Below are 72,089 nucleotides of genomic sequence, written 5' to 3'. Positions count from 1 at the left end.
CAGGAGTGTAGGCCCTTCAGGGACTCTGAAATTGTTTTAGATTGACAGCTTTTGTGCTTCCTTAACACGATGCATGTGATTGTCAGCACTGGCCACATCCACCAAATTAAAAAATCAATTAACTCCCGGGTTCTAGACTAGTTATCCCAGGGACACTTACTTCCCCAGAACCCAGTACTTTGTCTTCCCACCATTTCCTAAGTGGAAAGTAGAAAGAAAAAGCCTTCTTCATTTTAACTTCCCTAAGACATCAGAAGTTTGATCCTTAGCTTCCAGAATCCTCTTACAAGACATACTGTGAGCCAAGGATGAGTAGGGAGAAATCTTCCAGAAAAATTATTGTGACTTTGCATATCTACCGTATCTTAGAGGAATAGTCAACTATACATACATTCTCCTCTTTTACAGAGTAGCATTCAAAATATCACTGTCTTCTTAAAAAGTTTAGACATTTGCATTCGGGGTTGTTCAAATCTCTTGGACTTATTAGAAGCCCTTTTTTTTTCTCATCTGGTATATTTAAAACCTCCTACATTCCATTTCCCCATTGTGTTTTGGCATCCTAGTGTTAATATTTGTGTGGGCTCTATCTTGCTTTCATGCAGAGATTCTGCCGTATGGAAAAGCATTCTTAGTCCTCTGCCAAGTGGCTGATTCCACTCCCTCTAACTATGAGGTTGTGGGGAGTCAAAGAAAACTGTCTCCCAGGGAAGGTTTCTTCCTTGTATGAAATTACCCAAATGGGGTGCCACTGAATGGGGGATGATTCTTGAGTCCATGTGTGAGGCTCCTTAACTCCCAGTTAGACCTTGCTGCAGATCTCCTCTTGGGAATGTAGAATGGATGTTGGGACAACCAATCTATAGCACTGCTTGTATAGTCCAGACAGTAATAAAATAAAGCTGGAACCTCCCTAGGGCTCTGTAGTGCATGTGGATTTACTGTTCTTTCAGTTTAAAAGAAGCAAACACTGTTCTAGCACTAAAGTCTAGAAGGCCTATGGGAAGAAAGACTTGCAGTTCCCATAACTGAACCCTTGCCTCAGATGCTCCTGCTGTCTCAGGCCTCCCAGTGTATCCCAAGGTATCTGCAGAGGCTCCTGCTGGCCGCACAAATGTGTTATGTGTATTTGAAGGTTGAACAGTGTTAGCCAACACCCTGAGGCAGTTTTCACCTACTAACAGCCTAGAACTTTGCAGAGGAGAGAGTCAGAGTTTGTTTGCCCGGCCCCTGTGTGAACTGCCTCTAACTGAAGTCCTCTTACCGCACGAAACATCCTGCCCAGGGCTTTTGCTGAGACCTGGGCACTCTAGTGTCTTTGTTGAGGCCCAAGTGGCCTCCAGTTGCCATTTTTCTGACACCACCCATGGGTCAAGTTCTGCCTGTGGAATTAGCCTTCTTAACCTATAATCACCCACAGAAGTCAAAACATGATGTAGCCTAGACTTAAAAGCCTCTGCCTACAGGGTGCAGCACTTCAAAGCCAATTCCCCAGCTGTAAAACCTCCATGCAGGCAGCTAGCTCCCAAAAGAAGACAAAAAGAAACAGACTGGGCTATGTGTGCCCAGCTTCTCCCTCCAAATTCATCACTTAGTGAGAAAGTGGACAGGTCACAAGTGTTAAACTGATTAGAGCTCCTGCTCATAGAAGGAAATATCAGGGGTGGTGAAGAAATTACCTCCTTACAGATGCTGCTGCTACCAGAGGAGTAGTTTAAAATACTCTAGAATCTCCTGAGGTGTGTTTGAGAAATACAGACACCTAGGCCTGATGGTGGAGAAGGGAAATCCTAAATACTACTGCAGCTTGTATTAGTTTCCAGTGGCTGCTGTAACAAATTATCACAAACTTTGTTGATTAAAACAATGGAAATTTATTCTCTGAAAGTTCAGGAGCTCAGAAGTCTGAAATCAGTTTCACTGGACTGAAATCAAGGTGTTAGCAGGGTTGTGGTTCCGCTTCAGGCCCTAAGGAAAAATCTGTTCCTTATCTCTTCCAGTTTCTAGTGTCTGCTGACATTTCCTGGCTTGTGGCTGCATCGTTCCAATCTGCCTCCATGGTCACATTGACTTTTCCTCTTGTCTGTTTCAAACGTTTCTCTGCTTCTCTCTCATAAGGACAATTGTGATTGAATTTAGCATTCACACTAATAATCCAGGGTAATGTCCTCATCTCAAAATCCTTAACTTAATTGCATCTACAAAGTCTCTTTGTCTGAGTAAGGTAACATTTATAGGCTCCAGGAATTAAGATGTGGACATATCTTTGGGGAGCCATTCTTCAGGCTACTGCAAGCTTCATGGTCATTTGCAGAAATAAGAATGGTAGGATGTATCAATATTTTCTTTATGTATCCCAGACAATTGAACTAATTGTCTTCTTTTTTTTCCTTTCTTCACCATCTTCCACTGCTTTATATCTGTTTGTTATAATTGTCTTTACAAATTAATCTGTAGATTACAGGATATTGAATGGGAGATGGAATCATGACATGACCAGAGGAGAATGGACATCACTCAGGGATCCTGGCCTTGGAATGGAAGCAACAAATGATAATGAGACTTTGGGTTGACTGTTTTTTAAATATTAGGACAAAGGATGAGCTTGTTTTCAGTTGGACAAGGGATGGTTGGCTACATTATGTTATGTAGGAACACTTGTTTTGGAAATGTAAATATAGAAGAAGGGTGGATATTGGTGTAGGACACATAAAGGGGTGGACTTCATTGGACACTTTCACCCTTTGCAATTGCCCAGTATCTGAACACTTATCTTATGTTTAGAAGATCCCTTACTTATAAAACAGAATCAGCCTCTAATACTGAAACTGAAAATGCCAAGCATTTGCTTACAACTAAGGCTTCCACATGCTTTGAATTAGCATCTAGTGACAGGAAGACTCGGGTGCCTTACAGATCCATTCTGGTGAGTCTGGCAATTGTAGTTGCAGCTAATTCCAGCTTCCAGAGGTAGAGTGAAAGAGATTCTAGTGACAGCAGCCAGCATCCAGTGTTGGTGGAATTGGCAGTGCAAGCTGTGGTGACTGTGCCCAGTGGTGATGAAGTAGCATATTGATAGAACAAGTTCTGTAACGTATTTGGGTATTTGAGTTTCTTGGCTGTTGTAGCCTCCAAGTCTGTTCTCTAGTCTCACAAATACTCTGTAAGCTGCCCCAAATGTTTTATGGACATTCTTTTATTGTTTGATTAGCTGGAGTTTGCGTCTCATGCTTGCAACTAAGTACCCTGACTGGTACAAACAAATTGGTTAATTTTATGAAAAATACAAGTATTAGATAAAATCAGGGATATTGTCTCAAAAATAGAATAAAAATATGAAGTGGTAAAAAATTGGAGAAAAAAGATAAGAAAATTGGAGGTCAAACAAGGAAAACTAATATATCCAACGAAGAAGAGTTCCAGAAAGAGAGAACTGAGAAAACAGAAAGAAAGAAATAATACAGGAAAGTTTCCCTCTGAAGGCCGAGCATTTCTAGACTGAAAGAGTCCACCAATTACACAGACTGACGGATGTAAAAAGGCCTACATCAAAGCATATTATCTTGAAATTTGGAAAAACAGAAAGAGAGAAAAACAGGCCACAATCAAAAGATAGTAATTCAAATGGCCAGACTACAAGACTCTAGAAGACAGTGGAGAAATGTCATCAAAATTCTAAGGGAAAATGACTTTAATTTAGGTTGTTATACCCAACTAACCTATCAATCAAGATACAAATCAAGAAGTCAAAAAACTATTTTCCCATGTATCCTGTCTCAGGAAGTTACTGGAGAATATTGTTCAGTTAATTGATAGGATAGAAAGAGAAAGACATGGTATCCAGGGACCCGGGGAGCCAATAAAGAAGAGAAATGAAGGAAAGCTTCAGGACAAACAGCTGAGAGTCAAGGTTAGCGACTTACTAGGTCAGGATGAACAGCTCTATCCTCAGGGAGGAAAAATATAACTAAATTAAATGGTTGGAGAGTATGTGAGTTGGATAATTGTTGATAAGCGCATATCAAATCAGCTGGGGCATTTGAAAAAACTTGGAATGCCCACACAGAAAACTAAGCAATGAAAAACAAATCAATAACTAACTTTCAGGAAAAAAATCTTCTTAGGAAGAAAAGAAAGTTGTATGTAAATGGAAATTTAGTCATAGTAAACTCTTTTGGCTTAGAAATAAATATTTACATAATCAAAAATGTAAACACTGTTGATTTAGTAAAAATATTGTGATATGAATAAAGAAGGAGTGTAGGGAGAAAAAAGGGTGAGGGGTTAGGAGTGCAATAGAGCTAAATCCTCTCTTAGCAGAAGTCAGTGGATAATGTATAAAATAGATAAATAAAGAAATAAAGGCATAAGCACATTATTTAGGGAAACGAAGTTGAATACCAGAAGACACTATTAAATATGTTGGAGTAGTTACCTCTGAGTTGTCAGACTGAGACGTAGCAGAAGACAGCTTTATTTTAAGTTTTTTACTACTATTTGATTTAGTTATTAAGGAAAATTATAAATGGATTTGTATCACACACCCCATTAACTTAAATGCAACCCAGCGTCAACTCTGCTCATCCTCTCTCCCTTTCCCACATCACATTTAAACAGGACCTCCCCTTCCTTAGGTAAAGGGAGCTCTCACCTGAAAGACAAAGAGGGATAAAAATCACTTATTCTTTGCCTTAGAGCTTGCCAATCTTCAGGTTTTGATGATTAAGGATTATTCAAAAGTAATTTTGATTTGGCTTGAGTTTTGCATTAATAATTAATTTTATAACCTAATCCCAAATCATATAAATTGTTGAAAGAAAAGATAGTATTCATCATCATAATAATATTTAAATATTATTGAAGGTTTGTCATGTGCCAGATCCGATTCTAGGCATTTTATGTATTTTATCTCATTTATTCCTCATGAAATTCCTAAAATTAGTAGCGTAATTACCCTCATGTTTAGTGGAAACTGATGTCTAATATCGTCCTTGGATTGTGTGTGGGAAGATTCCCTGCTCTTGTTTGCTGATACCCTAATCTGAAATGAGGCACTTGGATGTACTTGAAAAGGTTGGGATGTTGTGAGTTTCTCATCCGGCATGCACACCTTACAAGTCTGATGATTACGATTCCCGTTCTCTGTTTATGAAACCTTTTACTGAAACATGAAATGGAGCAGCCACAGATGCAGAGCCAGGTTGCAGGCAGGGTGTGTCTTTCTGTAAGTGTTCGAGGTGGGCATGAGGTCCAACAAACTTCTTTAGACTATCTGAGACTGTAATGCCAGGCGTGAATGCTGTAATTCTTTCCCCGTCTGTACTGATGGAAGACACAACTAATTTCTCACAAAACTCTTTCTCTCTGAGTCTGGGCACGGCTTCAGGATTCTTTTTCATGGTGCAGCACTCCACACAGCAGTTCCTCATCAAATGGAGCTGTGCCACCAGGTGAAATCTGTTTGCCTTGCTTAGTCAATGAGGCCCTTATTCAATGTAATCCTTAGTTCTAAACATTTGCATTCCAGTAAGGTCTGGCTTCCTCCCACTCTCAGATAACTATATAGACTGCAAAGCGCTTTCACATATACTGTTTTGTTTTATTAGCATAACACCCCTTTCAGCTCTCATGTATTAAGTATTTATTACCCAGCCAATCTATCAATCAAGATACAAATCAAGAAGCCAGGCAGTCTAAGATATACTAACTTTAATCCTTCCAGGTGGGTATTGTTATATCCATTTTATTAATGGGAAAATAGCCTCAGAGAAGTGGAATGGCTTGCAAGAACCCACCAGTCAGTAAGTATCAGAACCAGAAGTAGAACTCAGATCTCTTACAGGGCAAGTTCTCGGTTTCCTTCAAACACTGTAGCTACCTCTAGGTTTCCGAGCGTTGGAGTCAATTCCAGTTCTTTAGCCAGATGCCTGGCGGAATGCTGTTGTTCAGTGGGAGTTTTACCCCTCCACATACTTCCAGCCTCTCCTTCTCCTTGTGTGTGTGTATGTGCGTGCGTGCATGCTAATCCACTTCTGTTAAGCCCTTGAAATCTAACAAGGTTAGATTTGGCCAACCACAGAGTTTAATAGCCTTGCAAACAGAATTATCTTTCTTATGAGACCCAGTTCTGTACCTCTTAGAAAGACCTGTATATATAACTGAAAAATAAATACCCAACACTGCTCTTAATCTGTGCAAAGATTCTGCTGACAGAAGCCCAAGGAGTATAACTAAAGGGTATGTAGATGCCTAACCTCATATTAACAAAGAATCAAGGTGAATAAACGTGCAGACAGCCTTTCTTCCATTTTCTGGACTCTGTCTTTGCCATATTATATCTAAAGCATTTGGATCCTTACTGGAAAGGTATGTTTTAAAATGGAAACATGGTTATTATATCAAATTTTCTGTCTCTCTCACCTTTAGGTCTTTCAGTCAAAGTTAGATTTCCAGGCACTTTCTTCTACTGAAATTGTAATACTCAATTCTTTTCTTCTTTCTTTCTTACTTTTAATGCAAGTAGAAACTGTCACAATATGTTAAAGCTGTTGGGTTTTTTCTTAAAAAAATTTCTTTTTAAGACTTACACTTTATTAGAAGCAGCTATCTTGGGGCCAATGGGAGGTTATGCATGACTGTTGTCCTTTTTCTTTTGTGCTTTTATGTATTTTGTAATTAGGAAAAAAAGTTACATAGGAATGTATTTTATTTCAGACCATGCTTTTTAAAATGGTGAGGAATATCTCCTTAGAAATATACATGTGCCAGGTTGTACCTGAATCTGCAATTTTTTTATGTTAAGCAAACACAGATATAAATGAAATAGCAAAATTCAGATGAATTTTTGAGCAAAAACAGCTATATTCAGAGGTATTTGCTTTTGCAAATATGATTTGTACTATACTTGTAACTTCTTTGCCGGTAAAAATTATTTCCGTAGGGCACTTTGGAGGAAAAATCTGAGAAGCACTGAGTGTAAGAGAAGTACTCAAGAAGGTCTCATGGATTGTTCTGAAGAGGATTTCTATGCTGATAGGAGAAGGGTGATGACCTCTGAGATCCCTCTTAAGTCTGAGGTTTTCTAAATGCCTTTAACAAGGCAGGGGGAGCCTTAAAAAAAAAAGCAAGAAGGAACTTTAGATTTCTAGTCTTGAGGTGCTTCTATCTCAAGGAGGATCATTTGTGTTAACTACCATTTACTTATGCATCAATCTATACAAGATCAGGTCATAAACTAAATGATGCTTTTCAAGGGCCAAATACTCCTCCTCCAGTTGCTACAAGAAGTTCAGCATGTTTCCCCACATGTCCAAGACACACATCAACTCTTTAGTTGGTGTTTATGGAGTTCACACCTTATATTTAAGCTTCATAGTCTTAGCTCAAGTTTATTTGGTGTTCTGGCCATGACCCATCTTCTTATATCCCTGGAGCACGGAAAAACAAAAGTGGTTGCGTCGGTGGATTCCCCATGTCCACCACTAGGTCCCACAATTCACTAACAGAACTCACAGGACTCAGCATATAGTGCTACTCATGACTATGATCTATTACAGTGAAAGAATATGGAGAAAAATCAGCAAAGGGAAAAGGAGCATGGAGTCAAACCCAGGGGAAGCTAGGTGCAAGTTCCAAGGGTCCTTTCCCAGTGGATTCACACAGGACACATAGGTCTCCTAGCAACAAGTCGTGACAACATGTGTGAAGTGTGGCCAACCAGAGAAGCTCATTAGAGATTCATTACCCAGGGTTTTTTTTGGGTGCTGGTGACGTGCTCCCCCTTCCTGCCTCTGCCAGGCGTGCACCCAAAATCCAGACTCTCAGAAGGAAAGTAGGTGTTCAGCACAAATCATATTGTTTGCACAAACAGTGTAGGCATAGTGAGCCACTCCTATTTGCTAATGGTGGGAACCCTTCCAAGATCTAAGTTTCTAGAAGCCAGCCAAAGGCCAACCTTGCAAGCAGAGCTTTCTAAGAAAAGCAGTTCAGGCCTGCTACGTTAATTCTTTTCTGCACAGTAGTCCTTTCGACATTTTATGAAAAAGAGTTCTGGTCTTGTCAGCAAAGGAAGGACCTCTGGCCCTTCTTTTGTAGTTTTTGGAGTGAGTGTAACCAGTGTACAACTTCTCTTCCTTTCTAAACCAGAAAGAACAGGAAGAACTACAGTGGGAGAATCAGTAGGAGGATTTTTAAAAAAATCCTTCGAATGGAACCAAATAAGTAGAGGCTTGTTCACAGGAGCATCCCAGCTTGGCCCAGGTAAACAGCCATAAAAGAGATCCCTCACCACAACCCGCGTCTGCCCTAAGTATGTGTTGGAGCAGGAAAATATACACGTGCAAGAGCCACAGTAAGCACTTAAGAGGTATCGTGCTGGCTTCCTGACAGGGGCTAAATGCTGATTTCAGGTTTAATACACAGTCATCACATTAAACAATGTTTACTTGCCAGGATCCTATTGTGTCTGGCTGGTGCAGCTCCTTGATGTTCTTTCCCCTCCTCACCTGAATGCCCCATCTAGCCCATCAACTCTCGGCCCTTTTAATTGCCTTCTTGAATGCTCTGGGTCCCCTGTGTTGATCCCCTAAGGTACCATCACTCCAGTATCAAGAGAATTGCCACAGTTTCCTTCCTCTGTTACTTACTGGTATCTCTTGGGAAAACTTGGCTCTACCAGTTGTCCAGTAAGGGGATGGGGGTGGGAGAAAGAGAAGTAAGGGGACGGTGATGGGAGAAAGAGAAGCTGGTGGGGAATAACCTCTGAAAAGTGGAATGGGTTGGACTAGATAGAGAATGGCGAATAGGTGACCAGTCCCCTCACTCCAGCCTCCTGGGCTGTTGGCAGTCAGAGGGCATTATGACATTTTTTCTTGTTGTGTCTGATATAGCATTCCAGGCAGCCATAGCCAATTCCTCAAGACTGGCACACAAATCGAAGTCTGCTTGTGCCAGGAATAAGTGGCCTTTAAGGTCTTTTTTTAATTTATAATATAAATTAATTATTCTGTCTTTTTTTAACGAAATAAAATTTTAATGTGCTTGATTTTCACCTATGTTGACAGAAATTGTAAAACCAACAGTAGTATTTTAATTGTATTATGAACATCCCCAGGTTATGTTTGTTAAACAAAGTGAAAAGCAAAATGCAATAAAATAAATATGGTACCAGAAATGGTACCTTTTCTTTAGCAAAGGGACTCCATGGACATGAATAAATACTTGAATTTACGGGAACAATAACTCAGCTGCCGTACTGGATTGTTGTATTTGTGTGTAGAAGGTACATTGATCCTGTGTGAAATCCGGTGAATTTGTGTCTCAGAAGTGATGTTCTTTGTGCGAGACCAGGATGAGACTTGAGAACATGCTCAAAATTCTCAGCAAATGGGATTTCATAATATGTAAGTGGAGGCTGATATTCTCACTTTATTTACTCTGAACATAAGTAAGTTTTCAGTCTTTGGTTCCCAGAATAAAATTTTTCAGACTACATCTTCACTGTAATATATACCCATAATAAAAAGAAAACTCTGCCTCTCTGGAGAATGGCTCAGTCAAGAAAAATCCCATTTTTAGGAGGAAGCACGGTTTCCCTTGAGAGGGTTGATTGGGTTGGAATCTAATAATAGTTCCCATTGGAGTATTGATGAGAATTTATCTAATGGTCCTGTATTATTATGATTTGATTTTGATAGGACAAGTTATTATTAAACTGCTCAAGTAATAATTAAAATATTGATTTATAGAATACTTTAACATTTCTCACAATATTATCCCATCACTTACTAATTTTAATTCTCCCTATAGTACCAAGAAGAGGTGTAACATTAATTCTTCCTATAGTATAGGGAAGAGGTGTAGCATGTGGCACTATTCATATGTAACAGATAAAAGAAAGTAACTGTTGAGTGAATCACCGAATGTTCTGGAGCAGTGAAGCAGTAGACCGAAGTCCAGAACTGAGGTCCTATGAACTGAGTCCTGTTTTCTTCTAACCACACAGTTCTAGAGCTCTCTCTCTCTCTCTTAATCTCTCTCTCGTTCTTTTATTCTTTTGTAATTTCTTTTTGCTTTCTTACCCTCTCTTTTTTAATTGTGGTAAAAAAAAAAAAAACCACTCATAACAAGAAATCTACCTTCTAAACAAAATTCTAAGTGTACAGTACAGTGTTGTTAACTATGTGCTCATGGGTGTAGAGCACAACTACTTCATTCTTGTAAGGCTCATCTCGATGAAAACAAGCTAAGCAGCATGGCTCAGTGCCGTGTTTAACAAGGACTGCGGAATATTTGATACTTTTAGGTGAAAGATGGACAAACATTTAAAAATTATATATATATATTTTTTAATGTGAGTAGGATACTTGGTCAACACATCAATTTCATTTGTGAAAGTGAAATGAAGTTTACGTTTATACTATGTTGATTTAAAGGAAAAAGAGCCCAATGAAAGAATATTTAGTAAATAATAGTACATGTGGCAAAAATCATGTAAGTGGTATGCAGTTGATTGAAGTTTGGAAAGGGAGACAGCTTTGGGTTCAAATCCTTGCTCCAGCACTTCCTGACCATGTGAACATGGGAAGATGCTTCACCTCGGTGGGCCTCAGCTCTCTGACCAGTTGAAGGAAGAAAATACTACCTCCTTCCAGCTTTGCTACTACAAGGATTGGATGTAACGTATGTCAAGTTTCTAATATCACAGCTGACATATAGCAGACACTCAATAATAATTAGAATTAATTGAATGCTTACTATGTTTCAAGATTTTTCCACAACTTTACATATATTAACCTAATCATCCACAAAAAAGGAAAGAAACTTATGAGAAAGGTAATATTATTAGCACCTTTTTGCCCATGAGGAAACGGAGGCACAGAGACGTTAAGGTAATATTCTCCCAACCCACACAGCCAGTAAAGGGTAGAAGGGAGATTTGAACCCAGCCAGTCTGGTTCTAGAATCTTGTGTTAATTAATATTTTAACATTTTAAGTCCAATCTACCATCATGTACTAAAGTTTATCAGTTAGGGGTCTTTCTCCAGGGGCACTAGGGTAGTCTCTGACATGTGCTAACATGGACACCCGGAGTATTCAGCCTGGCTGGGAGAGCATGGGACATGTAGGGAAGTAATTAAGGGACATGCTGGTGAATTTGAATGATAGGGCAAGAGGCTTGGAATTTATTTGGTAGGTAATGGGGACCATTATGGGCATCAAAATGCTCCAGATCCATTTTTAGATACTGAGCATTAAAAAAAACCCCAAACAAATGAATGATATGTGATCCAGGCCTCAAAGACCTTCTTATTTAGTGAGAAGCAGTTGGCTAAAAATTCATTGCAAGAAAAAGGGATAGATGCTATCAGAGAAGTGTACATGGAACACAGTGCAGACACAAGGTGGAGAGGGTCACTTCTACTCAGAGAACTAGGAAGAGAGAAGACTTCATAAAGGAGATGGAATAAGCTGATTCTTAAATGGTCCATAGAAGGTTTTGAGCAGAAGGTCACAGTCAGAGCTGTGCATTTCATCAAATAGCCTGTTGCAACAGCCTAGGGAAATGAGGGCCTGACCTGGGGTGGTGGTCGTAAGAATGGAGAAGAGGAACGTAGAGGCATGCTTGAGGTAGGATTTTTAGAGGGTGATGATTATATATGGGGTCTAAGGAGAGCAAGCACCTGAAGTCCTGTGACTGGGGTGCTGTTATCAGGGACAGTTTATGGAAGAAGAGAATGAACTGATTTGAGTTTGAAGCACCGATAAGGCATAGAGGTGTAGATAAAAGACTACATACGTGAAGGAGATGTTGGCCTTTGGCAACAGTTTCTCTCCAGAATGACTATTAAAAGCCATGTTACTGATAAAGAAAGAAAGGGGTCATTCCTGATTTTTCTCCATTATCAAGGATTAATTAGTTAGCCTTGGAATTGTCATTGGAGGCTCAAGGAATGTAGGAGATAAGACGTGATTTCCAGAGGTGAGCAGTGAGGAACCATTGCAGCATCCCGCCTGGGCTGGGTACACATAGAGTCTCTCTCGCTCACTTGCATCTGGGTTTGCTTTCTGGAGGAAAAGAGAAAGGCTATCTTTTCAACTAGGAGATTAGTAACTTTTGAGAACTTGAGTATTCTTTTTTAACTTTCATTTGACAAATATTTATTGAGGAAATGTTTATTATTATGTAGTAGGCACAGTTCTTGTGGTTGGGGATGCTAGAGGCAACTAAACAGAGCCCCTGCTCTCCTGGGACTTATATTATGGAGGCAGGGCAGTAGGTAAATACTTAAAGGAGTGGGCTATACGAATGCCTGGGGGAAGAGGATCCAGGAAGACGAGACATCAAATGCAAAGGCCCTGTGGCAGAAGCAAACTCAGGTAAGCTGAGTTAGTGCCGTTGTGGAAAAAGTCATAAATTGCTCTGCTGGACCATCAGGCCCTCCCTCCTTGAATTTCAGGAAGGGGCCCTGAATTTCTTAGTTACTGAGTGAACAAATTCTGTTTGAGCGGCCACCCTGTGACTTGGTCTTGTTGTAGGCCTGATTTGTAAGGTGACAGCCTTGGAGAAGCCTTGGAGATTTTACTTCCTTCAGAGCTCAAATGCTCTGGGAAGCAATCGCCATCTAGTGGCAAAATGAGGAAACACATCTGGTAGATTGGAAGCTCAACTTTCCATCCTTGGCTATGAAATTACTCTGAAAATTTGCTGATTTCCCACTCTTACAAAATCCAAGCAGGTTGAACAATTAGCCCCAAATAACTTCTATTACAACTGCTTTCTGACAGAAGGCATCGTTTCTTTAACATTTACTTGGCATTTTACACCTTTCCACGTTTAATCTTCATAGCAACTCTGAAAACTGGCCATTTTCATAGTCCTTATTTTGAATATGAAGATATCTAATGATTACATCACTTTCCCAACGTCTTACAACTTTTAAATGACAGCGTTTCATTTAACCGTAGTTTGGAGACAAACTTGGGTTATATTGCCTACTTGTAGGTAGCTCTGAGCACTTAGTAAAGGAACTAGTTCTTAACTGGACACCAGCAAGTCCAATTAAACTGACTCTGAAACTAAGTCACCTCAATCTCATTATGAAGGAAATGCTTAGAACTAGAGAGAAATTACTACAGGTAAACGTCAACTCAGCATCAGAAACTTCCTAGCAATCAGACTTGTCTACAGTAGAACAGGATGCCTTAGTAAGCAGACATGGATGGGGTTGCTACTGGGGGCTGGCAGGACATAGATGTGTTTTGTGAGGCCCAGGACATGTCTTGTAAACATTTGTATTTGAATACTTTGTCTTGGAGTTCTTTCCAGTTTGTCACAGTCTCAACCATTTCCTGAATAATATCCACAGCCCAATTCACACGTCCACTTTACCTCCCTGGCCTGGTAGGCATTCGGGTTGTTGACTACCAAGTAATTTACGGAAGAGATGTCCTATTATATATTTGATGGACATCAACATTTTAAAACTAATTTATCAATTTGTTTTCAGTAGGAGGGTTCATGCAAATAACTTAGTCCTTTGTTACCATAAACATTTTTTTTTTTGGACAAGATAGATAAAAACATAAGGAAAAAAAGATAATAACAATGACTGACATTTATTGAGTACCTTACTGTCGGTGACCATAAGTTCTGATTCTCCTAGTTTTGTCCTTGTCAATGCTGTTGTCCCCATGCAGCTATTAACAGAGCCCTCTGTCAACTTTAAAAGTGTCTCTTACTCTGTGTTTCCCCAATCTCTCTCCTGCCCAGGGGTAAGTTCTTCTACTAGTTTCATTACTATTTGGGAAATTCGTTACATTTGGGAAATTTCTGTAGCTGTGTAACCATATATACATTCATATATAGCCTTGCTAAAAGAAAAAAATAAATAGGAGCATATTACATTAGACATCATTCTTGACTTTGCTTTTTTCTCACTTAGCATCTTTTTAAAGATTTTTTTGCAGTATGCAAATCAAATGTTAAATTTAACAGGAATATTTGTCATTTTAAAAAAATCTTTTATTTTAAAATGATTCTGGATTCACATGAAGTTGCAAAGATAGTACAGAGAGAACCTATGTACTTTTCCCCGAGTTCCCCCATTGGTTACAGCTTGCACAATTGTAGAACAATATCAAAGCCAGGAAACTGGCATTGGTACAATGTTAGCATATTGTTCTATGTCATTTTACCACATGTGGAGACTAACGTAACCAGCACTACAAGCAAGATAGGCCACTAGCCCATCACCAAAAAGATCTCCCTTGTACGACCCTTTGAGAGCTACACCAACCCCCTTCCCCCCAACCTTCTACCATCCCTAGACCTTGGGAACTATTAATCTGTTTCCATCTCTATAATTTTGTCATTTAGAGAATATTATATAAATGGAATCTTACAGTATGTGACTTTTGAGAGACTGGCTTTTTTCACTTAGCATAATGTCTTTTTGAGATCTATCCAAGCTGTCGTATGTATTAATAGTTCGTTCCTTTTCATCGCTGAGTAATGTTCCATGGTAGGGATGTACTACAGTTTATTTAGCTGTTCACCTATTGAGGGACATTTGAGTTGTTTCCAGTTTTTGGCTGTTACAAATAAAGCTGCGGTAGCAATTGTTTACTGATTTTTTTCTGTGTGAACATAAGCTTTCATTTTGCTGGTATAAATGTCCAGGAGAGCAATTGCTGGGCTGTGTATGTTTCATTTTTTTAATAACTGCCAAGCTCATTTCCCAAGTGTATCATTTTACACCCACCCATAATGTATGAGAGATCAGTTTCTCCATATGGCCAGTGTAGGGGAGGAAGACATTTCCTCTACCCTCCCTGGGTTTGTCTGGCTGGAGAATGAGTTAAATTCACATGAGACAGAATAGCAGGAGAAAATTAAACAAAGCTTTATAACATGTATACATGGGAGAGGTCAGGCAAGCTCAGCAACTTGCCAAAACGGCTGAAGCCCCCACCTTAAATATCATATCCAGCTAAAGACAAAGGAGGATGTTGGGAGTGGGGGAAGTCAGTTACAGGAGGTAACCAGAAACAGGAATAACATTATTATGCAGATTTAAGTCCTTGCCTTTGGTACTGATTAAGAGTTTCTAGAGATAAGGTCATCCCCCTTCTTCCTGGTACAGAGAGGGAGACAACTTTACAGATGGAGGTTTCCCTTACAAATGTAAATGTTTCTTAACAAAGAGTAAGCAAGTTCCACTCCTCAGAGCCTCCTTCCCTGTCCCAGTTTGTTAAAAGTAACCAGCCCCAAATAATCCTCATGTCAAAGAGACATATCTTTGGGTGGCCAATGCCAGTCCCCCACACCAGCATTTGGTATTGTCACTATTTTTCATTTTAGCTGTTCTAATAGATATGTAGTGACAGCTCATTGTGGTCTTAATTTGCATTTTCCTTTTGGCTACATTGGGTATCTTCTCCTGTGCTCTCCATATATTCTCTGTAAACTGACTCTTCATGTCTTTTGCCCATTTTCTAATTTGATTGTTTTTAATGGAGCCTTTGTCAGATAATGCAATTTGCAAATATTTTCTCCCAGTCTATAGCTTGTTTCTCTACCCTCTTTATAGGGTCTTTCAAGGAGCAAAAGTTCTTAATTTTGATGAAGTTCTTGGAGATTTTTTAGAATAACAATAATACCTTATTCTTTTTGGTGGTTGCACTGTATTCATTTCTATGGATATAAAATAATTTATTTTATCAATCCTTTATCTAAGTACATTCAGTACATTATTATTCCCAATAATTTGCAAGTAAAAACAATGCTGCAATGATTTTCTGTGGATATTCAACTTTGTGTATGGGTGTAAATATTTTTCTGGGATAAATTCCTGGAAGTGGTGTTGACTGGATCAATAGATATGTGTATTTTAATTGCCCAGCAACTGCATTACAACAGTTTATATCTGAACTAACAGGACGTGATAACATCTTTTATCCTATACGCTCATCTACATTGTGTTAAGACATTGAAAAGCAAACAAATATTGATGATCTGAGAGATTAAAGTATCTCAATGCTTTTTATCTTCTTTATGAGTGAGATTGAGGCTAAATTCCTATGTAAGCCCTCCTTCCGCTGGCCATGAACTATTCCTGTTGACAAGAGATTTTCACATATTGAGGTATATGGGTTAACTATTCAAGTTCAAAACTGATTCAGCTTGAGCTAGAAAGTGTCAACAAAAATAATCCATAACCAATCTATAAATGAAAATTTGGGAGAGTTTATTCTGAGCTAAAATCTGAGGACCATGGCCCGAGGCCTTTCTTCCCAAAGGAAGAAAGGGCACCAAAGAAGTGAGGTATACAGAATGGTTATATACCTTCAAACAGGATGTTTCACATATGATTGAAATGTCCCTCCCACCATAGTCACAAGATTGTCTTGTGGGCACAGCACTTGATGGACACAGCAGGTAGTGGGTCTGCTATCTCGGCAGGCGTAGCAGGAGGCAAGTCTATTGTCTCGAGCTGGGTGGTCACAGGTGAGTGCAGCAATCAGTTCCTAGCCTAAGGAAAGATGCTTAATCCTTAAGGAAATGACAACCTTGGGAGGGGGAGGGAAGTTGCACCTTTATCTCCAGGGCCTTTGTTCTTGTCATAGGGAATGTCTAAAGCAGATATGCAATGCATGCTCAATGGCCACGGTCAGGCCCTTTTGGAAAGACAAGGTCAGGCTGAATTAGGTTTACACCAAATGGCTTCCTCATATACTCCAATATATCCTATTGCTTGCCATTTTTACTTGTCAAAAGTATGACTTATGGCCTATCAAACATACAGTGTACATCTGCTTATCCATTAAAATAAGAAATCTCTCTTGAGATAAAGAATGCATAATTCCCCTCCTACGCCCCATTGGTAATGACACCCTATTGATAATGCCCCAATTAGTCCCTTTCCCGGCATCATGGTCATGTTGACCTGATAATTTGCAACTGAATACCTCTTTGAAAGTGTATCCTGTGTTTAATATAGCTTCTTTGCTCTAAAAAGATATAAAAGACTGTACTGAAACTCATGCTTCTCCGGAACGCCTTCTAACGCCTTCCTGGGTTATAATCTTCACTTTGGCTCATAACAAACTCAACCCAATTTTGGTTTATAGATTGATTATGGATTATTTGCATCGACACTGTCACTTGACCATTTTTCTATTGAGCTGGTGGTAATTTTCTTACTGATGTTAAAAGACCTTTCAACATTAAAGAAGGAAACGATCCTTTTCCATATGCAAATGTTTTTCCTGTTTTGCCTTGTTTATAGTACTTTTTGCCATGGAGAAATTAAAATTTTTATATGGTCAAATTTTTCAGTTTTTCCATTGTGATTTCTGGGTTTGTGACACGTTGAAAGGAAAAAATGTTTTAAAAAAATTCTCTCATGTTTTCCCTCAGTACTTTAACATTTGTCATGTAATCCGAAACACTGGTTTGGGTGGAATAGATCCTTTGTAATCAAAGCGTTGGACAGAGAATCTCAGTGTGGGCGTCAACTGGGAGCTCCTTAGAAATGAAGGCTCTCAGGCCCTTCCCAAGGCCACCTTGAGTCAGAATCTGCATTTTTACCAAGCTCCCTGGGTGATTCACATGCACATTCAATTAGAGAAACTCTGGAAGAGGTTGTGTATGTTTGCATTTTCCTTTTAATAAACAGTGGTCAGACCCAGAGGACAGACGAAGGAAGACACTGTCAACTCACTGAAGTTTTCACTAGGTGGCGCATGGATAATTTTAAATAATGCTTAAGATTCAAAGATTTAAATTCAGAAAATTGTGAAAACAGACTTGACCTACCGGGTCCACTCAGCTATGAGAGTTACAAGAAGTTAAGAGAGTGCTAATCCAGGACCGTGCTTAGCAGAATGCCTAGTTCTACGATCTAGTTTCCTTCTCTTCTGATCTTCAGTTTGAATGTTCCCTCACTGGCTGAATCTGGTGTTTTCTTCCTAATAACTCCATGGAGATTTGTAGAATCTGACTGGTTGCTATTGTCGATGCAAACAATCCATAACCAACCTATAAATCAAAATTGGGTTGAGTTTATTTTGAGCCAGAGTGAGGATTATAACCCAGGAAGTCCTTAGAAGGCGTTCCGGAGAAGCATGGGTTTCAGTACAGTCTTGTATCTTTTTAGAACAAAGAAGATACATTAAACACACCTAGGATACATTTTCAAAGAGATATTCAGCTGCAGATTGGCAGGTCAACAGGACCACGATGCTAGAAAAGGGACTAATCTGGACATTACCAATAGGTTGTAGGAGGGGATGTATGCATTCTTATCTTAAGGGAGTGCATTCTTCACTTTACTGATTAAGCAGATGTACAATGTATGTTTGATAGACCGTAAGTGAGGCTTTTTAGTTCAAGCTATTTTGAACTCAAATAGTTACCCCATATACCTCAATATGTGAAAATCTCTTGTCACTATCAAGCTGTAGAAATGGGGGTTTAGACTTTCCCTGATGGAATCACCCTCTTTAGTAACTGCCCAATCAAAGCTGAGCCCAGCTCACTCGAGCAGTTGGCTAGTTTCCGTCACTGCCCAGCACTGTCACAGACACTGGAGATGTATTTACCTCGCCCTCTCCTTCTTCCACTCAGAAGCTAAAGGGCAAAAATAGAGGGAGTGATTAATGGCAGCCCGCCTTGGGCCAGAAGAATAAATCAGGAATTATCTCACAATCAGGCACTTCCCATTCCACTCGCAGCTAGTCGCACATCACTGTAGAGAGAAAAAGGCTGTCTCTGTCCTCAGACTATACTTGCGAGGAGGTTCTCTTCCAAAATAGTTTGTAAAATTGATTTAGAGAGTGCCCTGGTGCTTAAAACAGATTCCTGAATCCTCAGAGTTCAGGTGGGTGTTGGTCTTTTCTGGGAAGGATCTTTCGCCACTGGCTTTAATCAGTCCCTCCAATGTCCCAAACTTTAGGGCCAGCCAAGGGAGTCGCCTTTTTTCTTTGAGGATAGAGTGGCGGCTTATTAGGAAGGCTGAGTGGAAAGGAGGCTGGCTCCTGTTTGGTAAACATATGACACACCAGTCCCCACTGTTGGACAGAGGCGACTGCCAGCTGCCTTGATCCAAATCCTGAAGTTGAGTTTATGCAACCAGACCCAGAACAGTCAAAGGGATAGGGGCTCTCTCCCTGTCTTCCTAGGTTTTGCTTTCTATGCTCTTAAGTCTTTACCATTGTAGCCACAATGGAGTTAGAAGGACAAAAAAGGCAAGCGGGGCGAGGGCGGGGCAGGGGGTGAGCAGTGCACCTTATAGTGGTTTTCAAAGTGTGATCTCCAGACCAGCCATATCAACATCACCTGGCAACTTGTTAGAAATGAAGACTCTCAGGCACCACCCAGGACCTACTGAATCAGAAACTCTAGGGGCGGGCCCAGCTATCCACATTGTAACAAGCCCTCTAGGTAATTTTGATCCACACTAATATTTGAGAACCACTGTTTTAGAAAGTCAGTGCTACTCCAAGGAAGTCTGTGGACCAGTGTCATCTGGAAGCTTGTGAGAAATGCAGAATCTTGGGCCCCACCCTCCTGAGATTCTGGTTTAATTGGTCTGAGATAAAGAAGCCTACTTATTAGTAATTTAAAAAGGTTCCCGAGTGATCCTAATTGTCATTATTATGGACTGAATGTTTGCATCCCCACAAATTCATACATTGAAATGCTAATCCCCAAAGTGATGGTATTTGGAGTTGGGGCCTTTGGGAGGTAATTAGGGTTAGATTAGGTCATGAGGGTAGAGCCCTGATGATGGGATTAGTATCCTCATAAAAAGAGGAGGAGACAGGAGATGTCTCTCTCTGCATGCACATACCAAGAAAAGGCCATATGAGGACACAACCAGGAAAAGAACTCTGATCAAGAATCCAGATGTGCTGGCATCCTGATCTTCCAGCCTCCAGAACTGTAAGAAATAAATGTCTCTTGTTTCAGCCACCCGGTCTATTACAGCCACCAGTCTGTTATAGCAGCCAAGCATGCAGCCGGGATTAAGAATTACTGCTCTAAGGAAGAAATTGTTAAATGCATTTTATATCTTCCAGGAGAAAAGGTAGTCCTTTCTGCACAGGTATTAAAAGATGGAAGTCATTTTCCTTTGCAGATTTACTGGAGCTCAGTTAGAAGAGCTCAGTTATCCCCCTTGTCCGGGCGTAGGAGGCAGGTTTCGGAGGTTCAGCAGTAGAAGATGGCCCGGAGGAACCAGGCCTGGTGTTATAAGTGGCACAACATCAGCCTGCAGGTTCCCTCAAGGGAAGGAAACAGAGCTAAAATCAAGCTACTACAGTGTGAGGTGAAGGCCACGAAAAGCCAAAGTGGGGAATAAGAAAAGGAGGGCCCGGCAGTTCAAATTCAACTCCCACTCAGCCCAGGGTCAGTTGGTTGCCCAGTGGTTGCAACCAAGGAGAAAGGTGGGCAGGTCTCAGCATAAGAGGTGGGGGGACTCAGCCCGGACTCTGCCTGAGGGCCGGGGCCGGGGTTAGCCATAGACAGGCCCAGCCCAGGGGAGAAGGGAAGGCAGGATCTGGGAGTGCTTCAGGACTGTCCTTACCAACTGGAGGGTGCTCAGGAATGACCTGCAGCATCCCCAAGAAACATCAGCATCTTGGTCATTCAGGTTAAAAAACTGTGTTTATATGTGCTATCTTAAGGAAGCTGCAGCTTTGTGATTTTGTGAACACTTGCTCCCATTTTATGACCTGTTTCCAGTGTTTCATAATCCTTGGGGTGACTGGCAGCTATGCTTTGGGTGTTAAATCTTAAATTTACTGAATGCTCCTATTCTTTGCAAGGCAGTGAGTTGGACTTGGCCATTCCCCAAACCACCGCTGGTGCCCCAGGCTTGTGTCTTCTGGAATAAATGCAGTGAATACAAAGGCCCAAACAAGATCACGGAAATAAGACTGCGAGGTCATTAATTTCAATCCAACACATGTTCCTTGAGGCCTCCTAGGTATTAGACACTACCCTAAATATAAAGATGCCTCAGGCATGGTCCCTACATTTAGGAAGGGAATCAGTTAAGACTAAAACAAATAGTCATCATCAACAACAACAAAAATTTGGAGAGGTGAAGAATGTTATATAGAAAAGAGTTGTAGTAAAAAGAACACAGAACCACTAGCCGGGGCATCTGAATATGAATTCCATCAATGTTATCAGCTCATTGTATCTTAACTTTCTTCTCTGTAAAATGGATTTGTCACCATCAGCATTTTCTTTCTTACCTCCCAGGGTTATCTTGAGAGCCAAATAAGATCATGGATGTGAAAATAATTAGTGAAATAGAAACTTTTGTCATATATTGCTTATGTTGTCCTATACAAATAACTTGCAAACCAGTATTTTTAGTTACTTTTATTACTGTGAAATAAGGGAGTCCCAGGCAGAGAGGCTGGAGAGATGAGACCCAGGCGGGTTCCCCAGAACCTCTTTGACAATTGTATTCAGCAGGAATGTCTTCGTGGAAGGATGCAGGCACCATTGGGTCCTGCCTAACCTAGGTTACTATCTTTTGCCACTTGGTGTGTTGTAGGATTGCTTAATGGGGAATGTACTGTGTTCTTTCTTTTTCCTTTACACACATTGAGAAAATAAACCACAGCAATCATGAAATCAGAACATTTTGGTGAAACATATTGCAGAAGAACCGGGAAACATGTTGCAATGGTGCCTGCTGGGTACTGCTGCAAGTTTGGGGGTGAACAGGAGAATCAGGTTCTTATAGGTAAACAGATAAATGCGTACAAGTTTTGTATTGTTTTGTTTTGTTTTGAGTGGTGGCGAGTAGAGGGCATGATAGAGTGACATTCATATATATCATATGATAGATAGGACATTCATATTTTATGAGAAGACTGCAAATGTGAATATATGAGACAGGATTTGGATCCTAACATTTATCATGTGACCTTGGGCAAGAAAAGTAATCTCTCTACCCCATTTCTTCATTCATAAAATGCAACAATACCCACCCTTATGGGATTGTTATGAGGATAAAGAGATACCATAAAATAACCAATTAAATTAAATTAAATTAAATTGGGTTTAATAAATGGTCACCATTACTATGATTATTTGAAGAGTCCTTCTAGAACTAGCTTGCAGATAAACCATCTTTAATGATGAAGACAGATGCTTAACAATATAGGAACTCATTTTCCACTTCGTTCCAACAGGGTAGGTACTCCATTCTGATAATGTGCTGTTCTTGCCACCTGGAGTTAGGTCTGAAAGCAGGATGTTTTCCTAATTCGAAGGTGATAACTGAGGTTGAAAATGATCAAGTGAGTTTTTTTCAGAAATGTTCCTTCCAAATTTAAATTCTTTTTTTTCAAAGACGATGAGAAACCTCGACTTTTTTTTTCTTCCTCTCCAAAGCTCCAGTACAAGGTTGTATATGTTAGTTGTAAGTCATTCTAGTTCTTCTATGAGAGCCAACACCACAGCACAGCGACTGACAGACAGGTGGTGTGGTTCTGTGACCTGGAAGTGAACCCTGGCTGACGAAGCGGTGAGTGCTGAACTTTAACCACTAGGCCTTCAGGGCTGGCTGTCTAATTTTAAATTCCTGAATCGATTCTTTTGCTGTTTCTTAAAATAAGTTCCATTCTTATGAAAAAAGAAAAAATGTCAATGATGTTTATAATGCTTATTAAAATAAAGTCTCAATAGACCACAAGGCCAGAAACTCAGCTTGCAAACGATTTAGCAAGGAGATGAGGCAGAGTTCTCCTACATCTTAGACAATAGGTCTCTCCTCAGGATGGCATGATGGAAGTTTTCTCATTTTGTAAAATTTTCCACATTGATGAAAAATGTATCATCGTTTTATATATCTACTAAATAAAACCATGATGTACATTGTTGACATAGATGATTTCATGTGAGAGTTCTACTTTGTTTAAATCTGGGAAGTCAGGGGCTAGTGCCCTTCTGCCCCTCCATCCCTGTCCTGTACGACATGGCCACGCTCTGGTTTGGAGAATCCACTAGAAGGGCTTCAGAGTTGTGGTGAGTCATGCAGGGTGAAGTAGTGAGCTCACGGCACACAGCATGGAGAATGGACACCCAACAGGAAGAATGTGCCCAAGTGCTTAAACAGAACTACTGTGGGATCAAAATGTACAACACAGTTTATCTTTAATCCGTTAATGACTAGGGAGGGATGGGTTCTCAATTTCTTCTTGTTTCTGTCTGGGTCACTGCCTAGGTGACCTAATCCAATCCTGTGTCTACACACAACGACAACTCCCAGATTTCTACCCCCATGCTCAGGCTCTCCTCTGAACTTCAGGCCATGTATCCAACTGCCAAGTGCATATCTTGATCTTGTTCCTCCCCCAGACTGAATCACCTCAGTGAATGGACGCTCCATTCTTTCAGCTGTTTGGAAAAAAAAAGGTTGGGTTATACTTGACTCCTCTCTTCATATCACACTACACACCCAGTCCATTAGCAAATCCTGTGTCCTACCTTCAAAATACACCCTCAGACTATTTCTCACTGCTCCCACCATCCTCTACTGCTGCAGTAGCCTCCTAACATATCTCTTGTTTCTGCTCTTTTGCTTCTATAGTTTATTGTCCTCGGAGCAGCCAGTGTGATTCTTTTAAAATACAAGCCAAATCATAATGTTGTTTCTCTTCTTAAATCTCTCTAGAATCCACAGTCTATGTAATGGCCCATAAGACCTTACATGATCTGTCTCCCTGCCACTTCTCCGACTTCATCTCCTTTCCCCCCCTCCATCCCCTACCTCAGTTTCTCCCCAGTCACAGGAGCCTCTTCACTGTTCTTCAAGCAAACCTCAGGGCCTTTGCACTGAACTGTTCTTCCTGGAACCTTCTTTTCCTCATACATGGTTTGCTTGCTCACTTCCTTCAGATTTAGTTCTCAGGTCTTCACTAAGAGCTCTCGGTAATTCATCCCCAAACACCAGGGTCTGTCAGTCTCTCTCTATCCCCTTACTTGAAGTATTAGTCCAGTGTCAACGGGAAAGCAGAAATCATTCTGCGTATTTGAAACAGGGGAATTTAATGCAAGAAATTAGTTCTATGAGTGATGGAAGAGGCCGAGAAGCCAGAGGAGACAATGAAGCAACCCAGAAGTTAGAAACAGAAAGAAACTTCCAGTCCTCCTCCCCCCAGGAGGGCAGGAGAAAGGCACCTATATCACCTGGCCAGAGAAGGAACCATAGCAGTTGTGTAGAAGCTGGAGCACTGAAGAGACAGCCACCACTACAGATGCCGCCATGGGAGGAAGAGGGAGAGATGCCCCGGTTTCTCCCATCTTTCTGTTCTCAGGTCTCCCTCTGTGCCTCTGGTTGGATGAACTCACACAGATGCGGGCTAACACAAGGCCTGTGCACAGCCTGCAGGGGGCAGCACCCACCATCCCTTCGGAGCAGGGGAACAAATCCAGAGGCAAACAGGCCTGGCCCTGGCACAACCTGCTCTATTTTCCCTCAGAGCATTTATCATCCTTGCCATATTTACAACTTTTTATTTGTGGCTTCTCTACCTTGACTGGAATATAGGGTCCATGGAGTCAGGGCTTTGCTGTTTCCTGTAGCCCCAGCTCCTAAAAGAGTGCCTGACTCCTAGTAGGCACTCGATAGATATTTGTTGAATGAGACAATATGCTTCAGCAGGCAGTGAGTCTACTATAGCAGGCGCTAAATGAATATATATTGAATAAAAGAGACTGATTAACAATTACAATACCAAGGTAAGTGTCATGTGAAAAAATATGGTGCCAGTCAGTTGAAATCTGTCTCAACAGCTTTTCCAACACAAGACTCCTGAGAAGATCACATTCATTTGAAGAGCAGTACAATTCACGGTGCATTTTCATACGTGATTGCTTCAAATCCCTAGTATCGTATTTCCTGAGGGCTTTTAGCCTCATTTACTTGTCCTTTCATCTTCACGAATTTGTCCAGTTGAAATGTTCCCTATTTGGTTCTTTTTTTCTTCTAAGTTCTAAAAAATAGTTCAGGAAACCTGAAACTTTGAACTCAGTTTGTCAAAAAAATAAAACAACCTTGAAAATAAATGCTTGTACTATTTATTACTAATAAAATTGAACACTATAATTCAGGAAAAAATGGACAAAAATCATTATTTTATTAAATCTCAAGATTAAAACCTGGGGCTGGCCTCGTGGCCGAGTGGTTGAGGTCGCACACTGTGATTCAGCTGCCCAGAGTTTCGCCGGTTCGCATCCTGGGAGCGGACATGGCACTGCTCATCAGGTCATGTTGAGGAGGGGTCCTACGTGCTACAACTAGAAGGACCCACAACTGAGATATACAACTATGTACTGGGGGAACTTGGGGAGAAAAAAAAGATTAAAACCAAATCTGGCTTTATGGTCAGTTAGGCAATAAATACTGCATGAAACCAAATCGTGTTCTGACAGAAACATTTCTGTGTTCTGGAAACTTTCTACTTTAAGGAAGTCTTAAGTTCATTGTTGACTATCTTGTTTGTATTTTCTTGGTGTCTCCTAGAGATCAAATTCTAAATGATTCATATCAAGAATAGCTGGATTTTTATTTCCCTGTGGAAACTTTGGATAGATAGTGGTATCTGGGTAGTGAGTGAATGTAGACCTAAAATTTATGACTTTGTGACCAGTTTAAGTATGTTAAAGATATTTTTTAGCTACTGATCTTCCTTTTAAGATTCTCTATATCTGAAGAAAAACAAGGGACTGAATTTCAGCTGAAAGATATGTCATGTGTTTAAAATAACTTTAAGACCAAAAAAAATAATAATAATAATCCTGTTTTCCTTTGGGACAAATGACTCATTCAAGTGAGCCTCTTAGGAGAGTCCTCCCATGATGAACAATAGAAAGGTTATGATGAGTTTCTCTCTTTGTCCCCAGGCAAGAAGAAATTCAAATATGTTCTCTCTGTATGAATTCATTTCTGTTACATCTCAGCTGCTCACATCACCAAAATGAATAACTATTGTCCACACAGTCTTGTTCATGCTTGTGTTTTAAGCTTTTCTCTCTTTCAAGACCTGATCACAGGCCCTTGAGAAAACCAGAAATGACACAGCAAACTGGAACAAAGTTTGTTGTTCTGGTTAACTTGTTCCCAGTAAGTGTATGGTACAGCAGAGAAAGAACTGGATCATATTTTATTCCAATTTTGAGAAACTGAGATTGGCTTCTAGTTTTCCAGTTGTTTGTACTTTTGGATAAATTGCTTAACTTACTGAATTATAATAATGATGGCTCACACTTATTGAGCGCTTACTAAGCCTCAGGTACTGATTCTGCATGCGGTACGTGACCATTGTGCAGACTCTGAACAACCCTAAGAACCTAGGTCTCTTACTATCCCTATTTCACAAATGGAGGAACTGAAGCACAGAGAGGTCAGACACTTGCTCAAGTTTCCACAGCTACTAAGTGGAGGAACTGGGCCACAAGCCTAGGTAGTCTGGCTCCAGAGCCCACACCCTTACCCAACCTCTGAGCTAGCAAAGGGAAATTAAAATGTCTTCCTTATGAAGCAAGGTGAAAGTGTATTTTGATGTTCTTCTCTAGGAGAAAAAAAAACACCTGTTAAGCTGCTTTTCCAAGAAAAGGGAGGCCCTGATGGCACGTTTAAGAGACAATAAAACAAAGTTGCAGCATATCTGCTTTATATTTAAAAAGAAAAATAAATAAATGGGAACTGGGGTTCCTCATAGAGGGCGGAGCAGATCAGACAGAGGAGCAGGGGGCTGAAGTCTGGGGAGAAGTGGCTGGGGAGGTGACTTGGGAGGTGGGATGGCTAAAGGACCTTAAGAATTTTTGTCCTCCCAATTGCTTGGTGGAGAGCCTTAGAATCCCCATAGGATTTTGGAAGTCAAGTTTATTAAAATTTCAAAGGATGAGTGATATCACCTGCCCTCTGGGTTATACTTATAAATCTTTAATATAACTCACAGAATTGAGAAACAAGGCAACTTTGACCAACATTTTAGAATCTACTACATGTTAAGTCCTAAGCTACACTACTTTTATAAAATGGTGATAATGAAGAAGAATTAACATATAATAAAATTCACTAATTTTGTGTGTATAGTCTTAAAAAATGTATTCAGTAAGGTCACCACTACCATAATCATGATATGGAAAATTTCCATCACTCGTGTTACTTTGTAGTCAATCCCTTCCTCCTCTTCCAGCCCCTGGCAGCCAGTGATCTGCTTTCTATTATTATAGTTCTGCTTTTTCTAATTTTTCATACAATGGAATCATATGATATGTAGTCTTTAATGTCTGGCTTCTTTCATTTGCCATAATGCTTTTGAGCTTCATCCGTATTATTGCATGGATAGGTCATTTATTGCTGGTTTTCCACTGTCTGGATGTACTGCAGTTTGTTTATCCATTCACCAATTGATAGACATTTGGGTTGTTTACAGGTTTTAGCTATCATAAATAAAGCTATCACAAATAAAGTTTATGTGGAACTGTTTATGTGAATGTGTTTCATTTTTCCTGGATAAATATTTAGGAGTCGGGTCATTGGGTCACTTGGTGAGAGTATGTTTAACTTTATAAGAAGTAGTCAAACTGTTTTCCAAAATGGCTGTATCATTTTTCATTCTCACCAGCATTCTAAGAGAATTCCAGTTACTCTACATCTTGTCAACATTTGATATTTTCAGTCTTTTTACTTGTAACTATTTTGGTATGTAGTGGTATCTCATTGTGGTTTTAATCAGTATTTCCCTAACGATGAACGTCTTTTCATGTGTTTATTTGCCACTTATATAGCAAATATTTTGGCCATTTAAAAAATTGAGATGTTTGTCTTTTTATTTTTGAGTTACACAAATTCTTTATATATTTAGGGTACAAATTCTTTATCAGATATATGTTTTGAAAATATTTTCTCCCAATGTGTGGCTTGACTTTAAATTCTTTTAATATTGTTTTTTTGAAGAGCAAAGGTTTTAAATGTGGATGAAGTTTAATTCATCAATTTTTTCTTTTGTGGTTCATGATTTTTATGTTTTATCTAAAAATCTTTGCTTAATTCAAGGCCACAAAATTTTTAAAATTATATTCTTCTAAAAGTTTTATATTTTTAATTCTTCCATTTAGAGGTCCATGGCTCATTTTTAATTTTTGTGAACAGTGTGAAGGAAGGATGAATGTTCTTTTTTTTAATATGTGTGGATATTTGATCATTCTACCACTATTTTTTGTAAAGATTAACCTACCATCTACTACATTCCAGGCGTTCAGCTGTACTTGTTAAGATTTACTGTCTGTTTCAAACATGCAATAACTCTTTTCTATACCTCTTTCTTTTAGGAATCTGGGAACATGGAACTCAAGGGAAAATGTGGCAGTGGGGGACTAGCTGTAGGAATTCCTGAGATTTTCTATGCTTATTTTCTATCAGTTGACACCTGCTCAGTCTTTCCACTCATCAGCATCAAATTCTACTGACAATCTCCCATCTTCTGGGTAAAAAAATTTATGAATAAGTTTGATAAGAATTTAGCTTTGAGGGTGTAAAGGTAAAACCTAACCATAAGAATTTGGAAACACAATTAATACATGGTGTAACAAAGAGGACAGGGACTTTCCACCTATAGGTTTAGGCTCATGTGACCATATATCCAATATATCCATATATCATGTGACCAAACACAGGGAGGAAATTTCCCCATTTCTTATTTATTAGTTTATTTATTTATTTTTATTGAGGTAACATTGGCTTATAATATTATGTAAATGTCAGGTGTACATACTTATATTTTGATTTCTGTGTGGGCTACATCTTGTTCACCACCCACAGACTAACTACCATCTACATTCCTTGTATATGAGATCAGTGTGCACAAAACTCGATTTTAAACTCTCAAAGGAATGGATAAATTCATTGGTCTATGTTTGGGTGAGTTGGAGGGAACACTATTTTCCTACTCCTGCTTGTTCTTTAATTGTTGGGGGATCACCTCTAGTGTAACACTTCCTGCATCCCTCTAGGCACTCACTCCTCTCTTTGGGAGGTGAAATAACTTATTTGACTGGTGAATTTGAGAGCAGAAACTGGGCACATGTAGCTCCATCCTTGTGTCTTTCTCCTTGGGCTCCATGCAGCCTGTAGGGAGCTCCCGTTCTTGGGGAGGCCTGGTACTTTCCAGTTCTTCTCATGACTTATGGGTAAGTATGTCTCATTCTAACATTTCATATTAGGAAACTTGCTCTCCCACAGATACACTCTCCAATATGATCTTTATCAGTAATGAAGTGGCATTTTGTTATTTTTCAGTGGGTTCAGAACATGGATCAGGATGAGGAATGCAGTTTATTGGGCCACTCCAACTCCAAAAGTGCAGAGAAACTAGAATGCTAACGATTGGTTTAATAAATATCTTCGGTATTTAGTTGTTATAAGACACATGGCTTCCTTCTTTAAGTGCACAAAGCATAAAATAGGCTTAAAGTACAATGAGAGTTTTGTTTATACATGGTAGCTTCCTGTAAAACGAATCAGGCAGTTCAAAATAGCTGTTGAATCTTTATCCAATAGATATTTAAAACTAGGACTGGCAACTCGATGTTAAAGAATAGTTCTATTCTACTTTGAAGCAAAGTTCAGATTAAAAAACATCTGGAGGTTTATTTTAGGACTATGAATTTATTAATAACCGTAGATTTTTTTTAGCATGTGAACAATACTGAAAATAAGCAAGTTCAAGTTCTTATGATAAAACGTCTCCAGTCCTCCTGAATGTACTTCTTTGCTGATACTAAAATCAGATGATGAGTTTGATGGTTCTTTACATTGCAACCAAGTATTGGTTTTCATCATTCGGGTAATGTTCTTTGCCCTAGGGTCGTATTCAAATTGCTTTGATCTACGGAAGAAATAGAAGAATCCTAGAGAGAGAGAATCATGATTAGTTATCTGGCACAACTATATAATGGTTGCATACTCTTTAATTTTATGAATATTGAATAAAATAATTGAACATTATGGAGAGAAAAGAAACTTGTGTAATTATATAAATACATTTTACTTTACTCCTGTCACATGAGAAATATTACTTTATTTCCTTGAGGAAGAAGCCAACACATGAAATGAATTTCAAGGAGCTTACTACCTTTTTAGCCAGACTGTGGTTTTTGCCAGAGGTTCTCAAACTAGGTTTCAAAAAAGCATCTCAGGGAGGGGGAGAAGAAGGCCCCTGTGGGTATGGCCTTAGGCCCTCCATCCTCATTTCTCTAGAGCTGCTCTGCTTTATCTGTTTTAGATTTTGACATTCTGTATTAGATTTCATTGGAATAAAAGATTGTATCACTCAAAAACATTTTTAGACTCCCTTATTCCATGCTCTAGGTTTTTTTCTTTGAAGACATAGTAGCTGGACTGGTACATTAAATTAGCTGAGATTCTTTTAAAACTGTAGATTCCCAGAGCTTACCCACAATCCTACTGCCTCAGAAACCATAATTTTGCACACAAACCCCAAGCTGTGCATATTAAACTATGTACATTATAGTTTGAGAATCACTGTTCAGTTCATGCGCTTCATCGTTTTTCACAATTAAAACTCTTCAGGGGTTGTCTTTTAGGGGGTATCTTGGATCAATGATAAGTAAAACTAATTTTGGTACTTTTGGCATAGATTTGAGATAGTGTAACGGAGAACGTAATTCAGGACTTACTGATTCAGTTTGTGATAATGCCCAAAGGGTTAAAGTTAATTATTACCTGTGCTCAAGAGTAGTTAAATCACATTAAAATTGAGATATTAAGTTTTTGTGCTGTCTTCCTTCACAGTCAGTAAAGTCTTCCAAGTATCCTAATTGTTAAGGCATTGCGGCTTACCTTTATGCTGGAAAGCAGCATCAACTCGGAGACCAATTCCTGGAAAGTATTTTAGCACCCTCCGTGGATACCCTTTGTCCATGGTTTGGGTCACTTCATCATACCTGGAGACATGGATTTGGAAGGTTTCCAGGGGATCTTTGTTTTGGGAGCTTAATTCTTCTACTGGCTAGCTTGGAGTCAAGTGAGGATGTGGAGAAAAAGTAGGCTAGTAGAGGAAAACTAATTGGATCAGTAATAAAAATATGCCAAAGATTATGTTTGGTTGAATCATTTATAGTGTCTTGAAAACAAGAAATGATAAGGTAAAGAACCCACATCATTTGCCAGACTGATGTTATTCTGAGTAACTGGTCAATCAATGTGAGGGCTCAGCTCGGAGTTTCACAAATTTTGACTGGTATGTTGGCCATTGGCAATTTGGTTGGCCTCACCAGCTTTATTATTTTACCTTATCTTTATTTTTTAAGTTGGAGGAAGATCTTTGGACTCATTGAAACGTTCTTTTGTTTGATGAATGTCATCACCTGAAATTGCTTTCAACATAATTACTTTAAGAAGACTGTAGGTTAGTTTTATTTTTGCCTGTGTTAAAATGATGCTATGTGGATATTTTTATCCAGAATAAAATGGAGTCAATTTTCTGTAAACTTACCTCCAGCACCAAATGCCCACAAAGAAGTAGGTTTTTCTTGTGTTGTGGTCATAGAGAGCTGCGTCAATTTTCTTCACATGTCTTGGAAAGCCAAGTGTATAGATGGATTTGGGATAATCTGGCAAGACAGCATATCCTCTGATCATCCAGAAGTTGTCATCTGGGAAGAGAGAAAGTGGTTATCTTCTGATCTATTTCCTAGAGGGAGAAATAGATGTCTTAAGAAGTTTGAAAATAATTAGATAATTAGTTTCTCTCAGGTTCAATGCTTAAAGATTTAGTAGTCTTACTTTTCCACTTATTCTTGCCACTTTCTTTAGCTGGCTTCTATTGTTAATAGAACACAAATAATATATACCTATAGTTAATAGTGTTCATACCCATGTCAATTGGCTTCACTGTGTTGACTGCTTTTCTAACTCTGACAAAACAGTCAAGTATGTTTGGGCATGTTCTCCTAAATTTCAATACCTAAGTGTTCTCAAAGGTAAGTAATCTGATGAAATCCATGTAAAAACTAGGGTTGCTAAATTAAATAGGAGATAGCAGTTAAATCTGAATTTCAAATAAACAATGACTAATTTTTGGTACAAGTATATCCAAAGTATTGCAAGGGATATATTTACACTATTTTTTTTGTTGCTGTTTATCCAAAATTCAAAGCATCCAATTTTTTCATTTTCCTAATCTGGCAACCCTAGCAAAAAAGAAGTATAGAAGAGAGATAGGTTACCTTTATTTGACAGAAAAAAGACTGTTTTTTAGTTTTTGTCATACAGGTTCTTTTAGCTCATGTGCAATTGGGATGGTGTTTACCTTCACAGCCACAGAGAACCCTGGATAGTGGTTCTTTGTGATAGGAGTCTAAGGTCAGGCAGAAGCCCTGCCCATTTGGCTCATGCATGAAGATTAAGCTCCTTGCCGCAAAATACCCACAGACCAGTTCAGGCATCCAGAGGGAGAAGAGGAATCACGATGGGCAAAGCTACCTTTAAAAACCAGAATCTTATCTTTGGAGTTCTCATATGCAGCATGAATATCAGCTGGCAGAGATGGCCATAAGGAAGAGATTAATTCAAATTCAACATTGGTGATATCATAATAGATCCTCCATAGGTACCTGTGTTAAAAAAACATACTTTACATATACAGCCTGTATATGTCTATTTCAATGAAAACATTGCGAACATAGGCTTGTCTTTTATCTATTGAGTTGGTACTTTCCTCATACAATTCAGAGCATTCACACAATTTTCCCCCGCAAGTTTAGGGGATTGTGAGTTCTGTTCTACCCTTTGGGCCACCAAGGTCTGGACATGCCTGTGCCTACTCTCTTGGGTACTTAGAGTAGCAAACTGTCCACAGAAATATCATAAAAAGTTCTCATTGTGCTCAATGGCCTTGTTTCTGCCGAAGTAGCAATACCCAATATTCTAAGCCAACATCAAGTATTCTGAGACGAACTTTTCAGTGCTGATGTTTGCTAGAATGAAGAAATGTTATCACGGGCATGGCAAAACATTTCCTCAGATTTTTCCTTCTGGCTGTAAAGTTCTGAGTCTATGAATGAGACTTGAAAGTCCTTGTATTCCATTTCCCTTCTCATGCTGGCAACCCCTTCCTGACAAGCAGTCTCTCAGCCTCTGCTGTTGGGGGCATGGTAGTGACAGCATGTCATTACAGTTCTATAGAGCTGTGGGTGGAAGGAGTCTGATTTAAAATATTTTTCCCTTTGCCCCTATATCCTTGTTAGATGGTGTATGTCCTGATGCTTTGTTCTGAAAATATGATCATGAAATACGTAACTGACATACCATGCTGCAATTTAAATCCTATAAATTATACATAGTGAGAGAAGAGGTTTCCCACTAATGCTTTATTGATGTAACATTAAGGAATGGTCTATTGATATGTGTTTAACAACTGGCTCTCCAGGTAGGAAAAAGACCTAAGTTTTATCATTTGATGATTTCCAGGGTGTAAATACTCCAACCATGGCCGGTTTTAAGCCACCAAAGCAATGTGAACTGGTTTACAAAATTCCGGAAAATTTAACAACTGGATCCTGAAATGTTATAAGTCAACTCCAACATGTCACTGAGATTGGTGTATTATTTTAGCTAAGAAGTCACTGAAAGTAGACTCTACTTCACCTTCTTAAACAATGGCAATTTAGAAATTTGCTTAAAAACATTTAAAAATTAATTTATCAAACATGTAGGATATAGACTCATAGTAAAACATTCAAACAGTATGAGGAGTTGTAAAATGGACAGTAAAAGGCACACATTCTCACGATCCCCATGACTCCCTCTTTATCCCCAAATCTCTTGAAAAGAAAAGTCTTCGTAGGAAATTGAAGAGCTTAAGGGAATGGGTTTACCTGCCTTTAAAGAACATTACTTCTCTGCGGAAAGTGGTGATAGCATCAAAAGTCAAATCAGGGTCACAGACATGGGGTACAGTGGGTTCTTTTGGCTTAGTAGGTGTCTCAGGTAGATCTCCTTTGATGGAAAAGAAATACCACAGTGAATTAAGAAGGCATGTGGAAATACCTACAGAAGGATCTTACCCAAGTGAATATTTTCTTCATAAAATTTCAAGAAGTGAGTTTCTCAACTTCCTTTCTGGAAAGCTTCCTATTTAGTTCACATATATTCAGATTTGTGATGTTGCTCACCATAGATGGATTGGATTCCACTGATATCATCCTGAGAAAGTGGGTATTTGCTAGGATCCAGGGAGACATAATTTGGGAACATCAAAGCTGTTGGATCATTGGAATGAGAGAGCCCCAGTGAATGACCAAATTCATGAGCAGCCACGAGAAATAAGTTGAATCCTTAACAAAAACAGAAAACACGAATACATGAATCAATCAAAAGGAGAAGGGTTGCATCTGAGATTAGGAAGTAACTAAGGGGAAACAAGAAAGGGCTTGCCATCCAGCAGATAATTCTTGTAACAAATGCACCATCATTTATCTGGGAAAGATTTCAATACTAATAACTGATATTAGTCACATCATGGAGAAATATGACCTAAAGGAAGCAAATGGCAGGAAACAGGTGTTTCAGAATGGATAGTATTTAACCATCAGTTTTGGATTGTTGCTAGGTTATCCTATATGTGATCATGTTTTTCCTACGTATATTCTTCCAAGGTTATCCATTGGCTGTAGAATAAAATGCAAATATCTTAACATGGCTCTCCATGATCTATCCTTGCCTTTTTTCCAGCCTCATATTTTAACTTTCATATTCCATGAGCTGGCCATATTGAATCATTTGCATTTCTCATCAATATCATGTTCTTTCTAATCTCTCTGTCTTAATATCTCCATCTCTTTTGCCCAGAATATTATCTCTCCCACCTCCTTTTTGCCTACTTATCTATCCTACTTCTTCCTCAGAAATCCCCTCTAGAGTCATCTCCTTCATGAGGCTTCCCTTATCTCTCCAGCTCCTATCCAGGCTGTGTTAAATGCACCTCTGGGCTTCCATAGACTCAGTGATAATTCTGTCATAGCACATAAGGGACTGTGTTGTCTATTTCCTTCACCAAGCTGTGTACCCTGTCAGTACAGGGACCGTGTCTTAATCATCTTTTATTCCTGGTGACTGCTAAACTGCTTATCCATAGTGGGTGCTTAATAATGGTTGCTGGATCTCCATCCATGTGTTTATTTGGATGGAAGAATGATTAGATGCATCTCCTACACAAGACCACAGTACCCTGGACTCACCCATACCAGAAGTCTTAGCATGCCTGGTGGAATTGCCTTTTTATCTCTCTTGCTCCCACTAGTCTGTAAGGTTCTAAATATAAAAGACTGTCTTTGGACTTGCAACTAAGCCTGTGGATCCTCAGGAAAAGTCTGAGCCTTTCATGATGAAGACTTGTCCGGTGATGTTTGCACAAAACAAACATGAATGGCAAAGGATTATTTCATGGCCTTTGGTGCTTTTCTGCTCTAGCCTTTGCTGCTGCCCCTTGTCTGACTGGCAATGTCACTGGGTGTGGTTTTGGATAAGGGATGGGACAAGTGACTCTTTGAAAAAATAATTGAAACTCAGGTCATCTATATGAAGTCCAAATCTTTATCTTGGCTTTCAAGACCCTCTGCAGTCTGAATCTTATTCACCACTTAGCCTTCTATTCCACAACATTTCTAATACTTGATTTGGTTAGGTTGTTTTGTCCAGAACACTGTCTACTCCACTTTGCCTTCTGGTTCCTGCTTAGCCTTCAGGTCTCAGATTTGGCATCACTTCCTCCCCTGACCTCTGCATTTGGGTTGGAATTTCTTTTGTGTGCTCCTATTATATGGTTATAGCTCCCTTTAGCCCAGTGTTGATCATGTTGGTTGGAATTTCCATTTGGTTGTGTGTGCTCCCTAGACTGTAAACCTAGGGCAAGGTCTGTGTCTCGTACACTGTTGCACACTCCATTTCTATGACAGAGCCTGTGTCATAGTGGGTTTTGAGTAAAGCATTGTTGAATGACTTCATTTACCAAAAATTTGCAGAGCGTCTATCATGTGCTGACAGTATTATAGGCCATATGATACTGTAGGAAAAAGATAACATCTCTGCTGTCTTGGAGATGTTATTAAATATATAAATCACTCTAATCATCATCATCATCAATGCTAATAATCACCAACATAATTATCAATGTCAAAACAATTTCTGAATGTTCCCTATGGGCAAGTTCTTTGCAAGATGTTTTCACTTTCATTATGGGTAACTTCTGTTATCTTCCTGCAAGAAGGGCATTATCCTTATTCTACAGACAAAGAAACAGAGTAAGAAAAGTAAATTAACTTACCCAGGGTCCCTCAGGGAGTAAATGGGAAACCCTGAAAGAAATCAAGGTCAGACCTTGGTTGCTCTTGCCAAATCACCACACATGCACCTGTAAGGCCTGTTTCAGTGGTTTAGTGTGTGTAGCACATACACACTCACACACAGGCTTGACACTGCCCTCGCTTTAAAAGATTCTCAGGAAAATCTCTCTACATGCTTAAACTCCTTTGATATTACCACGCAATGACTTGTCCTTCCCTTAGGAAGTAGTGGCATTAGCAGATGACTTATGACTATTGCCCTTAAGCAAGTTACACTAAGTCTTTTGTACCCTTTCTATAGGGAAAGCCTACATATTCCAAGGAAGGAGATAATCATATATTATATATTATTGACAGTTTTCCTATTAAAAAAATCCCAGTTTTATAGAAGATTACATTTGCTTGAGGTTTTGTGTTTTTATTAGAGAAGAGGAAAATGTTTTCCCTTTTACGTCAATGAGCTAAAAGATACACGATTGGGTGTTCCCTGGGGCCCGCATTTGAGACCCTGAGGGAATGCAACAAAGCAATTGGAAGACAGCCATTTTGGCATGTTGCCTGGTTATCCACCCAGAACTTGTTGGAGGCCTCTATTTATCCCCTGCCTTGCTCAAGCAACTTTTGCCAACTTGGGGCCCAGGGCTCGTTGCACTTTTTGATAATCCACCCCAAACATCCCCCTTGGCAGAGAGCTTGGAGCAGTGTGGATAATAGTACTTACGACTGAGTATTGGATTTAATAGAGATAAAAGAAACCCCCAGTGAACTCTTGGAGTAATCTCTGCCTCTAGATGGGAAAATAAAGCCTGGCTGAGCAAGGAGAGTTATCCTGATTTTGGCAAGCACTAGGATATTTCCTATAACTGCCTGATTGAACATATCCACTGCCTGTAGCCCAAATCCAAAGAAATATTGGGACATGTCTCAGCAGAAGATAAAAAGCAGTCATGGTCCATTCAATTCCTCCATTGTTTGGATGACAGTGTCATCCTACTTCCTTCATCCTCTTGTCTGTGATACTAACTCATTTAGCAGTGGCAGCAACCAAGCCCAGAGTTCCTCTGGTGCCTGAAGTCCAGTCATACTGACTTCTTTACCTTCCTTGTTCACTAGCAAAAGAAGAACAATTACATCACATGTTCAGACTTAGCAATGAGTGGCCACAGACCATTTTGAGTTACAGGTTTTCAATTTCGCAGAAACTATAAAACTGATCTATAGACTATCTGGAGTTACTTGGTCAGGACTGAACTGTGACCTTCTATACCACCCATCAGCAGAGCCACGCCTTCTGCTTTCCTGGGACTCTGGAAACCAAATGGCAGACCCAAGATGACTGTTGTCAATGATAGAAAAACAAAGTGGGGAGGACCTGAGTCTACTCAGCCTGCTCCTTTGATTGGTACACATACTTTTACTGTAGCAAAGTTTTGTTTTTTTGTTTGAAAAGTAATAAAATATCTCTTATTTCAGTGCCAGAGAGGTTCATTAAGAGAAATAAAGTCAAACCACTTGGTTTCAAAGAACAGGTCAAATATAAAGGTTAGGGTCTGATTCCTTGATGGATGGGCAACAGTTAGAAGAGGAAGTTCATGATTATAAATAGTCCTTCTATGGGCCATGAACCCACACACCATCCTTCGATCACTAACTCAAAATTACCACCTCCCTAGAGTCGTCTTTCAATCCTTAAGCCACAGATGACTTTTCCCATTGGTACAGCACACAGCACATTCTGCTTTGTATGGTTGTATGTGAACCTAGGCCTTATATGCCACACAAGATCATGAACCTCTGAAGGGCTGGAACTTTTGTAGTACAACTTTGTGGTCCATACAACACCTTGCATAGTTGCAGGCACATAGTGGAACTGCAGGCGTTGTGGATGTATGAACGAATGTATGAGTAAGTGAAGAATGTTCTGTTCATAAGAGGATTAGAAGTTTTATGAGGGTATTGTATGCCTAAGGCTCTCAACTGTACAAGCACAATTGTCTGGACAGATATTGAAAACTCATCCATGTCATCTTAGAATACAGAAAATTGTGGGGAAATTGGGAAGTAAAAAGCAACTAGTTGCAAAGCTATTCTTTTCAGGGATTCTTTAGAATACTAAATTTTGTTCATAAAGAAATTGAACTCACCTACTCCATCCTTGGTCCAATTTTCATCCTCATCGAAGTGAGTGTCTCCACCCAGACCCAGACCAGGAGGAAAGGCATGGCCGAGGACTCCCAAGGGGCCATCAAAATAACGAGGACATCTCCCATGGACTGAGATACAATTCATGGGGGAAAAAGAGATCAGCCTCCTCAAAGCTCCTGATGAATATAGCCATAGATTTCCCTCTGCTGAAAACCTTACCTCGGGTCCTAAAGGCAATCATGATATCTGCAATCCCCTTGGAAATCTTGGTGAACATTAGTGGAGTAACTTTGCTCCACACTTCTAAACCTTTTTGGATAGCCTCGTCTACATCAGCTCGTGCCATATCTGGCGTATAGTTCATGATTCTTAAAAATTAACAAAAATATATCAATTTGTGCTTATACATGCATGTATGCAAATATACTACAAAAAGAAAATCATTTCTATTTCATCAATCATATGCTGCAGCAACTTTTGGTGTGGTGTTATTCTTACATTTGTATAATACTTTACTGTTTAAATAAAGCACTTTTACAATGCTATATAAATCAGTTCTCTCATCTGCCCTATTAATCAGGGAGTGTTATAACACTTTAACAAATGAGATTCAAAGAGGTTAAATAACTTCCCTAAGATCATACCCTGAGTGGGAGAGCATTAATTTCATGTATGTGTTTGCTGTGTATATAACTGCATTATAAATATGTTCTAAAAAGAATTGAGATTTATTTTCTCGGATGGCTTGTGGGAATCAGTCTTGTGTCATGTATTAAGAGTATAAATACGTGAAAGCCACAAAAAGGTAGTTACTCAGGAAAAGATTCCCCTCCTGTTTATATTTGTCTTCCTAAACCTATTTTCATCTCAATACCTAAGGCTCAGTAAGATGAAGGAAGAACTATCAGAAACTCTCTAGGGCCAGCCAGGAGGGCTGTAGAGTGGTGGTCAAGGTCACTATTTCTATCTCAGGTCACGGACACACTTCATCCTCTTTCTGCCAATGAGCCAGCCCTCTTTGCTTGAGATGTCTGGGGACAAAGCACTCCATACTTCACTCCGGAGTCCGTCTGAGATTTGACAACTCTAACTCACACACGTCTCTAACATGAACTGGTTGTGCTCCAGGGTCTTCTCATTTTCTCTTGAGCACACTGCATCTGTACCTTCAAGCATCTGCAATCGGATGGCAGTGCTTCAGGTCCTGAGCCTATTTGGAGCTGGCAGAGGCCAAAGATTAGAGGATCTCTGCCAGAGCCAGTCTGCTGACAAGAGCTATGTAACCTTGACTGTGGTAAATAATCTGTTGTTTCAGTTTCTCTTTGTTTAAGGTGGTAATAACAGCGGTGCCCACATCACAAGTTTGTTGGGAGGACGGAATGAATGAAATCTATAAAGTGCCGTGCACATAGGAAGTGCGTGGTAAAATAACCCATGATTATTTTTGTTCCTTGGAGATTCTATTCATGTTTCTTTGGATTAGGGGGAAATAAGTGGTTAGAAGCATTACCTGTATGTGAGGTTGTATTTCTTCCACCCAGGGAGAGTGTAGCCATACTGACCCACATCAGGCACCCCACACCGCGGTGTCTTCATGATCTCAAGAGTGTTTGAATCCAGTTTTCCAGTCACCGTCAATCCAAAAAATGCTTGCATTTCCTGAATTTTGCCATCTATGAGACTCTTGTTCTTGCTTTGAACAAGATGACTCCCTTCTATTTCAAGAGAGTAGAACTGGTTGAGATATGCCTGAGCAAAAAGACAAAAAAAAGAAACAAAAAGGCACAAACTACAAGAGAGCAAATCTTCACCTCAGGTTACAACAAAATTGTCTGAAATCCTTTTTGACAGTTCGGAGAAGAAAAGGAAATAGGTAATGAGGGGAAGGAAGGAGTGAGGGAAGAAAGAAGAAAAGAAGGAAACAGAGAGGAAAGGAAGGAGTCACCTCATTTTTTTAACTTTCAAGGACTGGTTGAGCTATGCGTGACCCGAGTTGGCCAAACCACAAAGCCTATAAAAATTCAAACCTCCACAGAGGAGAATCAAGCTATTTCTATGTGTTAAATGATCACATATCTTACAAATTTTTGCTATTATTTTCATTTTGATGTTTCCTTGAAACAAATTCTAGAAGAAATAGGTGATTATTCATTTCACAAATTTAATGAATTTAATCAAATAGGGCAAGTTAACTGGACTAATTTTTAGCGGGAATCTCAAAGCAATGTATTATTCATGCATAAAGAGATAAGGGCTCCAAATTGTAGTTGGGTCCTCCTGGTTGTTATTGAAATGCTTTTATAGAGACCTCCATTTCTTACAGCGCTGTCCTCTTTCTCCTCTCACTATCTCCTCATTTGTAAACATTGCTTAAAGTTGTAGCAAATCCTGCCTTTTCCTCTACCCCGCCCCTACTCTCCACCCCTCACACAGTTCTTTGAGGTCCTTAGGGCAAGGGAACCAAAAAGCAGCTCCTTCTTACAAGAAAGTTCAGGACTCTTTTATAGGAATTTGCTGTCTTTTTAGGTCCCAAGACAGTCAACAGAATGAATTTTTTATTAATAGTTGTTAATAATATTTATCGAAACAGTACCTGAGCCAGCTGCATATTTTCTTCATTTTCCATTTTTTGGTCTACAGGAAATGCAGAAGAAAATGTTATAAAGAGCAAACATAGGGGCAGAAGGCTCTTCATTCCTTCCTCTTCTCAGTTGAAGCCTGGTTCTGTTTGCATAGAATTTAGAAAATAATAGTGAGACGTGGCATGCCTTGGCCTCTATCATCCCTTAATTAATAACAGAAAAGGACATTTGCCATGAAGTGTGTCATGATATGCTTTATTTTTTTCTTAGCTTGACTTGGTTTTGCAATCGTGATCCACAGTTGCTTAGGAAACATAGCCATTGTTCATTATTGAATTCATTATAATTGGAAGTCAGCTTCCAATTTACTTTTGTCTTTGCAAGCTGGTGGTTTTCCTATCCATAAATTCTTGAAAGTTTATGAAATAACATTCTTTTGAATGAAACTCTAGAATATCTCGAGTGGCATAGTATCATGAAAAGACAATTGAATTAGGAATCAGATTACCCTAATTAACTAGGGTAAATATCAAACGTTTATTGAGCACCTACTATTTCCCCTATCACTGTAAATGCAAGTGTGAATAAGATGCCACTCTAACTTTGTTGGAGAATTCAGACATTTTCAGAAACTAATGCCAGACAAAAGGGAGGCAAGTGGCAAAATGCACAGTGTTCACTTCTCATGACTGCGTGAAATATAAAGAAATAGGACGAACTCAATTCTCATCTCAAAAATGTTTAGATGAGAATTAGGCCATGAATTTATCATAACTAGCTAGTATAACTAGCAGGTAGGTGTTCTGAGAAGGTGAATCTCCCATCTTTGTGCTTGTGCAAACTGGCATAGGAAGTTCTAGAAAACATGATAGTCTGAAATTGACTGTTAAAAATGAAATACCCTGTTCTTACAGGTCCTTTCAGTCTTGTTACCTTGATGTAATAAATTACTTAAACATCTCTCTCACTTTCCCCAGCACAGCACCTGGGACATGTAGGTGATTAATTCTTGTTGAGTGAACGAATGAATGAAATGATAGTATGTCCTAGTTTGTTTTCTGATCTTGTAAAATAAGTTGAGAATAATGTGCTGACATATTTGAGGGAATTTTTTGATGACATTGAATATTTATAAAATATTTCATGACCTGTGAAGCAATATCTAAGGTTTAATATCAATGTTATAATAATTCTGAGAAGGGAATAAAATGCTGTAAATATATCAAAATTTGCTATTTCTTTTATTACTTTAGATAAACTATGTGGTAGTATCCTAAGAAATTATAGCAGATCATGTCAGTCATTTAAAATATTTATTTTGAACGTATTTAATAATTTTTGAACCAGAATGAGGTGCCAAATTATACTAAATTATCTGTGGATTTAAAAACTTTAATAGAAAAGGAAAATAGGATGTGCTAGTGATACATGTATTTTACAATTCACATTTATTATATAATAAGCTACATGACGTTCTAACAACTACAAATATTATAATGATTTTGGTGTCTAGACTAGTCTCTATCATCCCACAGGTCTTAAAGTTCTTAACAGAAAAGAATCTTTAGTAAATGTATGCATCTAAGCTCAGTTTAAGTCAATTTAATGAGATTTATTGAATTTTGTGCCCAGCGCTGTTCTGTTTGTGCAGACTCTAGTTGTCTGTAAATTGTGTCCTACTGAGTACACCAGGGAAAAAAAAGAAATAAGGAACAACAGATCCAACTAGCCCATTTGCTTAGGCTCTAGAGGAAGAGAGCAGGGAGGAGGCAGGAGAGGAAGCGGTACCTCTCCTATTTGCTGCTCCCCTGGGAAGAGGCTAATAATCCTTATGGGGGTTCAACTTTGCCATTCTGTGTTGATTCATTTTCTTAAGTGCAGATGTACTGTATTATCTTCCTAGGGCTGCTGCAACAAAGTACCAAACTTGCTAGCTTAAAACAACAGAAATTTATTCTATCATAGTTCTGGAAGCTGTGAGTGCAAAGTCAAGGCGTCAGAAGAGCCATGTTCTTCTCTCTGAAGGCTCTAGGGAGGATCCTTCTTTGCCTCCTTCTAGCTTCTGGTGGTTGCTGGCAATCCTTGGCATGTAGATGCATCGTTCCCATTTCTGTCTCTGTCTTCACATGGCCTTCTCCACTGTGTGTCTGTGTCTCTCCTCTTCTTATAAGGACATCAGTTCTTATGCCCACCCTAATCCAGTATAACTTCATCTTAACTATTTACATCTGCAAAGACTTAGTCCCAAATAAGGTACATTCATAGGTACCTGAGGTTAGGACTTGCACATAGCTTTTTTGGGGAACACAATTCAACTCACAATACATATCAACAATATTTCTTTCCAAGAGTGGAAAATAGCACCAGATTTTCAATAAACGCAAGGAGTACTATCTATCTTGTTTATAATCCTTACTTATAACCTAAATCCAGTGCTAAATTGCATGTAGCAGATAGCCTTAAAACGTGTTTAAAGAGACTTTGGAATATAGGAGCATTTTAGAAGTCAGATAATCAAATAATGAAATAATGAATAGAGAGGTGACAAAGAGGGCTTAATCTCCTTCTTGTGATGAATTCACTGACCTGAGATGAAACACATAAGCACTAAATCAGCCTCTGCAAACAGTGGAATTTTCAAATGTATTTTCACTGAGGATATGTCCAATGAATACAGTGATAGCAAACAACATCATTTATTGTTGAGAAAAGAATAAATAGGTCACAATTTAATGGATACGCAAATTAGATTTCCCTGCAATATTCAGAAAATGGATACAAAAAATTTGATTTTGCTTCAACTTCATCTACAGTTAAGCCATTTATTGATTCTTGCAACCCTAGTAACTCTCTGAGTATTAAGATCAAATGCATAATAAACTGGTCCGCTGAAGAAAAGAAAGAAGTCTGTAAAAAAAAAAAAAGAGATAATATACTGAATTAGCTTGTCGAAGTAAGATCTCAGATGTTTTCAATTAAAAAGACCCCACTCCAGTCCCAATATAACATTCAAATGCAAATGTGCTATTTAAAAAAATTAAACAAATTTATTAATAGTTTTTTTCCACTTACGATCTTGCTGGAAAACTGCATCAATTCTGCTTCCTATTCCTGGAAAGGTACTTGCTATGCTTTGGGGATAACCTGCTTCCATGGATCGTCTTTGGTTATCATATCTGATGAGAAAAAAATATTCTGTATTTTAAGACAAATACAGTCTATGATGATCACAGTTTTCTTTAAATTGCATATACTTTACAAAGTGCTTTCACACATGTTTTCTCACTCAGTCTTCACAACGTCCTATGTACTGGGACTAAGAATGGTTAACTTCTCTACCTAAGGGTCCATTTATACATTTATAAAATATGTGAGTATCAGCAATGCTAAAATAGGCTTCTGGTTGCTGGTGCAGTGTTATTTTCAGGAAGAAGAGCTTATATTTTCTAAGGCTTTTACTTAATTGGTACATAGTGTCTCTCTCTCTCTCTCTCTCTGAGTAAATGTAAATAATAAGTCCAACTTGGACATCAAATTCTGTAGGCTATCTGGATAACATTTACTTGAGAGTATTGGAATTTAACTCATAAATGAGAATTAGCCTCTTTGCATCCTACTCTAGTGCTTTATTAAGGTTTGCTCTGTTCCATGATAGAGAATCCTCAATACCATCGTGCAGGCATTTTAATTTTATAAAAATGAAAGTTTCAAAAGCCATAACAACGTCAATCATCTTGTGAAAAAGAATGCCTATAAAGACCACCTATATTTTTAAAACCTTCAGAAGCCTGATTATTAGTGGTTTGTAGATAGGGTAAAGCAAGATGGGTTTCAACCTCTAACTAAAAAAATAGTTTACCTTACCTCCAGAATTGATCATTTACAAAGAAGTATGTTTTACTCCTATAGGAAACAGCTGCATCAATTGCTTGGACACTGCTTGGGAAGCCGTAGTTTGATATGTCCTTGGGATAACCTTGCTGAATGTCATAGCCATTCAAAGCCCAGTATTGGTTGCCTGCCAATGATTCAGGTCATATGTTAGATAAAGTTTTTCCACTCCTACAAAACGTGTACCACTTCTTAGTTTTTGCACAAATTTGTCAGAGAAATGAAAACAGAAAAAATAGCGTTTAAAAGATAGAGGTGGTAGTTAAATTCATTGGGGTATGATGGCCCTCGTGGTTCCCTAGCACCCGCACAAAATTCAGACTTCTTAGCTTGACATTCAGGGCCCCATAATTGGATATCTGATCTCATGTGACTTCTATACAGAGATTAAATTACAGCCTTGGGGAATCTTGGAAAATTATGTCTGGGATGAGGGTGGAGGAAGACCAAAGGTGGTCTAATATGGTTTTCTCATCTTGTAGATGAGAAACCGAGGCCTGAGGGTATAATCTGCTTAGGTTCACATACCATTTCATGGCAGAGATGGGACCCGACCCAGGTCTCTTGACAAAACCCTGGCCGGCGTAACACTCTCTCACTGGCTCACCTCCTCTGAACCCAGAAGGGACCACAAAGAAGTCCTTTCCCTCCATTTAAAATCCACTAAAATAAGATGAAAACCATAGGCAGTTACCTTTAAATAGGAAAATTAGGTCCCTGTCAAAATCCTCATAAGCCGCCTGTATACCATTTGGCAAGGATGGCCAGAACAGAGAAATGAAATTGAGTTCGACTGTTGGCAGTTGGGGATGCCTCCTCCAAAAGTACCTAATGGAACACAGGAGAGAAAACCACACACACAGTTGTCTAAGTAGGCAGCTTCTGTGAGTCTTGGGCTAATACTGGCCCTTATAAGATTGCTGGGAGGATATGACAATATAGTGAACGCATAGTTTCTAGCACAGTAACCAACATATAGCCATGCTTTATGGTGATATTGTCCATATGTTAAGTACTTTACAGTTTTCAAAGGATGTCAAAGAAGTGACCTTATTTGGTTATATTTTACACTGTCACCTCCTCACACATTGACAAGTCTTATTTTGTTGGTCTCTTTGATTACTGCTCCTACAAAACGATGAGACTATTTAGAATATTCTAGCAAAAGCAATACAAGCACACGCAGCCTGTGATTACACAATCACAAAAAAGCCACTGGAAAATTGAAAAATTTAATCAGTTAGATGATTTGTCCTGCAGCTTATTAAGTGATCATTTTCATTTACTTGACTGAATTTGAGTGGAACTGAATGCTCTTTTGGTGTCAGATAAACCCAGCTATGGGGCTCCTAAGCAGCTAGAGTCCACATTTGCTTACATCTGATATCACAAACATCTGAATGTTTATGAATGTTTTAGTTTTTTCTTTTCTTTTCATGGATGTTTTTAGTTATGCAGAAAACACTGTAAATTCCAATGAGATGCATGTGCATGGAATTCAAAAGGAAAATCTGAGTGATGTGTGATATGTTACTTAATTAGAATCCAGTTTTAAGTTATGCCAGTAAAATAAGTCAAATGAAGGAATAGTTCAATCTTATACTCGTTTTTAAAGAAAAGTGTTTCTCCGCGGAGTGTGACGATAGCATCAAATGTCAGTCTGGGGTCACAGGCGGTGGGCGCGGTTGATCCAGTTGGTTGGATAGGGTCATTTGAAGGTCCTGAAAAAAAAAAAAAAACAGTCCAGTGTGACTCAGTGTACTTCAGACCCTGCTCAGGATGGTGTAGCGTCTTCACCTGAAGAGAAATTCTACCAGACTATCATCCCACAAGGCATTAAAGTAACTGTACATTTGGCCCACTTACAGTTTTTGTTTTTTTAAAAATAAGAGTAATGGTGATTTTCAGGGACAGTTCCAGGTTAAGTTGCGAAGTAAAGAAATTTGCATTCTATGCTTCCTCCCTCTTTAAAATCCTAATTCCATCCTTCTCTCTCATCTTGGTTCTTCTGTGTTGTGGTCACTCACTATCCACTTCCTCCTTCCACTAAAATCCACCTTCAGGAAAGGAGTTCATATCAGTCTTTTACCCCACAGCATAAATCTAAGTCAAAGTTTAGCAATATTTTCTTCTATAAGTATTTGTATTTAAACGTGTTTTCTCATTGCAGAATGAAGGGCTATCTTAACAGTTAAGAAAATTTAAAACATGGGTTAAGCAAGGGAAGGAGATGTTTTGAGGAGAAAAGGAGTTGAGGAGTAGAGGCAGTTAGACTAAGTCTTGTCATTCCTGAAAATCCTACTGTCATGAAAAAATTCCCTAGTTGTGGTACCCTGGCATGCTTGGTTTTATAATGCTGTCCCACCAGAGAGAGGAGCATGCCTTTTCCAATTCCATTCCACTCCACTCTTTTCCATTCTCTTTCCTTCCCTTCCCTTCAACTCCTTTAGAGTCACAAACTTCTTCTGTGGTTTCCTGTTCTTACTCACAGCCACTAGGAGGCAGAAGGGCAAGAGGGAGGAGAGGTGCAGTGGTCTTACCCAGAAAGTACTTATAACAGGGCCGAAGGCCTCTATATCCCTCCTTGAAAAGTTTCTCTTTCTCTCCATACTCCAAATTTCCATTCCTCACCTTCCCCGACAGACAACAATCTTAATGTGATCAATATATATCTTTTTGTTAGCATGTTTCTTGAAAATGCCAAGTTTTGTCTATATGCATTTATAATTTATGTAGATTCATATATTTTGTAATTTAATTTACATACTGTGTAATATGTATCATTCTTCTTCATGAAGCACAATGTTTTAAAGACCCTTCTATGTTGTTGTCATATGTACTTCTAATTCAGAATTTCTAACTGCTGCATATTACTCTATGGTGTGCATCCACCACATTTTACCTGTATACTCTCCTCCTGATAGACTCGCAGGTGCGCTCCAACTACCACCACCATAGACAAGAATGCAATGAACATGCTTGACATGCCCAGGTCTCCCCATGCACTGCAGTGTTCTTCAGATGACCTTACCATAGATGGCCTGAATGCCATTGATGTCATCCTGAGAGAGCAAGTAGGTGCTGGGTTCCCTGAAAGCGTAGGTGGGATACATCAAGGCAGCAGGGTTTGTGGAGTGAGCGAGCCCCAAGGAATGGCCAAATTCATGGGCAGCAACAATAAGCAAGTTGTAATCTGAAATGCAAGCATGTGTGGTGAATGGCTCTGAGTGGAATCAAGGGTGGTGGAAATATGATCTCAAGGAATGCAGCTTCCAAGCCAAAACTGCCCTGGGGAAACAGCCCTTCCCCTGCCTTTTACATTTTCCCTTCAGGTACCTGGAGAAATGGAGATTGGAAAGAATCAAGATAGGAGTTATAAATTGAGATTAGGTGAATATGAGATTCTCATCAAATCTTAGAAGGAAGTAAAGCTGCCTTCATTCTGATTCCCATATGTCATGGATGTTGACTTGAGGCTTAGAGAAACGATGGCAGAGCCATCACAGGTCTTGTGACTTTCAGAAGCCCTCTCCTCCTGTGCACCCACATATACCCCTCTCCAATCTCCCAGGCCCTCAGCCCCATTAGTAAAGTCTCAGTGAACAGGTAGTCAGAAAAGAAGCCTACCAGGCAGCGGGGTAGCCTCAGATGCAGAGCCAACTCACTGACTCCGTAATCACCCATTGCCTAGCACCAGCTTTTCCCTGATCCTGAGCTTTCCAAGCAGCTCCAGGAACTCCACCAGAAAGAGACAAATCCTGCCTCTTATCCTTCCCTTCCCTCATCTTTTAATTCCCGCAAGCAGAGTGCCTTTCACAAGTGGGAACATAAAAACTTCCAAGACTTGCACTTCCTATCAAATAAAGTCCAAGACTTCTCCACTTGGCTCCAGCAGACATTTGTGGGTTTGACATTTTACGTGAATCCTTCACTCCAGCCAGTTTGTGTGCCATCTTACAAACACATTTTTTATTTCCCTACATGCCAACTTTAAAAACATAATTATAGTTGCAGAGTACTTTCTATAAGCTAGGAAGTGTAATATTATTTAAGCCTCCAACATTTTGATGAAGTATTGTTAGAAATATTCTTAAAGTAAAGGAACTGAAGCCCACAGATTTTATTATTGGTCTTGCAACTAGTGGGTGGTAGAGCCAGGTAGAACCCGGATATGATCGCAAGACCCTTGCTCTTACCACAACATCCAACTTCCTTGGGATAATTAGCCTAGTAAAATTCTACCCAAGCTCCAAGAATTGCTTTCTCAATCATCACACATCCTTCCATTTTTGCATTCATAAATGCATTTTGAAAACCATCTTTGAGTGCCTGGAGTATTAGGCGAGGGGCTCTGGGGGAATTGTGATGCATAGTCTGGAAAGCAAGATGTGTGCAAACAACTTGAATGTATAGAACAATGAGGAGAACAGTTAGAGAAGGAGAAACAAAGTCTGCTAGGATTCTGAGGAGGAGGCCTCATTTCCAGCTGAAAGAAAAGACAGGGAGCAGCATGTCACACAGCATGGAAAAAGATTTTGAAAGGTGGGGATTGGGGTGTGCGGAAGGGTATTTAGGAAGAGGATAATGTGGACAAATGTAGGGAAATTGGAAAGGACATGGGGTGTTTCAGGAACAGTGAACATGTAATGTGACTAGTGTAAATCAAATATGAAGACAAGTCATGAAAGATGAGATTGGAAAGTCACCAAGAGCCTTCAATGCCGAGTGAAGGTATTTGGACTTTATTTCACCCAGAAAATGTAAACACTGGAAGTTTCAAGCAGGAGAGTAATGTAATCCGAGATGGGCTTTCCAAAGACAAACTTTGCTGCAGTGTTGGGAAAAATTAGAGGAAGCAGAGATTGAAGGTGAACAGTCCAGGTGGGAATCTGGATCATTTAGTTCAGGTAAGAGGGTAATGACTGTCTGAACTAGTGGGGAGGGCAAGAGGAATGCAAAGTAGTGGAGCGTGTTATTTATTTTCTGGTACACATTGCTAGGAGCTATGTGTAGGGACTTAGGTAGAATAAATACTCACAAAAGATATGTTGAGAAAATGGTGGGAGGAACAGGTCTCAAGGAAAGAAAAAAGATGCCTTTCCTATTATTTTCTAAAAAGTGTTCTGTGGTGTATTGTTACCCCATGGCCTTGTGAATTACCATGTGGTCTGGATATACCAGTCCTTATCCTCAATTCTTCCCTTCAGATGGTCCAACTCTTATTATTCTGAGTCTTCTCCTAAAAGGCGTGGTTGGCATACCATTGAAAAAGAGCTCCATGAAGGTGAAATAACTAGATGAAAAAAAAATGGCTGCTCTTCTAAGCAGGACAGTTTCCTAAATCAACTCAATTATTTCTGAATTTCCAAAAATAGAGACCGTTTTCAAACATCATTAAATTTTAGAATATTAAAAAATGTATACTTTAAAGCAATGGTCAACAGACTTCTTCTGTAAAGATCCAGATAGTAAATATTTTAGGCTTTGTGAGCCATACCATCTTTGTTGCAACTACTCGGCTTTGTTATAGCAGCATAAAAACAGCTATAGATGACACATAAACAAATAAGTGTGGCCCTTTTACGATAAAACTTTATTTATACAAACAGAACCAGGCAGGATTTAGCCATGGGCTGTAGCTTTCTGATTCTTGCCCTAGGAAGCAAGGTCAGTAATTAGCTTCAGGATTCTTTTAAACTTAAACTGACTCAGTATCTTGAGGTAGCAAAAACTTTAAATGGTCAGTTTGTGTGAGTTTGAAATGCTACAATAACTTGGATGTGTGTGTGTGTGTGTGTGTGTGTGTATGTGTGTGTGGAGGGGGTATTCTGATGTGGCAAAGGTTCATTCAGAATCTGCATGTGGACATAACCTTGTTAACTTACTTGTTCCGTTGTCGGTCCATGTTTCTGCTGCATCAAAATGAGCATCTCCTCCAATACCTGGGCCTGGCTGAAAGGCATGAGCAAGGATTCCATTGGGTCCATCAAATGGAGAATTGTCACCATGATCTGAAATAAAACAATTTGTATTAGGCCCTTGCCGTGTCTCAGGTTAACCAGGGAAAGCAAAATTGAGCGGGACTGCTTCGAGCCTACCTCCTTGGTAAAAAGCAATCCTGATGTCTGCTTCTCCCTGTGAGATCTTCTTGAACTTCAGGGGTGATGCTCTACTCCACACTTTAAAGGCACGCTCAAAAGCTCTTTCAACATCAGCCCTTAGCAGCAAGTGTGGGGGATAGTTAATAATCCTTCAAAATGAGAAGATGTGTGGAGGGTTCATTACTATTCAGAACAGCAGTCTATCAACTGATTGAGTTACTCTGTTTTGGAGTGAGTTGCATACATGAAGTGTTACCACTAGAGAGAGTATAAGGAAGGAGTGCGGGACTCGGGGTTGAAGACAGATGTGGGTTCTAGAGAAATTACTACATGTCTTTAAACTCAGTATCCTTATTCATAAAATGAGGATAGTAAAATAGTATCCCTCTCAGAGGGTTGTTGTGGGAATTAAATACACGTGAAGTATTTAGTTCATACTTGGCAAATAGTAGTATTCAACAAATATTGGGTATCATTATCATCAACAGGAGGCATGCAAGGTGGGGCTAGATTCTCTCGAGCAGTGATTAAGCCTAACACTGCCATCATCCTCTTTAGATTGTTAGAGAAGGAAGACAAAAGCGGCAGGCTTTGGAGTGAAAAGAATCATGGGATTTTTACCCTTTCATTCTCAGACTCATTCACCAGAATCTAAACTATAAAGGCAGGGATTTTTATTTGTCTTTGCTGTATCCCAAGTCCTGGAACATTGTCTGGCACATCATAAAAGCTCAAAAATACTGGTCGAATGAATGAATTCTGAAACCCTAGAAATATCACCTGTAGGTCAGGTTATTTCGTTCCCACTTGGGGTTCCCTGGGGTTATCATAAACTCTCCAGTGTCAGGCACTCCACAGCGAGGTTTCTGCATCATTTCCAGAGTTTCCTCATTTGGCTTCCCTGTCACATTCAACCCAAAGAATCGTTGCATTTCTTTAAGCTTTTCAACAACCATGCTAGTGCTGTTCTTCCTTGCAGCCTGATATCCTTTCCTTGGTAATTGGTAGAAATTTTCAAGGTAATTCTGGATAAAGACAAACATATAAGGAAACTTGCTGTGAAATTACCTTCAGTCCTCTGGGCATTTTGCATTCCTTTCTAAGTTTCTGCAGAGGTCAAACCCGGGCTACTAACCTGATAGCCGCAGGAACAAAACACAAATTGCCAGGTTGACTTTGAGAGAACGGTGCCTATTGGAAAGAACAGCCCCTGCCCAGTGCCCCACTTAATGTTTATGCATAAAAATGGCTATTTCATAAGGGATGAGGCCCAAGTCCTCAAGCAAAATGCTAGTATACAGTCAGGAGACTGTCTTCTTATTTTTATTGAAAAAAATAGCATTAGCATTTATTGACTTCTTGAGGTATTAGTTGCATCAATGCAGATTCTCTCTTTTAATCCTCTTTTCACTATTGTATTACTCATCCTCAGGAAGAAATGGAGGTGCAGAGAAGGAAGGAACTTGCCAAGATGACAATTCAGGTCCCAAGTCACCATGCTGCTTCTCAAATGAAAACTGACAATTTTAAAAGCAGAACTCCAGATATGATTCAGGGCAATAGCAGTATCACTGACATGAGCATTTTATCTACCACAGTCACTCTTTGGAAGGGGCCAACACTCCTGAGGGGGTAAAGGTTCTCGGGGGGGTTAAGCCAACTGTAAGACTTCTTTCTCTTACCTTGAGCAGCCTGTGAACGCCTGAAACTTTGCAAGTGACACGGGACCGAGCACTTCTGTGCTCACACAGCTTTTGGGATCAGATAGGTTTGGGTTCAAATCTTGGCTCTGCCACAGATTGACTATGAGTCCTTGGACATATCACTTAACTGACTTAAGATTTACTTTAGTCTCTAAAGTGGAATAATAATACCCCCTTCACAGGGTTGTGAGGATGAAAGGAGATGTTTGTGAAATGGTTAGCAGGGTGCCTGTTGCAGAGTAAGCACTTAGCTATTAGCTGTTAGCCTAGGGGTTACTATTACCATTGAAAGAGACTTAAAAAAATAAGTAAAAGAAAAAGCAACAAGAATAATGCTTTTCTAAAACTGTAATACTAAAAACATTATGCTTGACAAATTGGTGATAACATTCCCTTGTGTTTCTTAAAAATGTAGGCTGACTTTCACACTGTGAAACAATGGAAAAATATTGGTTTTGCTTTTTTAGCACTTCCATGTTTATAAACAGCTCCATAGTCTGATGTTAGGAAATCTGGGTACACTATGGACTTATACTGTCCCATCCTCATGCTCTCTTCTACACCTGGGAGTTTTGGCTGCAAAGATAAGTCCATATAGAAAGCATCACACGTGTAGTAACTGGGTTGCAGATATACTGAAAGGGAAAATCCTAGGTAAGTGAGAAAGAAAATAATTTAGTTTTGCAATTAAAACCATTTCTCCTAAAAGGCTTCCCGAGCTGGAAGCTCAGCAGCAGTATTTTCCCAGGTTTTGAAGAGCCTGGCTTGTTCTCATGCCTGGCCTTTAGAGGGCCCAGCTCGGAACCTTCCAAATCACTGAAACGAGACATTCAACCTCAAATCATCGAGAGAATTTCTTTCAGTCCATTTTAACTAAAAAGAGAAAGCAACCCACACAATTTTCTAATAACCAGCAAATCAACAGCCCACCAACTGATGGTCAATTTACCTGAACAATTTTTGCCTTCTTCTCTTCTGGGGATTCGGGAGGTACTGGAAAGGCCTTGGAAAGCTGTATGGGGAGTAGGAGCAGGAGTGGAAGCGTCTTCAGACTGAACATGGCCTTTTCCTCAAACACTGCCTCTCCTGGCCTTCCTCTCTGCCCCTCTGAGTAGGGACCTTGCCCTGGTGGGTGCCCTGAGGTTCGCTGCATCATGTGTCTCTCTTCTGGTCCCTTATAAAGCCATGTCTTAAACAATTGCCACATCAGGAAGGTGAAGCAACACAGGTCAATTACACTCTGAAAATTTTGCAATGTTATCAGTGATTTAGTACCCAAAAATGGACGAGTCTTTCAACAGAAAAAAAGTGCAATCTGCTACTCTTTGCTTTTGGGGTTTTTAGATATTTACTTTTGTGAAACTGTCTGGTCAAGGAAAAGGAGTAGGAGGCTAATCCTGAAGTTAATGAACAGTAGTCATCCATGGGTTTACATTTTCAGGGTGGGTAAGATGCCTCGGCTGTGTTAATTTATGCAAGGGAATATTGTTAGATTAGTGGGAGGGGTCTTGGGACCAAGAAGCCCAACTAGAGAATCTCTGTACTTACCCACCTTGCTGTGTGCGAGGAGAGGGTGTGCCTGCATGCACTGTGACAAAGCAGGATTTGTATGGGGTTCCTGGAGCAGCTTCTGGAAGATGGCATTTTGGCATCAAAGTATTAGAAAATCCCCAATCTGCAGGCCGGATTTTCCACAGGAAAGACAAAGAAAGCAATAGTGATGATGATAATAAACATTTGCTGAATATTCATTATGTCCCAGACATATATGGTGTGTACGTATAGATCTATATGCACACACACATGTATATTACCTCAGTCCATCCTCACATGGCCTTGGGGGTAGAGGCTATTACTATCTGCATTTTGCAGATGAAATCAAATCCAGAGAAGTGAGATGACTTATACAAGTCACATGGTAAATTTGTGGAGGGGCCAGGCTTCAATCGCATTTGGTATGTTTAGAGAGACTAGCTGGCAGCTCCTCCATCAGGCTGTTTTGTAGTCTCCCACTCGAGTGCCCGGCTGGCCCAGAGTGGAGCAGTAGCTCCAGGCCTGCAAGAACTGGGACGCCTTGGCTTGTGTTCCTGGAGAAGGAGACAAAGGAGAGGAAGAATGAGATGTCATATACTCCCCAGGGAGAAAGATGCTGAGAGGATTTTAAGACAATGTGGCTACATAGGGGGTTGTATTGGTCAGGGGCCCATGGGCATGCTTTTCAAATCATGTTACCTGGTCTCACTTCTGACTCTACCTGTGTGTAGATTATGTTACCACACAGTCTTTGTATATATTCATGTATATGTATTTGTATATGAGGGCAGGTATTGTTGTGTATAAATGTCTATATCAACATATATGAAGTATAATATCTGTTAATACATAAATAATGTCCCTATTTGGGATGCTGTGGTTAAGTACTTCAGTTTCCTCCTGATGTTTCTTATGAGCTTTGTAAACAATGCAAAGAAATGTGTCTTGGGTTAGAACTTATCTGGACAGCAGATTAATGCTCATGATACAGATTCCTGCATTCACTCAATAAACATTTCCTGCCACCTACCATGCACCAGGTGCTGTGATGCGTGTTAGATTATTGGAGATAAGTTAACAGTGGTTCAGACGAAATGCCATGGGAGTCTGGAGGAAAGTACAACGGCCAAGGTTGGTGGAATCAAGGAAGGCTTCATGAGGGACATAGAATTTGAACTAGAACTTGAAGAAGTAGAATGTGGACATGCAGAGATGTGGTGATCCATTTCTCGTATGTGTGTTGTGGCAGCTTTGCCCCCCATGTTGTTCAAGCTGTTCTAAGGTCATGATCATGTTAACCCTCCCTGAGTACATGACTTGGTCATGGTATGGCTTCCTCTACATTAAGGCATTAGTGAGAAAACCTTTCCCTACTAATGAGAATGCCCTAACATTGGTCTACCCTATGTTGAGTTATTTTGATGCACTGGCTTGTTTACAAGGTTTATAAACTTACTTTCTTCTGAACATAATGCTAAGTGATTTAAGCAAGAATCCAAAACTTTGGTGAACTCAGTTTTCTGTCATTTGTGTAAATCTTGTGTTAAAAAACAGAATTGTTGGGTATGGATCCCTGACAACAGGTCCAGCCCCAATGTAGGGTGGAGAAGGCCACATTTGTTTTCAGGGCCTCCAATGTCTGCTTTCTGCATCCTTTCTCCACACCTGACCACTGCTCACCTCCATGGTGTCTGTGCCTCATCCCTTCTGGTGCCTGGAACCCAGAATTCTCTCAGGCTCTCTCCACTGGGAAAAACTGCTTCTGGGAAAGGATCAGCTATCAGTCACTCTACACCTCAGTGTGAACCTAGGGTCTTTTTGTCTTTTAAGTCAATTTCTTACCAGAAAAAAACCCAAACAAACAAGCAAACAAATTTTAAAAAATGAAGGTTTTGTTTCCTATAACATGAGTTTCAGAGCAAGTAAAAAGATGGAGGAAATTTAGTTTAGACAGAAACATGCAAGGCAATGGAAGAGTTTTCTGTCTCGCTAATGCCACCCCCTGTAGGCAGCAACCTAGTCTGATCATCTGATGTGCTTTCCACAGCAGCAATAGCAGGCTGTATTTTTATAGCTGTATTTTAGACCTGAAGAGATGAAACTGATTGATAGAAATATTTTGTTTTCTCTTTAGTTGAAAAAAAAAAGAAGAGTGGGTCCAGACAGCTGGGATGGGCATAGGTAGCAGAGAAAGCTGCCAGGAGGTGTTCATGTGTACCTGAATCTAAAGGATGAGTAGGAGTTTGCCAATGAGGAATGTGATCCAGTAGAGGAACTAGCATGCACGAAGCATACAAGTACACCCGGTGAAGCATATGGCTAATCTGATTCACATAAGCCAAGGCAAAATGTCCTCTGCATCATGCATTTTTGAACTCTGACGATCAGGATGGATGTCTACACACCTTGATCAAGTTAACAGTAAAATTGTCAGGGTCATAACTGTGGTGAAAAGTAAAGAGCATTAGACTTGAAATTATACTAGCTAGGTTCAAATTGTAGTTCTGTCACTTCCTACTTATGAAACTTTTGGCAAGTTATCTAAGGACTTCTGAGCCTCAACTTCCACATCTATAAAACTGGTACATTAACATCTCCCTCGTACAGCATCAAGAGGATTAGATGAGAAAGTATATGTAAAAAGCTCCGTGTAAGCACTCCAGTGTGGTATCTTCTTCGTATTATGAACGTTGTGAAATTATGGCCATGCTGATTCATGTGTCCTTTCTGTGAATTGAGTTAGCAATGTTGAAAGGGTCCTTTTTTGCAGAAAGATAAGTGCTTCAAAGTTAAACCACCAAGTGATGAAGTAACTTCCATACAGCTTCCTGCAGTATCCAGTGCTCACTGCGGCCAGGGGATATACGCATGTAACTTACACATGCTTTACACAGAGTATAAATGGTCAAGTTAAAATTGCACAAAACGTCATGTATTAAACACTGTGCTAAGCTGAGCTGGCAGTCTTTATTATCAAGTGATGGAAAGGTATGTATTAAGTATCTGCACTTTCTAGGACTCTTAGATATTCACTGTCTGTTATCTCCCTTAAGCTTCATAACAACCCAAAGAAGTTGGAGTTATTATCCCCATTTTAAAGATAAGGAAACTGATTCAGAGATCTGATTCAAACTTACTTTTCCTTTTATCCTTCCTAGTAATCCCCTTTGTTCTTTCAGTGAGGAAAAATTCAAAATAAGGCAATGGTTTGCAGTCTCAGCTCTACATCAGAAGTGATGTTAAAAATACAGATAGGTGGGCCCCATTCTAGCTACTGAGTCAGAATTTCTGGGGTGGGGCCCAGGCATGCAGAATTTTAGAGAGCATCCCGGGTGACCCTGAGAATGAATTAATAAACTCTGTTGTAAGAGAGAATAGAAAACATACAACAAGAAAGGTGAATGTCCACACCTTAAGGGTTTAAAAGAAGAAAGAGTCACATCCTCCTGGAGAGATCAGCAAAGCCTTCATGGAGGGGGCAGCCCTCAAGGTGAATTTTGAATGATGAATTGAATTTTGGTATTGAGATTAGAGTGACTGAGGGTGGGATTGCAAGAAACAAAGAGCAAAGGCAGACAGATGAGAAACTTTGTGTTATGTGTGGGAATTAACAAGGTTATGGGCGAATAAGTGTAGCATTTATAGAGAAGCAGGTTGGAATGGTTGGCTGGAACCAGATGGCGGAGGGAAAGGAATTGAACATCAAAAGGTCAGTAGCGAGCAGTCATTTTTGGCTCCTGGGTCAAGTGAGGATCTGAGCTGAGTTAATAAAGCTAAGCTGGCCATAGAGGCTAGGACAGACTGGGGTGAGGACAAGCTGTAAGTAAGGAGAACAATTCAAGGATGCCATAAGAGTTTCGGTGACAGATTATGAGGACATCGCAAGGATGAATGGCAAAGAAATGAGGTTGAGGAGGACAGAGGGAAACCTGGGGCCTCACACCACACATCTCCAGGGGTAGCCATTCACATCACAAATATACACTAGGGAATCCACATTGGATAATATCAGCTATCTGGATAAAGTAAGAGCTGTTGTTTTGGGTAGGGCAGGTGGCAGCCAGGTTAGAGCTGAGGCTTGAAGGAATTGGAGGTGACTTACAAAAGCTGTGGTAGTAAATTCAACAGGCAGATGAGGCCAATAAAGGCTGGCTGGGTAGCTGTGATGGCCCGGGCAAGTGAGAGGTAGCTACAGTCAGCAATGAGGATCTAATCCCTGCCGTTTTAATTAGCTTCAAATATTTCCATTTCTTCCCCTACTTCAGCTCTGCTCCCAACTGGAGGATGTTGAGGATAAGTCAAAATGGAGGAAATGACCCATTGATAGTCAATAACCACAAAGGAGTTTGCAGAGACCCATGGGAACAGACCATGACATGATAAGTGTTTCCATTCCAAGTTGCTCTGTTTTTGGAGGCAGGAAACTGCTCACTGAATTTGCCAAACTTCTCCCTTCTCCATCATTCCAGCTCTGTGGCTGGGATGTCTCATTTTTCATTTTTCTTGAGGTATATCTCTTCTAAATCTTTTCCACTCTTGATAGTCTAATCTCATGCCCAGCTATACCAAGAAAATTATATTATCTCCTATCTTAGGCAAATTGCCTCAGTTTCTTTCATTTCCACCCATAAACAGTCTCTAATTTCCCTGATCCTGATTCCTGATAACGGTCCTCTAGTGCATCTATGGGTCTTTCTCTGCATTTCTATACCAGAACCTGTTTTCTTTATACATTCTCCCCACTCTTTTTCTTTTTCCCTCATCAGCACCTTACCTTTGGCCTGCAAATGCCATCAGCCTTTCTCTATTAAAACAAAACAAAACAATAGCCTTCTCTCCACCCTGCTCACCCCTTAAGTTATGGTCCTTGCTCTCTTTCCTCAAAGTTAGACTTCTTGGAGGCCTAGTCCAGAGCTGCATGTCCTCACACCTCCCACCGCTCCGTACTCCCTCCCAGCCCAGCCTCCACATGACCTGGCATCGTCAGAGTCTAGGAGAACTCATCTGAATTAACTCTGTCTCGTGGCTATAGGGCCCCCACTGTATACTGTTCTCTCTCGGCTTGATCAATGGTTTTTAACTTAGTTTCATTTTTTTTAGCCTAAAATATCAGAAAGACACCACATACACCCTTGGATGATTGGCTTATTGAGGACAATATATTAGTTTCCTATGGCTGCTGTAACAAATTACCACAAGCTTAGTGGCTTAAAACAAGACAAATGTCTTATCTTATAGTTCTGTAGTCAGAAGGCTGGTGTGGGTCTCACTGGGCTAAAATCAAGGTGTCAGCAGGGCTCCATTACCTCCTGGAGGCTCCAGCGCAGAATCTGTTTCCAGCTTCTAGAGGCCACTCGTATGACGTGGCTCATGTCCCCTTTCCCCTATCTTCAAAGCCAACAAGGTTGCTTCTCTCTAACCCTTCTTCCATCATCCTGTCCCCTCCCTGACTGCATCTGGGAAAGGTTCTCCACTTTTAAGGGCTCGTGTGATTAGATTGGGCTCACCTGGACAGTCCAGGCGACTCTCCCCATCTTAAAGTCCTTAACCTTAATCACACCTGTGAAGGCTCTTTTGCCATGTAGACTAACATATTCACAGACTCCTGGGATTAGAGTGGAGACACCTTTGGGGCCATTATTCTGCCTCCCACAGGCAATAATTTTCAGCGAGAAGAGATCGGGGGCGGTCAGTAAATGTGTGTAGTGACTGCACAGAGAACGGCACCTTAGGATCTGTGGGTTTGCGTGTGGTTTGAATAGGCTTTTAGGAGATTATGCCCTATAATCCCAGGAAAACCTGTACTCACCCTCGTCCCCATTTTGATTTTCAATGCCAAAAATATATATCATTTGAGCATTTACTGAACACCCATTTTAAGCCTGTAGTAAGTGCCTTTGCAAAGTCACTTTCATCTTTTAGTATGGCTTTTTTAAAACAATACAGAAACTGAAGATCAGAGAGGTTAAATGAATTACCCAAGGTCACACAGCTGGCAGGTGTATAAATCGAGGTGGAGTTTGGGGTCCAAGTTTGGTTTCATAACTTTGACTCCAAAGTTCTTTCCATTAAAGCTCAACGTAGTCATAGACTGGAGTTGATCTTTGACCTTAGTAGCTCCTTTAGTTCAAAGGTTGCACTAAGGTCACTGTAGGAATATTCTAACCCTTCCTTCCTCCAAATTCTGCAAACGTGATTGCCTAGTGCTGAGGACAGAATGTCAGAGGAGCCTGAGGCAAGCCTGAGGGCCCTCACAGGAAGCCAGCTTATCTTTTGCATGTGAGTAGAAATCTGGAGACCTGGATTTGACCCCTTTTACTTGACCATGGACAAGTTCCTTTATCTCTGTGCCTCAGTTTCACATCCCTGATTAGCTACTTACGGCTGTGGGACCCTGAACAACTCACTTCATCTCCCTAAGCTTCAGTTTCCTCGTGTGTGAAATGGTGGTAATAATAGCACCTACATCATAGGAATGTTGTGAAGATTGTATATTGTGCATGGAAATGTTTAGCACACTAGCACATAGTGCAAAATGAGAGAGAAGGATTACAGTTCTTGGACAATTGGATATGAAAATGTCTCACAGGATAGCTGTGTGTTCTAAAGAGGTAATGGATGAAAAGCAGTTTATAAACTATGAAGTGCTGTTCAAATGATTTATTTTATTTTAAAAATCATTTATTTAAAAATATTCTACTATTAGGGGGCTGGCCCTGTGGCTGAGTGCTTAAAGTTCTACACACTCTGCTTTGGTGGCCCAGAGTTCATGGGTTTGGATCCTGGGTACAGACTTACTCCACTCATCAGCCATGCTGTGGAGGCGTCCCACATACAAAGTAGAGGAAGATTGGTGCAGATATTAGCTCAGGGCTAACTTCCCCAAGCAAAAAAAAAAGAGGAGGATTGGCAATGGATGTTAGTTCAGGGTGAATCTTCCTCACACACAAAAAATATATAAATATAGGTATGTATTCTTCTAATACAGGGGCTGGCCCTGTGGTCTAGTGGTTAATTTTGGCAAGCTCTGCTTCAGCAGCCTGGGTTCAGTTCCTAGGTGCTGGCCTACACCACTCATCAGCAGCCATGCTGTGGTGGTGCCCCACATAAAAAACAGAGGAAGATTGTTACAGATATTAGCTCAGGGTGACTCTTCCTCAGCAAAAACAAAATTCTATTAATACAGGAATACATGCTCATTTGTTGAAAAAAGAAGAAAACAATTTCAAACACTCAGAAGTATGAAAAGTAAATGTGAAGCTTCCTAAGGCCCCCACCTCTCTTCACTGCCTTCCTCTAAAGGTGAACACTGCTAACATTTTGACATGTCTCCATCTAGATATTTTTCTATGTCTTAACATCAAAGATAAAAGATTGTTATTGGTTATAGAAGTTTTCAGGACTATAGTATGCCCCCAGTGTAAAATGTCAGACGCTCCAAGGGTAGGCTGGTGTAGAGGAGAAAGAAACAAGGCCTAAGTGAAGTCATGAAGACAGATACTTGTCCCTCTTAGCCAAGCTAGTGGTTGTCACATCCAGCTAAGACCAGTAGAGGACGCCCAGAGTCCATTTGAGCAGTGAGCTATTTGGTTAGGTCAATAGTCTGAAACTGAAATGTAAACGCAGATGATCACTATCTTATTTAATGAGGATGAGCCCAGGGTTTGAACAAGGCAGGATAGTTGGCGAACTGGGAATTAGAGACTCAGACAAAGCTCATGAATATGCATAGTTTGCTATACATGAGAATAGAGAATAAGAAATTCCACAAAGTGGCCACAAAGTTCCTAAGCACACAATTTTGACTTCCATTGACAAAAAAACATCTTCTTAATGTCCTGTTTTGGGTAGCAGTTTTAGAAAGTCACTGTTAGGGCCATTTACGGTCACACAGTGGCCATGACATAGCTTTTTTGAACATGCTTCAGACATGGCTTGTCCTACGACTGCTTGAGACTGGTCTTGAGGCAACAAGATGGTGCACCAGCACCTGAAGTTTTGTCAGTTGAGAACGGCTTCTCAACAAATTCAGTGGATGGTGAATTGGAGATGGATCTTATATGCAGAGGAGGGTATTCCCCAGAGTCCAGACACGTCACAATTTGCTTTGGGAGCATGGTAAAAAAAAAAATTTAACTCTGTCAAATAACACCTGAAGACTTAATGGCTACCTATCATCACCAGGAAAGAGGCCCAGCAGAATCTGCAAGAAAATTGGTATTTATGCAAAGAATAGAAGGAAACATAGAAGTGATTCTTTTGTGTGTGTCCTCCACTACCACCTTGGTCTGAACCACTATCATTGCTTTCCAGGACAACAGGCCTTGTCGTTTCTATTCTTACTATTCTACAACGTATGCTCAACGCAGCAGTGGGCATACACTGCTTTGCTCAAAATGCCGCAGGGGCTCCTAATTTTGATTTCACCCAAAGTGAAAATGAAAGTCCTTACAATGGCCTACAAAGACCTTTCTGATCCGGCAGTCTATTACCTCAACTCCTGCTCTTGGCTTTCCTCGCTTTGCTGGAGCCACATTGACCATGCGGCTTTTCCTTGAACCCATCATGCACACCTATCTTAGGGCCTTTGCGCTGGCTATTACCTTTGCTTGCACACTCTTCTTCAGGTATTCACGTGGCCAGTTCCTGCTCCTCCTTCAAGTCTTCCCTTAAGGGACAACTTGTCAGTGCATCCTAACCCAATTATTCTAATTAATACAGCAATTGATCAGCTGACTCCCCCTCCCCAGCACTCTTCATTCCCCTCATCCTGTGTACTTCCCCCACAACATTTGTCATCTTCGTACATACTTTGTTTTTAAATTATATTTACTATTTATTATCTGTCTTCCTTGAACAGAAGTGTGAACCCAATGAAGATAGCTTTCATTGTTTTTTTAACTGATGTATCCAAAATGCCTAAAACAGAGAATCCACACAGTAGGTGATCAAGAAGTACTTTTTCAATTTATGTCTACATAGAGACTAGTTAATATCATGATATTTGCCATGTGAAAAATTCAGGCTATAAAAAAGTACATACAATATATTTTCATATTTGTAAAGAAAAATATAAGCTTTAAAAATATTAGTTTATGACCCAAAATATTAGCAATGCTTATCATTGGGTGGTAAGATTATAGATGATTTCTGTTTTATTTTAGGAATGTTGAATACTTTTCAAATTTTCTTTCATTTTCCTTCCTCTCCTTCCTCTCTTTCCTTTCTCTTCGCTTCCTTTCCATTTTCCATTTTTCTTATATATATTTTTTTTGTTTCTTTGAGCTCAGACATTCATTTTGTTAATCATAACCCTCAATTCAGGACGTAGGCTCCTCATTAGTCTATACATGACTGCTTTTATGATTTTTCTCACTGTTTTCCTTCTTTACCCCAAATGGCAACTCAAATACTAGCCCCCCACCCATGTATTTAATATATATCCTTCTGGTTTTCCTTCCAAATGTGCGCATACTCTTAAAAAATATATAGTGTTGCTTTGTGTGTGGATTTTATTTTTTTAATAAATGGCATTGTACTTTACATTTTATTGTACTTATTACCTTTTTGGTGCTTCATTTTTGAAGTCAGTTCATGCTGCTCTAAAGTCATTCTGGTGTACTGCTCCTGCATGATATTCTGATATAAATCACACACCTGTTTATCAGTTCCCATAAAGGCCACCCAGGCGATTGCTAGCTCCCTGCTCTCACCAATAGTTCTTTAATGGTTATCCTCCTACAGGTCTCCTATGGACCATGGTCAGAATTAATGCCCAGGGGAGGAATTGTTGGGGTTAGGATGTAGGCATTCTTACAATACAGCCTGATTTTGCTTCACAATGGTTGTACTAATTAACACTCCCACCAACTGTGAATGAAGGTTCATTTTCCCCATGTTATTACGAGCACTTAATATTGTCAGAGCTTCTACTTCCTACCATTTTGATGGGTATAAATGTTTGTATTTATTCCTTCCTATTTGTATCTTGTTTACATTCATATTTCCCTGATTGAAAAGCAAGATTGTTCTTGGCTGCCCAGGTTTCCCTCCTGTTAATTGCCAACTTATTTCCTTGGCCTGTATTTTTATCTCTTTCATGTTGAATTGCAGGACTTCCTTATATGGACCACATATTAATTCTTCCTTAATTTCATATGTTGCAAACATCTTATCTTACAGTTTTTCTTTGCCTTTGTTTTTGATGTCCTTCATTTAATATAATTCTTTAATTTTGATGTAGTCAAACCTATCAGCTTTTCCTCTTATCGTTTATGCTTTTTTGGTGTTGTTTGAGATAGTCTTCCCCACTCTAATGTGGCAAAAATATTCTATTGCTTTTTCTGTTGTTTTTATAGTTTTATGTTCCACATTGAGATCTTAAATACATTCAAAGTTTAATTTTGTCCATGGTTTATATCAGGGATGACAGGATAAATTATTCTGTAATTATAAGCCCTGAATCCTTTAATGTCTCTTTTTTTTTTTCCTAAGAACTTGTCGCATTTTATTCTTATTCTCCTTTCAGGCACACTCTATGACATTGAACTCAAGCATGGCCTTACTACTTGTTTTGGCCAAGGGACTGTGTGTAGAAGTGATGGCACTTTGGGATGCATTCTACTTTTCCAGTTATGCTCTGGTGAGGAGTGATAATGTCCCTGATGGAGAGTGTTCCATTAGTCTTCAATCTGATGAAAGGATAATTCTAGCATCCAATGTCCATCTAGTTGCCAAGATCCAGAACTAGTATCATATTTCATGTATGTTACTTCAGCAGTCTCAGCCACAGGTAGAGACCCAGGAGAAATCCAATCATATTGTCAACAGTCCAAAAGTTTGACACTGCACTTTGCTGGTGAAGGCATGAGGACACAGTTATTCTTTTGCAGCATTAATGGGTCTAATGGTGTAACTCCTGTCAGGTTCTGGGTGCACCTTGATGAGAGGTGAGACCTCTCCAGAGACTGAGACATTGGTGGTGGCCACAGTTGTGACCCAGCACAGGTGCAGTGACACAGACGCTGGCCTTTAATGTTTCTTAAAGTAACAAAAGTTTACTTCTTGCTTGTGCTACATGTCCATCGTGGTTAGACAGAGGGTTTGTGAGAGTGACTCAGATTCCTGGGCTTCTAGAGGAGGCACAATCTTGAATTCTGTCAGTTGTTATGTTGAATGGAAAAAGATGCCTGAAGGATTTTGCACAGGCAATTAAATGTTTCAGCCCAGAACAGCCACATGTCTCTTGCACTCATAAGTCATTGTCTAGAACCAGTCAGGTGGCCCCAACCACAGCAAGTAGGCTAGAGTGTGTAATCTGTCCATTTGTCCACTAGGTGGAGAAATGTTAATCATGAGCACTTGATGGGAGATAAAAGCTTTCTTTACTTTTTTCCACATAGCACACCAATTTTCTCCAAACCCTTATTTAAGAATTCATTCTTTTCCTTCTAATTTGTGATGCCTCCTCCATCATACCAAGGATACGTTTCTTGACTCATATTTGGTTCCATTAGCTTCTATCTCTGCTCCTGTATCAGTTCTATACTGCTGGTGCCGTGGTAGTTTTGTAAGATGTCTGAACATCTGGTGGGACTCTCTCTTTGCTCTTTGTCAAAATTTTTAGCTCCTTGTTTGTATTTATTCCTTCATAAAGACTTCAAAATCAATTTTTCAAGTTTCTCAAATAATCCTATTGAAATTTAATTGAAGTTTCACTATATTTATAAATTAATTTTGGGAAAATTATCATCTTTAGAGTATTAGGTCCTTCTGTACATGAATATGGCATTCAGCTTTTCTTGTATATTTTAATAGATTCTTAAAATTTTATTTTTTAAGATCTCATTCTGCTTTTGCTAGATTATTTTCTAGATAGGTCATAGATTTTACTGTAGCTATTAGTAATTTATTTAATTTTTTTTACTTGTTTATTGTAAGTATATAGGAATATAAATAATTTTGATATGTTGATACTATATTTGGAAACATTGAAATGTCTGTCCTGTCTGAAGATCTTTGCTTTTTTGAGTTTTTCTATGTAAATGATTAAATTATCTGCAAATAATGGTAATTGAGACTCTTCCCTTTTGATCCTTATACCCATTGTTATTTTTGTTGTCTTAATTTTTGTCCAGACCCCCAGGATTATTGAACAAATACCAGCAATAGTGGGCATTGTTCTCTTATTCCCAGTATCAACAGGAAAGTGACTAAAGTTTCTCCATATGTGCTGTCTGGTGATAGTGGAACATGTACTCTTTGTTTTCTCTGAAAGAGTTTGTGTAAGATTGGAACCAACTATTCCTTGAAATGAATCTTTTGGCAAGACCATCTGGACTCGGGTTTTCTTTGTGGGAAGATTAGTAAACCATCGTTTTAAATTGTTTTAGTAGTTACATAATGGTTCAGACTTCCTTTTTTCCATTAGTTTCTTTTTCATTTGTGTATTTTTGAGATATTGACAACAGTGAAGTGCACAAATCTTAAGTGCGTAATTCAGCGCATTTTACAAATGTATATGCCCATGTAACCCATTCTTGATGAAGAAATAGAACTGTTCTATTGACAGTTCTCTGTGCCCTCTTTCAGTCAATCCTAATCCCTCCCCAGGGTCAACCACTGTTCTTCTTTCCCTATAGATTCCTTGTCCTAATCATAACATTCACACAATGGAATCAAAATCATGTACTCTTTTGTGCCTGGCTTCTTTAGTCTGGAATAATGGTTTTTCGATTTATCTATGTTGTGTCTACTAGTAGATCACTCACTTTCATTTTTCTATAATATTGTATTGTATGAATGTACTATTCCAGATTTAGGCTACTATGAAGAAAGCTGCTATGAATATTCTTGAATAAGCTTTTTGTGTATTTATGTTTTCATTTATCCTGAGAAAATACTTAGAAGAGATCATAGGGTAGATAAATATATAAGTTTGTGAGCAATTTCCATATTTTGTGAGAGTTCTAGATAGCCTAGCTCCTCATCAACATTTGATGTTGTCGGTCTTATTAATATTAATAATTTTAGTGATTTTGTAGTAGCACCTTATAAGAATTTTATATTAAGTAATATATTAGTAATATTAAGTACTTTTTCATGTGTTTATTGGCCATTTAAATGTCTTTCTTTGTGAAGACTCTGATTTGAATAAGACTTCCGTGTATTTTTAATTGGATTGTCATTTTATTATTGATCTGTAGGACCATTTTACATATTCTAGATAAATACTCTGTCAGATATATGTATTATAAATACACATTTCCCCTGTGATCTCACATTCCCACGAGACTATCATTTTCCCTGACCTCTTTAGATGGGTTAAGGCCTGGGTCCTGGCTTGTTCTCTTTGTGAGTTTAGGGTCTGGGATAGAGTTGAAGCAGGATATGGTGCTTGGGGATAAAGTCTGGACCCAACTACTCTCATTTTTCATCTTCATCAGTGATCCTCCCCTCAGGGACACCCCAGAGATTCTGTCTCAGGCTCTGAGATTTCTGGGGGCTGCTGCTGTGTCTGTAATTTTCTAGTATCTGTGCTGGGAAGGATGGAAGGCAGGAGTCCCTCAGGAATTGGTCAAATCGACTACACACCTTGTTATTGACTTCCCAGGTTTGCTGGCATCCACCACCAATTTTACTTTCATTTACTAAAAATTTTTATTGAGGAGGCTGGCCCCATGGCTGAGTGATTGAGTTCGTGTGCTCAGCTTCTGTAGCCCAGGTTTTCACCAATTTTGATCCTGGGTGCCGACCTAGCACTGCTTATCAAGCTGTGCTGAGATGGTGTCTCATGTAGCAGAGCCAGAAGGACCTACTAGAATATGCCACTATGTACTGGGGGACTTTGGGGAGAAGAAGAAGAAGAAAAAAAAAAAGATTGGCAACAGATGTTAGCTCAGGTGACAATCTTTAAAAAAAATTTTATTGAGCACTCACCTGGCTCTTGAATTATATCAATAAAACAGAGAAACAAAGCAAAAACAAAACAAAACAAAACGAAAAATTAACAATGGGCCCTGCCCTCATGGAACTTCCATTGTGGCAGGGGAAGGCAAGCAATAAACAGTAGACGTAACAAGTGATTAAATTATATAATATGGAAGAAGATGATAAGGGCTATCTATGTCTGTGTGGAGGGGAGACACACATTGTAATATTAAAAAGAGTAGGCCAGCGAACCTCATTGAGAAGGTGACATTTGAACAGAGTTGGAAACGAAGTGAGGGAGTCACCCATACAAATATCTGAGGAAAGAGAATTCTAGTGAAAAGGCACTGAAGTAGGAGTACATCGCACATGTTCCAAAAATAGCAAAGAAGCCAATGTGGCTGGAATGGAGCAATCAAGGGGGAGAATATTAGAGAATGAGGTGAGGGTGTGAGCGTAATGGGGCAGAGCACATAGGCCCTTGTAGAGCATTGAAGGGACTTGAGCTTTTGCTGTGTATGAAATACGGTTACTTCCCTGACATTTCCCCCTTGTATCTGATGATCTTGCTGCCTTCCTTGTCTGCCATACAGACACAGGGTCCATAGCAGCATATTGGAGAGAGAGGATGCAAGTAGAATGTGCTTCCCAAAGGTTTTCCCCAATTGGAGGAATCTGGCCCCTCCCGTACAGGATGTTATTTCCTCCCCCATGCTGGTTGGGTCTGTCTGCCCACTTGAAAGCTTTCTCACTGTTTATGTCTGGTTCCAGGATTCATCAACCTCCCCCTTACTTCTGTGGCATTGGTTTAGAGGAAGGAGCCCACAGCTGGATTGGCATGTTGCCCAGAATTTCTGAGCACACATTTATTAGAAAAAAATAATATTCAAAAATAAACATTTTACAAATAATTCACTATAAAATTGAGGCCCTGTTAACCACAGAGCTCCACTAGAAAACCTGTGAGATGACTGGATGAGCAAAAAAGACCACCTGTGTAGTGTTGATTCTTTTTCAGCAGCAATGGCTAGCCTATGCAAATTCATATCTGCATAATGCAACTTGAAGCCCACGCAGAGTGTTCTGTAAGGAAAACTCCTTGGGGGACAAGACCCATAACGCTAATATTCAGGGATAAGATCCTAACTTGAGGAAGACAACTAGGAGAATAGCTGAGAAGTCTAAGCAATTTACTCACATTTATGCAGTAGGTTTAAGGGTGCAGAGTATGTGCTGGCATCGGTCTCTGGTTTTTCTCACAAGGAATTGGAGATAACTTTCCACAATGGGGCTAAGGGGACACATAAAACTACATGATCCCACTTATGAGTTGCCATAAATAACTCTCAGCCATTGAGCTTTCCCTTGCCCCAGAAACATGCTGGGCCAGCCAAAGTGCTGGCTGGTTGATGCCTTCAGGAGCATCCCTCAAACAGTCAGGGGAAAAGTTCGTGGAAAGCACCCCAGATCCCTTGCCTTTTGGTTGGCCAATTCTGAAGGATGATCTATAAGCACTTCAAAATGTTTGAAGTGGGACTGGGCCCCATTGCCCACAGTGGTAAACCTGCTTATTGGTGCACTCCTTGTTGTTTCTGCTCCCTTGTCTGTCTCACTTCCTTACTCCTGGATCATGCTTCGTGGGATCACCTCCAAAACAAACTATATGCACTCAAATCCTTGTGTCGGTACTTGCTTCAATCTTCCCCCTAAGAGGCTAAAGACCTTGCACAAATCTGTGAACATGTCCAGGTTTCAGTTTCCTCAAAGGTGAAATATCATGGGAATGCGCTCAGTGGTCCCTTTCAGTGCCAATTTCCAGTTCCATCTGAACTCTTCTTGTCAAATGGAACATTTCCCTTACATGATTGTTTTAGAGAGGCTTTTCATGACATACTGGGAGCAGGCCATTAAAACAGAAGATGAAGGGAGGAAGGAAAGAAGGAAGGGAGGTTGGAAGCAAGAAGAGAAAGAGGACAAGAGGAAAGAACAATTTAACTTCTTCTAGTACTTATCCTCGAATATTGATTTTTACTGATACAAATGAAAGTGTATTATAACAATATCCATCATTGTCTTGCATTTTTCTCTTGTGTAGATATTAAAACGTAATAGTAAAAAACACCAAACATTTTATAGGAACAGGGAGACTTGTTGACTCCTTTCAAACTCCCAGCAATTTTCATCTTTTTGGGGATCACAACAGTGAGAAGTCATAGTGCTTTCCTTACCTTTTAAGGGATCGGTTTGGTGGGAAGAGGAGGCCAGTTCTTCACATGTGAGGGGGACCTCAGCCTTTTTGAGTCCACACACTGCAGAAGGAGTTCTAGGATTCTATTTCTCTCTGAAGGAAAGCATTGAAAGTGACTTCCCATAAGTGCCCAAGGGGGGTACTCATGAACTCTTGGGGATTCTCCTCGCAATGTCTTCTTCCCTCTAGACCTTTAGGGAGCAACAGAGGCCTGTCAGAATCCCAGGCTTTGGGATGGCCATCTTTTCCATGATGGAAGGGAAGATACAGAAATAGTGTCCTTCCTGCCTGGGCTCTGTGCCCCATTGCTCTCAGCCCAGGGTAGAGATCTGATTTAAGCAGTGTTGTTCAGCAGAACCTATTTGTTCTAACTCACTAACATATTTATCATCCTAGAGAATGGAATAGTGAAAGGAATTGGAAGACCATTTCTTGCTCCATCACTAACAAGCCTGTGTTCTTCAACAAGGCATCTTCTTTGTGTCTGCCTAACTCTATACATTTCTATGTGTGCTAGTAGTTGAGCGGGGGTCTCATAATAGCTTTTACTTCATGAATTTGCTGACGATTGAATGACTTATCTGTGATAAAAATTTTTGAAGAATAATTTCATGCAAATGCACTATTATTAAAATTATAGATTAAAAATGTATTATTAAAATAACATACAGAACATTTAGTAAAATGTCAGAACAACTTAAAAATATGTCAGTGTTGATGATTTTTTCCTTTTTCTCAATCTGTCTTTAAAGAAGAACGATTCCCATGAATTTTGGTTATAGCATCAAATGTTCACTTGCTATCCCAAGCTCATGGTATTTGTGGCTCTTTTGGCTGGATGGGATTTTTGAAAGGTCCTCAAAAAATAAATAAAGGTTCTGAAGTAAGGTTAAGTTGGCATATTATGTTAACACAAAAACACTCTGAATGGGGGCCGGACCAGTGGCTAAGTGTGCACGTTCTGCTTCTTGGTGGCCCAGGGTCCACCGGTTTGGATCCCCGGTGCGGACATGGCACCGCCTGGCACACCATGCTGTGGTAGGCGTCCCACATATAAAGTTTAGGAAGATGGGCACGGATGTTAGCTCAGGGCCAGGCTTCCTCAGCAAAAAAGAGGAGGACTGGCAGTAGTTAGCTCAGGGCTAGTCTTCTTCTTGAAAAAAAGCAAACAAACTACTTTGAATGAAGGATCTTTCTTAAAGGACACAGCTATTTATTTAGCATACATATGTAGGCCAAAAATCACTTGTCAAAGCTGCTTTTCTTTGTGATCACCATAGATGGCCCGGATGGCATTGCTGTCCTTCTGAGATAGCGGGACTTCACCACAGTATATGTATCTGGGGTCCATCAAAGAACCAGTGTCATCAATATGAGGTCATCCAAGGGAATGGCCCAATTCATGTGCTGCACCATAATACAAGTTGTTCTATAGAAAGACCAACAAAACATGTTTGCAATTATTGGAATGCTGTTTTGAGGAACTCAAATAGAAATATGTCTCCAAACTGCAAGAGATTTATCATTGGCTCTGTGCAAATTTGGTGTGTATTTGT

At 39.7% G+C, this 72,089-nt stretch overlaps 2 protein-coding genes across 2 annotated transcripts; both read right to left on the bottom strand.

Annotated features, from left to right (window-relative positions):
• Nucleotides 1–29,458: 29,458 nt before the first annotated feature.
• On the bottom strand, nucleotides 29,459–41,275 carry MMP27 (matrix metallopeptidase 27). The gene is made up of 10 exons (XM_014860016.3): nucleotides 41,140–41,275; nucleotides 40,057–40,295; nucleotides 38,766–38,914; nucleotides 38,546–38,674; nucleotides 34,233–34,394; nucleotides 33,936–34,056; nucleotides 32,542–32,672; nucleotides 31,553–31,712; nucleotides 30,898–31,001; nucleotides 29,459–29,945 (listed from the first exon to the last, which is right to left on the bottom strand). The coding sequence occupies exons 1-10, from the start codon at nucleotides 41,239–41,241 to the stop codon at nucleotides 29,707–29,709; spliced, it is 1,536 nt and encodes a 511-aa protein (XP_014715502.1). The 5' UTR covers nucleotides 41,242–41,275; the 3' UTR covers nucleotides 29,459–29,706.
• Nucleotides 41,276–42,424: 1,149 nt separating this feature from the next.
• Nucleotides 42,425–53,982, bottom strand: MMP8 (matrix metallopeptidase 8). The gene is made up of 10 exons (XM_014860017.3): nucleotides 53,773–53,982; nucleotides 51,901–52,145; nucleotides 51,118–51,269; nucleotides 50,905–51,030; nucleotides 48,051–48,212; nucleotides 46,623–46,740; nucleotides 45,714–45,847; nucleotides 44,993–45,146; nucleotides 44,201–44,304; nucleotides 42,425–44,035 (listed from the first exon to the last, which is right to left on the bottom strand). The coding sequence occupies exons 1-10, from the start codon at nucleotides 53,977–53,979 to the stop codon at nucleotides 43,932–43,934; spliced, it is 1,506 nt and encodes a 501-aa protein (XP_014715503.3). The 5' UTR covers nucleotides 53,980–53,982; the 3' UTR covers nucleotides 42,425–43,931.
• Nucleotides 53,983–72,089: the final 18,107 nt, after the last annotated feature.

The sequence above is a fragment of the Equus asinus genome, chromosome 20 (genome assembly GCF_041296235.1).
Source record: "Equus asinus isolate D_3611 breed Donkey chromosome 20, EquAss-T2T_v2, whole genome shotgun sequence".
In the NCBI taxonomy this organism is placed as follows: Eukaryota; Metazoa; Chordata; class Mammalia; order Perissodactyla; family Equidae; genus Equus; species Equus asinus.
The sequence above is the reverse complement of the archived record's forward strand: the minus strand, read 5'-3'. Positions and strand labels throughout refer to the sequence as shown.

Coding starts and splice junctions, on each gene's coding strand:
- MMP27 (XM_014860016.3), bottom strand. CDS start 41,241: ATGAAGAGCCTTCTGCCCCTATGTTTGCTCTTTATAACATTTTCTTCT. Junction 31,713..32,541: donor TAAGATTCTGGTTTTTAAAG/GTAGCTTTGCCC, acceptor CTCTCTTCCCAG/ATGACAACTTCTGGATGATC. Junction 31,002..31,552: donor GTGGGCATTTGGTGCTGGAG/GTAAGTTTACAG, acceptor CCATGTCTCCAG/GTATGATGAAGTGACCCAAA.
- MMP8 (XM_014860017.3), bottom strand. CDS start 53,979: ATGATGCAGCGAACCTCAGGGCACCCACCAGGGCAAGGTCCCTACTCA. Junction 45,848..46,622: donor ACACTTTTCTTTAAAAACGA/GTATAAGATTGA, acceptor GTGTTCCATTAG/GTACTTTTGGAGGAGGCATC. Junction 45,147..45,713: donor CCTAATTTTCCTATTTAAAG/GTAACTGCCTAT, acceptor AATCATTGGCAG/GCAACCAATACTGGGCTTTG.